Source organism: Durio zibethinus, chromosome 20, assembly GCF_047325235.1.
Source record: "Durio zibethinus cultivar Kanyao isolate XHJ-2024 chromosome 20, ASM4732523v1, whole genome shotgun sequence".
Classification (NCBI taxonomy): domain Eukaryota; kingdom Viridiplantae; phylum Streptophyta; class Magnoliopsida; order Malvales; family Malvaceae; genus Durio; species Durio zibethinus.
In genome coordinates this window covers 6,480,565-6,541,512 of record NC_143181.1, presented here as the reverse complement: position 1 = coordinate 6,541,512, position 60,948 = coordinate 6,480,565, and the positions used below count along the sequence as shown (strand labels likewise).

Genomic DNA, 60,948 nt, shown 5'->3' with positions numbered 1-60,948 from the left:
AAAAAATTTTAAATGTAGATAATCAAATGAGATTGAGAATCTTGGTATCGAAAATTCCTATATAAATCCTTCAATCTATTGGTAAAATTTAAAAATGATTTCTCATTTAAGAATTTACATAGAGATTGCTATTTGCAATGCTCCTAGTAATTTAATTATCAGAGATTCAAAATCTAATTTTGTAAAATAACACTTTATTTTTAAAAATATCTTCTAATATGTTGATAAAATTTTTTGTTAGAGATTATTCTCCAATATGTTGGTAGGATTTTATGAAAAACTACTTTTTTAAAAAAATTTAAATTTTATTTAAAAATCATAAAATTCTTCAATATGTTGGTAAAACTTTATTTTGAAAATCAAATTGCTTTTCAATATGTTGGTAAGATTTTATTAAAATTTATTTTTTAATTTTTTCTTAAAATTTGTTTTTTATGAAAAAATTTATAAGATTCTCTAATATATTGGTAAAACCTTATTTTGAAAATCAAATTGCCTTCTAATATGTTGGTAAGACTTTATTTTATTAAAACAATTTATTAAAAATCTTAATATTTCAATATATTGGTAAGATTCAATTTTTTATTAAAATTTTTTTGAAACTTGAATCCTTCAATATGTTGATAAGATTTTTTTTTGTTTGAAAATTTTATTTTTTTACAAAAATTTGAACTCTCCAATATGTTGGTAACGTTATCTTTTTTTTTTTAATTTTTTTTAAAAAATATTTACAAAATAATAGATAACAAATAAATGTAGAACAAATAAATAAATAATAAAAAAACACATATGTGGACGACAAACAAAGAAAAAAATAACAAAATAAATAACAAAATAAATAAATAAATAACAAAATATACTAGAAAGGCAACTTGGCTCGGAGGCTTAAAATAGACGGCTCAAAGTATAAAAGAATAGCTTGGGTGAAACGGCTTAAGGCTCAGCTAAATGGCTCAGTTGGTTCAACAGAAAACCAATTTTAGAAACGCGGGTCAAGTGAGGCATAGGTTGGGTCACTCACTTAAAAACACGTCGATCTTGTCTTCTTAAAGTTCTTTAAATGGCTTTGTATAACCTAAGTATAAAATTTTTAATTTTTTTTTTCTTTAGATTTCTTCTCCTCTTCTCTCTTTCTTCTTTCTTTTTCTCTGTCTCTCTATTTTTAAAACTGGATGAACACATGTTGAATGCCTACCGGTTTCTAGAAAATATCACCAAAAATTGAAAAAAATTGCTCAGAAGTAGCCAAAAAATTCAACGAAAACTAGAAAATTGCAAAAAATAAATTCCAAAAACAATATAACAAATTCACCAAAACTCCAAATTTCTTTATAATATTCTAGAATTCTTCAAAATACCAACTTAAATTCCTAAAACTCAAAAAGTCCAGAAAATCCGTTTTTTAGAACTCTAAAAACACAAAAAGTCTAGAAAATCCTTTTTTAGAACGTTCTCTCTTTTTTTTTTGCCAAGATTTGCAAACTATTTGTTGTGTTGGTTTCTCTATTTTTTGCTTGTGATCCTTGTGTTTTTTTTTGTGATGATGGAAAACTATTTATATGATAATTCATTGGCCTAATTGGTGTTTTCATGAAAATCAAATTCTTCAAAAATAAAAAAATCCATCTTATCACTAATTGAAAAAATAATGGAATTTATCTAAAACAAAAGAAAAATCCTTAAGTTTTTATTCTGATAACATCAATTATCTCATTTTTTCCAAATATGATCTTTATCAGTTTCTGTTCATTAATCTTTGACCTTTTGATTTTTTCTTTCAATTATTTTTTCTTTTTTTTTAAAACACCTAATCTAATAATATAAAAACTAAAGATAAATTAATAAAAATCAAAGATAAATAAATAAAATTTAGATAAAAAATTTAATAACAAATAAATAACTGAATAATCAACGTTAGATATATACAAATGGATAAAGATAAAACCTAACAAAAAATTTAAAAATAAAATAAATATAAAATATAAAATGAAATGGGTAATTGGGCTTGAATTAATTTAGGCCCGACTAGTTTGGGCTCAATCAGATTAAGCCTAAGTCGTTTAAGTCCAATCAATTCAGGCTTAGACTAAATACAGTGTTTACAAGTTCGAATCTCTATGTATGTTCTTATTGGTTTTTTTGTGTGTTCATTCCAGAGCTTTTTCTTTTATTCTTCTTTTCTAGTAGCAAAGTTGAAAGTAACTGTGAGCTCTAAGATTGGGATATTAAAGAAGTCTTAGTAATAATTTTTCAAAAATCTCTACGTGAGGATATTTTTCTAATATATTACCAAAATATTGAACTATTTAAAAAATTATTCAATATAAAAGGCTTCCATTTATTGTTGTTTTATTTAATTTAATACTAAAAAATATAAAGATTTTTCTAAAAAGAATAAAATTACATGAATTATTATGAAAATGAACATGAACCTCCGAAGATAGGATTTTAAGAAAATTTGAGTAGTAATTTTTAAAAAATCTATAGGTAAGAGAATTTCTTCTAACATGATTAACATATTGAAACATTTGAAGAGTTTTTCTACAAATAAGATTCTTGTTCATTTTTCATATAAAAATAAAAATAATTTTTTTTCAAGAAAATTTTTGAAAAATGAAATAAAGTAAAATTGGTAAAAAAAATAAAAATATTTTTGAAAAAGGAACAAAAGGAATTATTTTTAAATAACAAATTTAAAAATCATTTTATTAAGGTAAAAAGATAACATATAATTAATTTATATCATTTTTGAAATGAGCATTATGAGGGTATTAAACTTTTTTCACATGTAATCGTATTCTTAAACTAAAATATATTTTTTTAGATAAAAATTATTTTTTGATTAATTTTAATTAATTTTAAGATTGTTAAAAAGATAAGTTTTTTTAAGTGACTAATCATATTTAATTATAAAATATTGGTGATGACTTATTTATATTAATAAAATCATTTAAATCAAAGTTTTGGATAATATAATTATGACAAAAGACACCTTAACGATTGAGTTGCCAAATTGATTACCATATATATATATATATTTATTTATTTATTTTTGGTAGAAACTAAAAAGGAAAAAAAGAAAATAGAGGACTTGAGTTTTAATTTAATTAATTTATATAATTATTTTTATTTAGAGATGATATTTAATATATTTGAGTTTAAATTCTAATATTTGTAATTTATTTTTGTATTCTCATATTATGAAATTATTAGTAAAAAAAAAGGTAAAGAAAAGGGAAAGAGAAAAATTAAACCATAAAAGATTTTATTTAATATTTGAAGTAAATTTAAAAATTTGTGATGAAAAAATAGAATTTTTTTATATCGTACATGAAATAAAATTGGAAGAGATGATCACTTTTACTATTAAAATGGAAGTGCTAGAAGGATCATGTAGCATAATTTGGTCTAAAGCATTCACAAGCAAGGAACTCTTTACGCCACCCGCAAAAAGGGCAACAGAGTAAAATAGAACTCAAAATCAATCACTTTGATACATCCCATCATCCACATCCTTCATACATGATTGATGGATGGAGTTGATTATGTATGCACATCAGCACATGCCATTATATCCATCCCATGAAAATAAAAAAACAAAAGTGAAGAGAAAGAATAGCATTTGATTTGATTTAAAAAAAAAAAAAGGTGAAAAAGGGAAAGAGACCCGGACGAAATTTATATAAAGTTTTTGAGAAGAAGTTTTTGAAATTTTTATTAAAGTTATTTAATAAAATATTAATAAAACTTTAAATTTGAATAGAATTTAATGAGAAAAAATAATATATAAAAAATCATAAATTTAAAATTTAGTTCAAATGATTTAGCTATTTTCTTTAAAAACTTGTTTTTAGTATAGATGTTTCTTTCTTAAATTCCCTTAGGTTTGATTTTTATATATAATAAAAAATTATTAAAAATATTAATATTAATATTAATTTATTTATAATTATTAAAAATAAAATTTTATTAAAATTTTTAATAATTATTATTTATTTAAAAACATATCTAATTTTTTTAAAATTTATGCACTAATTTATGTAATTATACATTTTAATATATGGTTTTAAAAAATTTCATCAAATAAAAAGAAAACTTATTCAATAACAAAAATTTTATTTAAATTTTTAATAAAATATTTATTTAAAAAATATATTAAAATTTTTAAAATTTTTTTAAAGTTTTGCACATTGATAATAATACTTTTTATTTTAAGAAATATCATCTAAGCTATTAGAGAAAACGAAAAAAAAAAAAAAATCAAATCAAATTCTAAATGGATTAATAACCCAAATTAATCATATGTTATTTTAAAAAAATAGCATATGATTAATTAGTATTATTTTTAAAATGGATATTGTGAAAGTATTAATTCTTACTCACAAGTAATTATATTTTGAAACTCAAATATATTTTTATAAATCAAAATTATTTTTTTAATAAATTTTAATTAATTTTAAAGTTTTTAAGAAAATAAGATTTTTTAAAGTGACCAATTATACTTAATATTATATTGGTTTTATGAATTTAATAGATTGATTTTTTTAATTCAAATATTTTTTTTTACATAACTTATGTTATAAAAATTAATTTATCTATTGATAAATATATTTATCGATTTAATAATTTAAGTATATTTTATTATAAAATAATTAAATGTTATTAATATTTTATAAATTATTATCTTTAAACAATTTTAAAATTATTAATTTGTATAACTATTATAATATGTATTATTATTTTCAAATTTTTAAACAAAATAATATTTTATTTTTAGTAATACCAAACTTAATAATTTTTAATTCTTAAAAATTATTGATTGTTAATAAAAAATAATTTCAAAATACGGGTATTAAGATTATCTAGATAATAAAATTATTTTGTTTATTACATTATTATATAAATTTTACAAAAAATACCGTACGTTAGTTTAGGCTTTGATTTTAATATATAAAATAATTATTAAAAAATTATTAATAATTTAAATTTATTTAAATTATTAAATTTATTTAAATTATTAAATTTATTCAATAATAAAGATTTTATTAAAATTTTTAATAAAAATATATATTTATAAAATATAATAAAAATTTAAAAAAATTTTAAAATTTTGCACATCGATAACAATAGTTTTTATTTTAAGAAATTTCAACTAAGCTCTTGAAAGAAAAAAAAATCAATCTCATCGAATACAATTTTGACGTCCGCAAGGACTTAACAAATACACTTTCCCTTTCTCTCTCTAAAAAATTTATTTCTTTCGCTCTCTTCTTTCTCTCTAGAAAACGGCGAGGAAGAACAGGGCATATATGGAGACAAGAAAAAAAAAAAAGTGAAATAAAGAAAGGAAGCTAAGAAAAGGAGAAGAGCTGATTGAAAAAAAAAAAAAAAAGCAAAAGAGCAAAAAGCGTTTTTTTTTTTTTTTGATAAGTGAGATAGAAAGATATTTTATCGCTTCAGTTTGTTGAAATAAAAAAATAAAAGAAAGAGAGTTTAAAAAAAAAAAATCAAAGCTTTCAAGATTTGTTAACTCTCTTTTTTTTTTTTTTTCTTTGTTTCTCTTGAATTTTTAACTTTGGTAAGTCTTTTAGTTTGACTCTTGTGCTATTTTCTTGTTTATTTGTTTTACTTATTCAAAGTTTTGGATCGTTTTCTTGTTTTACTTATTGGAAGTTTTGAATTGTTGATTTGTGCTATTAAGAGCTCCATTGAGAAGGGTTTAGTTGGTTTTTTTAGTAAGCATTATTTTTTATTTTATAAAGCTAAATTGCAGTTCTTGAGTTTTTTGGAGGGTAAAAGTTTGAGCTTGGTAAGTTGATTTTGGTGCTTTTTTTTTTTTTTGAACTTTAACTAAAATTTTGTTGGTTTTTGATGGTGTTTATGAATTTTTGAGATTTGGATTTTCTTTAGGATTTGATTGCAGTTTGATTTTATGGTTATCCGGATTTTAGAGTTTGTTTGTTTAATTATTTTGGAAGGACATATATTGCTGTGGATCTGATTTTTTATATATATATATAGGGATTCATGCTAAAGCAATTTTGGAGAGAATGCAATTTTAGAATGCTCAGAATCAGAGCTCGTTCATGGACTTCGGTTTTCTTTGGTCTTGGCATCTTGTATTGTAGAACAGAAAGCAATATGCTCAGGCACAGAACTTGCCTTTTCTTATTTGTGCACACTGCACAATGAGTACGAAGCTGAAAGCAGCCAAGTTGGAGATAAACTGCTGATTTCTTTGAGCTCTAGGGCTGTGTTTCTGTGTTTTCTTTGTAACTGTAGTTTATTTCATTGAATTCATGTTGTTTAAGATAGTTGTTGCAGTTTTGTGAGTGAGTGTTAGATAGTGATTCTTGAAACATGGTACCGTCGGGGCCTTCTACTCCTTTAGGTGGTGCGCAGTCGGTTACATCTTCTCTTTTGCGGTCAAATTCAGGGATGATCGGAGCCCAAGGGGGTGGTCTTCGTTCTCCAACTGGGTTCCCTTCATTAATGTCGCCTCGCACTCAGTTTAATAATATGAATATGCTTGGGAATGTGCCCAATGCATCTTCCCTTCTTAATCAGTCTTTTGGAAATGGGGGTCGAAACCCTCAGCTTTCTAGTCCTGGGAGTAGCCAGCTTGGAGGAATTGACTCTGGGGCTGAATCTGGTTCACTTTCAAATATAGGTAACGGGATGGGGTTTAATGCTCCCTTATCATCATTTGTGCCATCAAACATTGAAAACCCTGGTTCATCTGTTCAAGTTCAAGTTCAGCAATTTTCAAACCTTTCTGGTAACCATATTTTGCCAGATCAACAGCAATCCCAACAACTCGAGTCACAACATTTCCAACATGGTCAACAAGCAATGCAACAGTTCTCTGCCCCTTCCAACAGCCAACAAGGGCAGCATCAGCAGCAACAGTTTCAATCTATGAGAGGAGGGTTGGCTGGTGTTGGGGCTGTCAAAATGGAGCCACAAATGACTAATGATTCTCATGGCCAGCAGCAACAGCAACAACAACAGCAGTTGCAATCACTAAGAAATCTTGCTGCAGTGAAATTGGAACCACAACAAATCCCACCTATGAGAACTTTGGCACAGGTAAAAATGGAACCCCAACATTCAGAGTCATTGTTTTTGCATCAGCAGCAGCAGCAGCAGTTACTCCACATGTCACGGCAGCCCTCACAAGCTGCTGCTACCCAAATTAATCTTTTGCATCAACATAGACTCTTGCAGCTACAACAACACCAACAGCTTTTGAAAGCAATGCCTCAACAAAGGTCTCAATTACCACAGCAGTTTCATCAGCAGAATTTGCCTTTGAGATCACCTGCGAAACCAGTGTATGAGCCTGGGATGTGTGCCCGGCGTCTGACACATTACATGTATCAGCAACAACATAGACCAGAAGTAAGATCTCCATGGTGTGAAGATCTATTTTCCACATTTATTCAGTGGTTTTGTGGCTGTAACATTCCTGTTTTTCATGTAGGACAACAATATTGAATTTTGGAGAAAATTTGTTGCCGAGTACTTTGCTCCAAATGCCAAAAAGAAGTGGTGTGTTTCTATGTACGGAAGTGGCCGCCAAACAACTGGCGTTTTTCCTCAGGTCTGTTTCTGATAAAAACTTGCTGAGATTTCTGACTCTGAAGCTCATTCAATTGGCATCTTATGTAATTGAACGAGGTCAATTATCTTTAGAACTTTATGTCTTTGTTAGTTTGCTCGGTCCCCATTAATACTTATAGATGAAATATCTCCTCAGTCTTTGTGCCCTGCAGATGTCATCAGCATCTTTGTATGTGTGATTTTTTTTGTTTCTGTTTTTAATAGCAAACTAGTAATGCAAAGGATAATTTATCTGTTGTAAAAATGTTACAGGATGTATGGCACTGTGAAATATGCAATTGCAAGCCAGGACGTGGTTTTGGTATGTCCTCTTCCTTTTTTTTTTTGGTCTCTTTTTGTTGTTGTCCCTCTTTCTTTTGTGTTGCAGTCAATCAACTAGTTTGCCATCTTATATTAATGTGACTAATATGTATTAGTTCTATTTTTTTGGCGTGTCAACAAACTTAATTGTCATCTTATTCTGGCTTAATTGGTATATATTAGTTTCTTGTGGCTAATTTGTCCATCACTCCTATATATCTAATATCTTTCTACTGTGCTTGTAGAGGCGACTGTTGAGGTTCTCCCTAGGCTTTTCAAAATTAAATATGAAAGTGGTACTTTGGAAGAACTTCTTTACGTTGATATGCCCCGTGAGTATCAGAACACATCTGGTCAAATTGTTCTGGACTATGCAAAAGCAATACAAGAAAGTGTTTTTGAGCAACTTCGTGTTGTTCGTGATGGTCAACTTCGGATAGTTTTCTCACCAGATCTGAAGGTTACAAATTGAAGTAATGGTTTTTTAGCAACTTTGAACTTCTTGAGGCCTTATTAACTTAGTTTCTTGCTCTTTCATTCTTTTTATCAGATATGTTCTTGGGAATTTTGTGCTCGGCGTCATGAGGAACTCATCCCTAGAAGATTGTTGATACCTCAGGTTGTGATCAAATAAGTTGTATATAGATTGAGAATGTCAGATATATGCTAATGACTTGCATGCAGAGTATGCCTGAACTGTATGAAACCTGCGGAGCCTGGTTGATTGAGTTTATATGCAATCTTTTATACCTTGTTTGTTACATCTGTTGCTTCTTTTATATTGAGTGGTTCAAGTTGAAACTCTTTGTAGCAGTATGTAATCACTTCATCATTTTCATTCCTGCAAAGATAATACAAGTCTATGACTCTATGGTGGTAAAAAACTGTTATAATGTCATCACTTTCAGCGGTATTTTATGCTTACATTTGCTGTAGGAACTATAATTTCCATCTTAGGATATGATGAAGAATAGGAGATCCATGTACTTGTCTTATTCTTTTTATGCTGCTTAAGATTATCATTTCTAGAGGTTGGGATACCTTTCTATTTTATGCTTGAAATTTCCTTTTGCACCATTCTGGCAATGTTGAACTATCATATGAATAACCATTCTGGATTTCATCTTTATCTTCTTATTTTCCCTAAAATTAGGAGTAAATCCTTTTTATCATTTATAGAATCTTTACTGGTTGTTAATTTGTATTCTTTGGATTGTAAGAGTATGTTGCTGTTTGTTTGGTATTAGTCACATTTACGGTAGTAATTTGGGTTGTACAGGTTAGTCAGCTTGGGACCGCAGCTCAAAAGTATCAAGCAGCAACTCAAAATGCATCAACAAATTTATCTGCTCCAGACTTGCAGAATAACTGTAACTTGTATGTCCTCTATTATTGTGCCTTTTTCTGATTGAACGGACCATTCTTTCCTTTTTATTTGGTGGTTGGGTTGATCTCTCTCCCTTCTTCCTTTTTCCTACTCTAGAGTGTGCATGCCATTTGTGTTCCTCTTGCTCATGACATAGTTATATGTGCTGTGTCTGTCACATACAACTTTTGTGTTGATGTTGCCAATTATGTTAGTGTGGAAACTTTTTCTTTTGGGTAAAGCAGTTTTTCTCTTTTTTTCAGTTTCATTAGTTATGTTTAATACACATCATCTCTATTATTTAAAAGTAAACATGTTTGAAGCTTTGAAATTATTTGCAGAAAAGTGAAACATGTTTTGTTCCTGCTTGAGTAACAACTTGTGAGGTTGATTGACAGTCACTCTTCCTTGAGGACATACTTTTGGTGTTCTTAATTATATGATCTGCACTGAAGGTGGCATAGAGGAATATTGGCCTGTGTGTCTGTGTATTTTGTTTTTTTTTTTTTTAATAATTGAGAATATTATAGTAATGACTAGATGTTATTGCTTGTATACATGTCTTTCATGGTATCCAAGGGATGCATGCTACTGGTCCAAACACTTAATAGGCTGAAACAACGTTGCTCTTGAGGGCATAGCTTGATGAGGATTAGAGAATTACTTCACATAAAAAATGTTGGTTATCTGGTGAACAAGAATATATGATTATAGGATTTAATTTGATGAGAGCAGTAATCCTTCTAGATGATTTTTGGATCAAGGTGGAAATGATTTAGCTGGTAATGGATGAAACTTAAGCAAAAGGAAAACACCCGTCTGCTAACTCTCAGCTGTGTAAAATTTTCTTGAATAGTAAATTAGGGTTAGGGTGGGAAATTGTTTTGTTTTGTTGTTGAATTGATTGTGTCTGCCTATAAGCGCTGTCTTGGGTTCCAACAGAAGGCTGGTTGTAAATCTGAAATTCTGCTGGAAAGTAAAGACTGAGAAAAAGAATATAAAAGATCTATGTGTCATGCATACATTTCCTGAGGCTTCACACACTAACTGTTTTAAAGGCTTTATATACAGTGTAACAATGTTTGTTCTGCTTCACCCAAAAGAAAGATAAAAGCTGGTGAAAATCTTGCGCCCTTGTCCTTTTATTAATTGAAAGAAGTTACGAACAAAACTTTAGAGTTCCAGTAGTCTCCTTCCCGGGCATTACCAAACCTGACTAACAATTCTTAACTGAAAATAAAATCAAATAATAAAAGAACCTAAAATAAGGCTCTTAAATTCAAAATCTCCAACCTCTAGCAAACCTGAAAACTACTTGAATAATGATTCTTGCAATCAAGAAAACATGATGTAGAATGAAAGCAACCACCACCTTCTGTGTTAAAGATCATAAAAATTTGAATTACTAATATTAATTTTAGCTTGAATAAGGCCCTAAATCAGTCCAACTCCAATAAAGGCCATAATTCCATATTTTCTTTGAGATTAATCTTGGCTTTGCTTGACATAATTATTCTCTGTTTCATAGTCCTAAGGTTTGTACTTTAGTCTCTTTACAATTATGTTAGGTGCTCCATTTTGATAGATTCTGGCTAGGAATCTTGGTCGCACATAGGCACGCACACTCACCTGGGCAATGTGCATATAAAATCAACTTGCACCTTATGCCTCTATCTTTTTTAATTTAAATAATAATATCTATACGTGTGACCTCTGCTGCTTTCACGGATTTCTAATTCGCTATTAATAAAGTTTAGGTTTGTAGCATCAGCTCGGCAATTGGCAAAAGCCTTAGAAGTGCCATTGGTAAATGATTTGGGTTATACAAAGAGATATGTACGGTGTCTTCAGGTAATTTCTTGCATCTTCTTACAATAAATTTGGATATTGGAGAGATGTTTTCTTATATTTTGGATTTTTTTGCAAGATATTTGCCTCTACTTTGTTAATATTTAGTATTAATCTGCTTTTTGTTTCCTTGTTCACATTTCTAATTTAAACTCTGTATTGGGACGTGTTTTTTTCTGCTATTTTTTGTTGATGAGAAAATTTGTGCAATCATGTAATGGTGTCTTTCTCCCTAATGCTGCTAGATAAAGGCTGAAAAAAATCTGTACAGAGATTTTATTGATAACTGTGCCAGCAAATGTTTCTAGTTCTATGGGGGAAAACAGGATCACGGAGAACACCCAGCGTCAACTAAGCTTTGATAGTTTCTTGTGTTATTTCTGTGGACTCTGAAATTGCCCTTAGTTGTTTTTATTGATTCTAGCAGTTCAAAGACCATGCTCTACCTTTTTCCCAAAACTTCCTTTGGTTTCTAAGGCAAATTGATATCCTTTAAATCCTTTCATGTTACTTGGCAGGTTTTCCCACTACAAATTACTAATTTCCACAACCTTCTGAAGTTTTTGTGGATCCATCTTGAATATACTTGCATCATCAAAGTGTTCTAGCAGTTGCACTTTATGAAGACTAAGTGTAATACTATACTATTATGATGTACCATAGTGAATAAAATGTTTGTTATCATGGTATGACAAAGGAAAAAAACTAAAATGGGAAGATGAGTTTTATGGTTGTATGTCCTTTTTGAAGAAGTATGCTATCAAAATATATACAGCCTCCTAATGCAGTGTTTCTGTTTATATTGGGGTTTGTAACAGATATCTGAAGTGGTTAATAGCATGAAAGACTTGATTGATTACAGTAGAGAAACGAAGACTGGACCCATGGGTAAGTTTCGATAAGATTTCCCTTGCTAAATTTATTTTATTTTATTTTCTCATCGGATTTTTTTAAAAATATATTTTTAAATGCTTGAAAGTACTGATCCAGGCATCCCACAGTAGCTCTTTACAGTTTCTAGTACCCTCTATTTTGTATTGGTTTACCTGTAAACTAATTTCCAATGGAGTTTTATAAGCTGGTTGACAGCCATAGATGTTATAGGCTTTTGATAGGTTGTGATCATTCGATATTGTTCTGATTTTTTAAGTTTGGATAGTTAAGGGTTCTTTCTTTCTAGCTATTAGCAGCCCAATGTGTTTGTTTAGCTATGCGGTTGAAAATAGTGTATTTTAGGATATAACTACTGATTTGTTCATATTTCACCCCGTGCTTTTTGCAAATAGTGTGCATAATTATGTTTCTTTTATAGATTTGTTAGAATATTACCCTTTAATTAACCTGTCTTCTTGTAGCTGTCATTCATTAAAGCCCTTTGTCTCTGTGGGATCTTTTTGTTGCTTTTCTCGTGTTTTTTACTAAAAGTAGGGAATGTGAGATCATATAGGCATTGCTTGGCATCTTTATAATGCTTCCTATTTATGTCAGATGATGCTTAATTGTGCTTGCTAGAGGTCGCAAGCAGTTGAAGGAAATTGAAAACTCACCAGTAGAATCAATCTATGGTTTCACTAATGACTTTGTACTAATATGAGTATAAGGAGGATTTAGAGAGCAAGATGAAAGATGTTCATGTCATGGTGAAGCCTAGGATAGTTGTAATGCAAAATACTAGATAAAGAATAAAGAAAGATGATCAATCTTTGCGGGGACACTGGGTCAAAAATTTGGACAGAATATGAATGTATTAAGTGAGAGGTAGTTAAGTAAGGGTGTAAATGAACAAAACATTTGACGAACAGTTTGTGAACATGCTTGATTTCTGTTTGTTTATGTTCGTTTATTAAACATAATAAATGATCACTAACAATATTTCAGGGTTTGTTAATTAAACGATCAAATCACAAACATAATAAAATTCATTCATATTCAGTTTGTTTACACCTTATTGGGCTTGGGTTTCCTCCTTTGTGGAGATGCCCAAAGCTCTCCTAAAATATGAGGATGTTTTGTTTTATTTTATTTTATTTTTCTCATGGTTGATATTTAAAGGGTTTTAACCCTTATTTATTTGTTTTGAGGCAGTCGGATAGGTGACAAAAAGGAAGAAAGGAAACCAAAAAGGAAAGAAATGGAAGAAAATGGGTTTTGTACGGTTTTGATAAAGAGCTGGATCGAGGTCAATTTGTAGTTCAATTGAGCTGAAATTTTATCAGTTTACGACTCACAGCTCTACATTTTGAACAGTGGAGATCAGATTTGGAGCTCCCTACTTATGGATTTCGTGGGTGTTTGTTAAACTATCAACCATAATGGCTCAAGATTAAATAATCTTGGCAAAAAAATTATAAGAAAAATTGAAAAAATCTCACCAAATTGATGGTTTAACAAATACTCACAAAATCTTTTGGTTGGGAGCTCTAAATCCAATCTCAACCATTCAAAATGTAGAGTTGTGAGTCGTGAACACAATAAAATTTTAGGTATATTGGACCACAAATCGACCTAGATTTAGTCTCTTGATCGAGGCTGTGCAAAACTCTATTTTCTTCCTTTTCTTTTCTGATTTCTTTTTTTTTTTTTAACCTACCTGACTCCCTCAAAGCAAATAAATGAGTTAAAACCCTTTAAATATCAACCGTGTGAGAAAAGACTAAAAAAGTCCTTATATTTTATGTGGCCTTTGGGCCATTTTCACAAAAAAGGAAACCCAAGTCCAATACATCCAGGGTATACACGAACAGAGTGTTCGACGAACAGTTCATGAATAAGCTCGGTTTTTGTTTGTTTATTCAGTTTAACAACGATCACGAATAATATTTCAAGATTTGTTAATTAGACAAACATAGTAAAGTTCGGTCATGTGTGGTTTGTTTAGGTCCCCTACAGTTATGTCTTTATTTTTATCTTTAGTCTAAATAGGTACTTAGGTAAACAATTTGGTGTTTGAATGTCTAGTGTTATTGTGGTAATTTTGGCTAATACAGAAATGACTGTTCCTGAAACACGTGGTTTTGGTCTTTCAAAGGAAAGCTGATTTTGTATCACTGTAGGGACTCAAAGCATTTTGCTTCTGGCATATACCGTATAAAGGAATTGGTTGACTACAATTATCATCACACGCGCTCTCCATACCTCTTATAAAGCTCTAATTCTGCTTTAGAATATCATTCTCATTAGAAGCTTCTCTTGCTCAATATGTACTTAAGTTTGTAAAAAACTTGCTCCATCTGATGCAAACTACTCTGCTTCCATGTAGTGATTGAGGTTTTCTTTATTTCCCCCATGATTGCAAAATAATGATTACTGTGCAGACAGAAATAAGAACTTATACTTGTGTAGTTTCAGATTCATTTGTTCTCATATTGGGCTCAATAATATCTGAGTAGGTTTTTCATCTCTTTTTTTTTTTTTTTCCTCAAAGAGAGTTTGGCTAAGTTCCCTCGAAGATCAAGTACTTCATCTGGTTTTCATGCTCAAGCTCAACAGCCTGAGGAACAGCTACAACAGCAACAGTATCAGCAGCAGCGGACACCACAACAGCAAACCATTGCCCAGAGCTCTAATAGTGATCAAAGTTCTGCCCAGGCTTCAGGGATGCAGCTTGCCGCTAACAATGGTGTGGCTAATGTAAATAACTCTCTTAATGCAGCATCTGCGTCAACATCTACTGCCGCCAATGTTGGGCTTATGCATCAGAATTCCATGAACTCCAGGCAGCAGAATTCTATGAATAATGCAAACGGTCCCTATGGTGGAAATTCTGTTCAGATTCCTTCCCCTGGTTCCTCTAGTACAATACTGCAAGTGCAAGCGCAAGCAAATCCATCTCCATTTCAGTCACCAACACCCTCCTCATCTAATAATCCTCCTCATGGTCCCTTAGCAGCTTCTAGTCACATGAGTTCTGCAAATTCCCCAGTTAATGTGCCCATGCATCAGCCAGCTCTTTCTGGTAAGGCTGACCCAACTGAATCACAAAGCTCTGTTGGGAAAATTATTCATGAAATAATGTCTGTCCAACTTAATGGCATGGGCGGAGTTGCCACTCTAGGCAATGATGTGAAGAGTGTAAATGGAATGTTGCCAACGAGTAACAATTCAGTTCTCAACGGTGGCAACGGTTTGGTTGGGAATGGAACTGTCAATAATTCAGGTATCGGTGTTAGTGGTGGTGGTGGTGGGTTTGGTTCAATGGGTGGTGGGTTTAGCCAGTCTGCTTTAGTCAATGGAATCAGAGCTGCTATGAGTAATAACCCTGTCATGGATGGAAGGGTTGGAATGACATCAATGGCACGGGATCAAGGTACGAGTCACCAACAACAGGATTTGGGGAACCAGCTACTAAATGGGCTAGGAGCAGTTAATGGTTTTAATAATTTTCAATTTGATTGGAAACCTTCCCCATGAAACGATGTCCGAAAGCCGATGGTTCGATTATAGATGCTATTTTCGCGGCATGAGAATAGGCAGAATGAACTGCCTGTGGCCCTGGCAGATTCACGCTACAACAGTATATTACAGAACAAGGGCTTTCCTCCCACTTTGTACTAATTTCAGAAAAATGAAACATAGAGCATTGAGTTTTATGAATGAAATGTTAAAAGCATCTTTAAGTTGCGCCAAATTTCTACTAACTTGTTTACCCTGATTATTAACTGTTAACGCACACCACTTGCCACTGGCGCCTCAATGGAATTGTCGGGAGATAAATGTGTTCGATAATGATCCTCAATCACCGCAACTCTCAAAACATCAGGAGGGAGAGTGGCTGGCTGTTTGCTGATTCCAAATTGCTTTCAAGCGTATAATAATCTCCAATGATTTATTATTGGAAATCATGTGTCGGTTCCCTGTGCATACGCTTAGGATATATTGATTCAGTTCTTACAAAATTGAGTTTGATATATGCCTTTTCTTCCGTGAGATTCTTCAATCCATCTGCTTTGCTGTTTTTATACGCTAATTGGTGTGGTCTTTAACATTTTTTAATAGTTGATTTCTTGACTAGGAGTTGGGACCATCGATGTCGGGTCTTCTCCTACACGTGGAAGCTTGTAATTAAGGAAAGTTTGGTATGTATGGACACGCTTAGGGATGGCAATGGATCGTGTCGGGGTGGGTTTTTGCTCACTTCGAATTCGATTCGATATTAAATATACAATACTCGAATTCGTATTCGATCCGATAATTTTTTCATTTTTAATATCCGAACCCGACCTGATCTGACCCGATATTATATAAAATCAAATTCGACCTGATTCGACCCGAAATTAATAAAATATTATTTAAAATATAAATATAAAATTAAATATATATAAAAATATATATAATTAAATATATAATTAAAAAAATAATTTTTTTATATATATCGGGTTGGGTAGGGTCGGGTTTGCTTAAAACCTGACCCCGACCCCGACCCGAACCCGAATTTTTTTTACTATACCCGACCCTACCCGATCCGATACCCGATTTTCAAAAAAAAAAAACCGACCTTAAGGGGTCGGGTCGGGTCGAAACCCGACGGGTTCGGGTGATTTTGCCCACCTTAGACACGCTTGAATACAACTCTTATAACGAGTTTTTTTAAAGACAAAATTTAAAATTAATTTAAAATTATAATATTTAATTTAATTCAAATCGATTTTTTTATTTGATTTGAATTAAATTTAGATATTCAAAATATATATATATATTAAGTTTGGACTAAATTTTAGATCAAAATATAAAAAAAAAAAATTAAACCGAATTGAAATATATATTTTTATTAATTTATATATATATTTTTAAATTTTTATAAAATAAAAATAATTATTTTATATATAAATCTATTTAAATTTATTAAAATTTTTTAAAAATAATATATAAAAAATAAAAAAAATTTAAAATTTAAAAATCGATAACGAATCAAATTGAATCAATAGAATTCGATATGAATTCAATTCGAATTTGATATGTTTAAAAAAATATATATTTAGATTCAAATCGAATTTTAAAAATTTAAAATATTATACATTATTTAAAAAATCAAATATAATCCAATTTGATATAAACCATTATGACCTCTAATTCTTGACAATTTGACCATTAAAACACACTAAGTCTTGCAATTAGATGGATTCTATGCCTTGATTGGTAGAGATTTTATCACTTTGATTAAAATAGAGATTATGTTTTTGTTTTTATTTTTTTACTAATTTTTTTTAATAATTGAAATTATCTAGAATTAAACATTAATAATTATTAAAATTAAAAATTAAATATTTTACTAACAAATCACACCATTTGTAAACAAAATTGAAATTATATCATAATGTTAGGCTAAAAGCCTCCAATCCAATCACACCAGCGGAAGCGAAATCAAACAATAAATTAAACATACAAGAGACAATAATTTAACGTAGTTCGATCCAACTGACCTACATCCACGGATGAGAAACAAGATCCACTAGTTTTAGAGAATTATAAACATACATCATATCATCAATTTCACTCAACAATCAATACTCATAAGACACTCTCAATCTCCTCTAGTCCTATGAAGTATTCTCTACCCAAACAAACACAAACTCAAACTCTTGTGCACCTTTTCAACACAACCAAACACATACCCATATGTTCCTATACATCATACTTATGTAGACCCTCTCAATCTCCTCTAGTCCACTCACAAATAAACATACACACCCATAAGACGTAGAGCCCCAATACTTCTATGGGGTGTCTATCTCACAAAACCCTACAACTCTCTTACATCTTTTTCTCATACCTAACCCTGTAGATACTTTACCTATTTATAACCATACAAACTTGTCCATTAAGAATCCCTCTCCTCTTAAAATTCTTCTCTTGTAAGTCAATCTTACCTATTAAGAATCTCTTTCTTTTTAGAATTCTTCTCTTGCAAGTCAAACTTACCTATTAAGAATCCTCTTTCTTTTAGAATTCTTCTTTTGCAAGTCTTCTTGTCCATCAAGCAATATCTGAAAAATCTCAAACAAATCTCTAACAAATCTCAAACAAATCTCTTATGGGATTTGAGTCAATATTCCCAATAATCTCTACATTGACTCAAATTTCATCAATCATCTATCTTCATGCTAGACATGCTTGACTCCACCTGCAATGAAAGTCTCACAATCATCTTCTCTTCTCTTGTGTCTTCATGCTTTATACAAACTAATCCTCAATCTTCAAAACTTGAACTCAAACTCTTGAATTGAGCTCCTCTAAGCTTATTTCTTCCCATGTCTCGAACCATCAACTCTTTTCACATCTTGAATCTTCAACTCTTTTCACGTTTTGAACCTTCAACTTTGATACCACTTGTTGGGGAACACCACGGCTCTGATACCACTTGTTGAGGAATACCACAGCTCTGATACCATTTGTTGGGCTAAAAGCCTCCAATCCAATCACACTAGCGGAAGCGAAATCAAATAATAAATCAAACACACAAGAGACAATAATTTAACGTGATTCGGTCCAACTGACCTACATCCACGGATGAGAAACAAGATCCACTAGTTATAGAGAATTACAAACATACATCATATCATCAACCCCACTCAACAATCAATACTCATAAGACACTCTCAATCTCCTCTAGTCCTATGAAGTATTCTCTACCCAAACAAACACAAATCCAAACTCTTGTGCACCTTTTCAACACAACCAAATATATACCTATATGTTCCCATACATCATACCTATATGGACCCTCTCAATCTCCTCTAGTCCACTCATAAATAAACATACACACCCATAAGACGTAGAGCCCCAATACTCCTATGGGGTGTCTATCTCATAAAATCCTATAACTCTCTTACATCTTTTTCTCATACCTAATCCTGTAGAGACTTCACCTATTTATAACTATACAAACTTGCCCATTAAGAATCCCTCTCCTCTTAGAATTATTCTCTTGCAAGTCAAACTTACCTATTAAGAATCTTCTTTCTCTTAAAATTCTTCTTTTGTAAGTCTTTTTGTCCATCAAATAATATCTAAAAAATCTCAAACAAATCTCTTATGAGATTTAAATCAATATTCCCAACACATAAGAGTCTTAAAGAATAACATTATCCCTCGTAATAAATGTATGTGATGTTTCTTCTTTGTTGCTTCTTTAATCTCCAACAAAGAAACATCAACTTTTTTATACTCTACTCATTGTAACTTCAATCGAGCTTAAACTTCTTTTTTTTTATAATAAAGATAGATACATTTTACTATTACAATATGTTGAGAAGGAACTCTCTAACACAGTTGATACTAATAGTTTTCATTAGATTGTGACTTACAAGTAAAGTCCTTTTTTTTTTTTTTACTATGGAGGTGTTCTTCTTTTTGAAAGATAAACCGTGAGGATAAACTATCAGACCTCTAATACAAACAATATTTTATAGCACACTCAGTTAAACAATTATTGCATCAACTCAATCCAAAAACTCAAGTGCAAAAATGGACACTTTCAAAGAAAAATGCTAAATCTAAAAGTTAATTAAATTATTCGATAATTGTTAAAGAATATGTTTTAATATCTAGCAAAAGAAAGCTATTATTGTTTAAAATAAAGGTTAATTAAAGAGCATCGAGGATGACAAAGTAAAAGGATTTTTGTTACAGAATAGTACTAATTATATTTACAACATATTAGACGAAGAAAATGTTCATAGATATGCCATTTTGAATGAATGATATATAAAAACTGGCATGGCATGAACGGACCATGTGGCTCTTGCATTTTACAACAAACTTCTGATGTGTTTGGAATTCAGGTTCAGCTGTCAACATATTTGTCAATGGTAGCAGCCAAGGTAGACTTGGGCACTGCACCGATGACGCTCTCTTTCTTCTCTCCATCTTTGAAAAACAGCATTGTTGGGATGCTCCTAATCCCGAACTCCGTGGCAATGTTTGGGCTGTCATCAGTGTTGAGTTTGTAACAAGCAATCTTTCCAGCATATTCTTTCGCTAACTCGGCGATAACTGGCTCGATCATGCGACAGGGTCCACACCATGGTGCCCAAAACTCCACTAAAACTGGAGTTTCACTGCTAACCACAAGCTTAGCCCAGTTTGCTTCTGTCACCTCGTCAACTGCAGAGTGCAGAATATGAATCTAATTCTAGCAATATTTAATTCATTACTTCAAAGTATCTTCATGCCAAAATTACGCTCCTTTTGGGAGCGTATACATGAACTAATTAATCTTTAATCATCTGAATTTAACCATGAGATGCCTGCTAATCCCATTGCTAAATGATGTAGGATGGTTGACAATTAAAGAAACGGGACCAGATTTTTGTTTTTTGGATTGGGGGGTTTCCAGGGGTAGGCTAAGTAACGAGAGTATTGCCCCTATTTCCCGTAATCCCTCCTCTTGAATATCATATTTATTTTATATAAAACATATCAAAATATAAAAATTATTATATTATAATTTATATTAATACGTCAAATATAAAATATATTTTTTAATTTTTTTAAAATTCATAAATATAAAATTTATATTTTAATTTTTACCATACTCATATAATTTTTATCAATTTTAAATTGAGTGGCTTATATATATATATATATATATATTTTTTTTTTTTGGATATCATTTTAGTGTTAGGTCTAAAATTATCGGTTCTTATATTCACAATTTCAAGTAATGATGAGACTCATTTCATTAATACAATAACCAAATTACTTAACTACTCTTCATAGTAGGCAATCATTTCGACTTTTTCAATCTAAATCTCTGATGCCTACTCTTTAATTTCAAGCAGGGTTTTTTTTTTTCCTGGGACATTACCAACAACCTACCATAGAAACTCTGTCTGCTGACCTTCTTTAAATAGACTAAAACAGGACCGTGCATACCAATAAAGACACTAATAAAAACAAGAGTAATTAAAAGAAATAGCTGCGTACCTGTATCAACAGCTTCACGAGCTTTGCAGATGAGCCTGGATTTTTGGCATCTGCCGGCGAATGAATGAGGAAAAGATGAGGAAGATGAAGTGAATGATAAATTGGGTTTTTTCAACGCGCTCAATATCGGCAAATGAACCTTCTCAACAGAGGAAAAATGATGGTAGCTTTGCAGCACACTAGTTCTAGTGGTGCAAACTGAGCTCAATTGAAAACAGTTTTCCAGAGCCATCTCTAGCTCTTCCCCTGAGAGTCTTGGAAGGAATATGATGGTGTTAAAAGATATGGCCTTGCAGGAGTGATTTTTGCTTCTTGGGGCCTGTTTTGAAATTTCTGTCCTCTTGCTTTCTGATGATTATAATTTGGAACTGGATATTCTTTTGAAAATTTTTTTTTTTTTTGTTTTTTTGAGGTGCTGGAAAGAGCACAAATTCATGTGGATAACATTTGATATTTTAGTGAGTTTTACCTTGAGAAAAGGAAAATCAGGAGGCAGTGGCGAGACTATGGAGGACCTGCACTGGTTCACCACAAACGTCTCATCCACCAAGGAAAACGTAGGTCCTACGTTCATTGGTTGGCCTCAGGCCCTTTAGCTCAACTGTGGGCTTGTCAACGGGCTCTTACCTCTGAGAATGTCCAACTAATTTCATATACAAAATTAAGTGAATTTATAACTTATTTTTCTTAGGAAATTGAATAAACTAATAATTTGTTAAATGAATGGCTTTTAATAAATTTTTTATCAAGGAAGCTGCAAGAGAAAATTGTAAGTGTTGATATGTAAATCTAAAATTTATTAGATGTCATTCTTTTAAAAATAATTATATAAATTAATTAAATTAAATTATTCGCTCATGGCTTTTAATAATTGTTATAAAAAAAATCCCTTTTTCATAATAAAAATAAATAAAAAAACAATGAACAATTTTCTGGATGCTCAACAAGAGCCTTGAAGGAAAGAAAGGATGTTTCAACGGCAAATTTGAGATTTTGGAAATTTTAAAGGTTTTTGGGACTCTTTCATGCTTGGTTTTTTTATGTTCTTGTTGAGCAATCTGAAGACCAAACAAAGCATAAGGATCAATGTTCCTACGAGATAAACAGAGCTCATTTTTTGAACAAATTCATGACCGGTAAACTTGCTTAATAGGAAGGACATTGTATTACAACTGATTTCCTGTCCAACTGATTGAAACAGCTAAAGAATGTAAAAATGAAATCGTAAATGCGCCAACATAAGTTTTAGCCACAAGTCAAAATGAATAATCCTGCAAATCTGACTTGGAGTCGGTAATTTCCATATCAGCTAAACATTCTTCTGCAGTAAGAGGAGGAAGTTGTCTGGTTTTGCGTTTTAAATTATGTTTGTGCCACTCGCTCTTAAAGTGATCCCTATACTGTTTGGAATCCCCCACAAATGCATTGCATGTGCTGCACTTTTGTTGCTTTACCTCCCCCACAGCGTTCCCATTTCCTGAAGAGATTGGTCTGTTTTCGCATTTTCTCACCTAGTTGAATCACTGAATCAGTAGATTCCTGGGGTAAACGTGGTGGTGCCAAATCAGCAGATTCCTTGGGTGGATGTGATGATATGTCCTCATCATCATAATCATGGACCTGGGAATCTCCCTCAGCATGCACAGACACTGCAAGCATTTCCAATTTACCCAGTAAATTTCTCACAAGGGAATCACACTCACGAAAATTTCCTGGTTCCATCTCACAAATCTGAAAAACAATCAAACAGGATGCTTAAGCACTAAAAGAAGAAAAAGATAAGATAAAAGGTAAAGAGCGCACTTAAAGAGATATCAATCACCAATTGTATAGCTTGGTAACTTAGCAAAGCTAATTTAATTCCAAAAGTAAAATGCAATGACAAACACAGAAGTGGTTGACAGGTAAAGGTACAGGATGCTAATCATAAAATCACTGAGATATGTAGCTCATAATGATTCCACAACTTTCTCAATTAAACTTGCGCAAAAAGAAACCGATGCAATTAAGCACACATCTACATTTATGTGTCAGTAAATAGGAGTTGTGGATGAGCTTTATGTTTATGCCCAGTGGAATAAGGGAAGTTAATAGTGGAAGAAAACATGAGACAATTAAAACAGTATATTCATGAGAACTAAAATTCTCTTCTCGATACAGGTTTCTACCTACTTGACAAGGTTTATGCTTATGTATGAATATACATCTTCCCATTGTTTTGCTCCACATAAGTAGTTATTACATTCAACAAAAACAAAATAGACAAAAATAGCAACACCATTCAAGTATCCTCAAAGAATTGTTCCTAAATTCCAATTTCAATTCCAACTTCCTAGTGAATCATGCTGGCAGTCTGAAAAAATTGATGATTATATTCATCACATTCACATAACTTGCACATAGTAATGATTGAAGAACTAACCATATGAAGCAAGCAGACAAATGCTTTAATATTTCAGCAATTAATGCTAAAGTTACAGTAGACTGTTAAAATCACAGTTATCAGAAAAAAATTACTAAATAAAGAGTCAAACACTTGTCCTCAGGGCAATAGAGGATACAGCAGGTACTCAGGACTTACAACTGATAGTTGATTTCCAGATTCATCTTTTGAAACAATAATAGCAGTCCATTCATTCAGCTTCTCACACAGTGTATGAAAATTTTGTTCAGCGACGGTTAGTCGTAATCTCATGGGAGACCGTTTTATCGGGAAGCTCTTTTGAAGCTCACGAATAACCTCTAGTGCCTGCAAAATATAAACCATTAGGCCACGAAGACGATGCAAAGCCAGCATACACAAATTTCAACAAAAGAATACTAATGCAAACGACCAATTACAAATCAGCCATAACTTAACTCATCTAAATATGGACGAAATTTTAGAACATTTGCCATCAACGAAAAAGAAGTTACAATAAACTAAACAAGCATTTCTCAGTTTGACATGAAATTGCATTAAATTTCAAAAGATTCATCATTTTTTTCGCAAAATGCAGAGATAAATACTTTTTTAAAAAAGGACCTGCTTCTTGGAGCTACTATGGGGATCAACAGCGAAATGAATTTCGTGCATTAGTCTCTCAATCATACTAATAGTATAAGGGCGTTGAGTTTCAGGATTGATAGTCTTTTGCACAACAATCGTGGCGATATCCCGAAACTGACTTGAAAATTGAGATTCCCTTTCCTTCCCTGCAATTTGCAGCTCCCCTTTCTCCAAAATCTACCAACCAATAAAAAAATAAAAAAAAACCCTCCAATCAACAACCAGAAAATAAACCAATATTAATTTTTAAAAGAATTGAAATTAGAATTACCTCTAAACAAATTTTAGTTTGATCATCAGTCCCAAAAGCAGCAACCATATCTTTGGTCTTCGCAAGTACTCCTTTCGAAACATTTGAGTAAACTGTGTGGGATTGTAACACTTCGTCCAAATCTTTTTCTCTGTTGCAAGAAAGAAAAGTTTAATTTTTGATAAATTTGAATCAATTTCAGGAAAAATAATAAGAAAATTAGAAACTTTTATGTAGAAGTTGTTAAACTTACACACGGGAACGCCAGGAGAGGACTTTGTTTTTGTAGCAAGCGATTTCGAATCGTAACCCGTGTTTCTTCAAACGCACGATAGCGACGTTCGTCAGCCGCTTTTGCCCTATAGGCTGCACCAGCGTTTTCGACATTTTTCTCTTGCCGCTTCTTTCTCTCGTACCTTCTCTGCGCTTCCATTTATTCCAGACTTTGAAAGGTACGTTTGAAGAGCTAAAACGCACCGTTTTTGTTCCTTAAACGGCTCTTCATTAAGAAACCCGTTTCAGCCCAAGGCTCACTCTATTTCAATGGGGTTTTTATATCCATTACAAAATCTTCTTTATACATCCTTTAAATTTTCTTTTAAAAATATCCATACAGCAAATATTACTTTTAATCTTTACTAAATGATCAAAATACTCTTAATAATTTATACACTCAACCTTAATTTTTCTTCTAAATTTAACGATAGAAAAAATTATATTAATTCTCGAAAAATAAATTTTTAAGAATATAATTATATTTTTAAAAATAGATTTTTGAAAATTTTTTTTTGAGAGTTACATTATATTCTCAAGTATTTAATTATAGTTTTTTATTGTTTAGTACTAAATTGAGAAAAATAATGTCGTACAAAGAAAAAATGTCTTCAATCTAAAATTTTAATTTAGACATTTTCAAATATCAAAATATAAAGAATTAACCTCTTATTTGAATTTGAATTCAAAATATTAATAAATATTTTCATCCATTATAAAAAAAATTCTCCATATAAGCGTTTACCATAGCACACTTTATCCAATAATATTATATATTATTCTTTTGGCTGATTAACTTTTTGCTGATATTGAATAGAAATATTTCAAATATGTAAAGCAACGGACACACATTATTCAAGAAAATGTTAGATAATTAGCAAATCCCTACTCATCCCTTAGATTTTACATCAACACAATAATAAAAGGTTTCTTCCCATAATACATTAGTGTGCATCAGGATCCCACACAAAATTATAGTTACAATGACCATACAGAACTGAACTCGAGCCAGAAACAGGAAAAAGTAACATTGGCTTGATAATTCTACTTCCATGCTGAAGCAACAATCAAGCTTTTGTCTTCCCATCCAAAATGAAGGGCGCCTAAATCCTCCTTCAGCTTGTACCTGTCACAGTACTCCCTGATAAGCTGCCGGATCATATCAATCACATTTGGACTCATTGGACAAGAATTGAAGCCAGCCATCATCATCCTTGCCCTCCACTTTCCTGCAACCTCGTATCGCTCTATTCTTTCCTCTCCTTCACACGCAACAATGTTGACTATGTCCCGTGCCAGGCACTGCCTTTCAACATTCATCCTGTCCTGACTCTCCCTTGGAAGTGTCGCGTCCAGAGACTCGAAGACAGCAGAGTAGTAACTATAGGCTTCAATAAACCTTGGGAAAAAAGGTGATGTGTTTGTGTTCACGTCTTGCTCAACAACAGTAACCAGTTTCGGATTCAAGCTCTTTACCATTCGAAGAAGCTGGTCTCGCTGATTTATTGTTGAAACACTCTCATCAGGCATGTGGTGGAGTTGAAATGCAAAGTTTACTATAAGTGCTTCACCTGGCTGGCAATCCAGCATCGATGGAGTAACAAGTGAAGTCCTTGAGGCAACGGCTTGAAACTCAAACGGTACACCAAGTACTTCCGCTAGCTTCTCAAGTCTTAGTCCAACAATTTCAAGACCTCCATTAAGACGTTGAACTGACTCAGGGTCGTCAACCCCAGTTAGCCTCAAATGAGGTGGCTTACCAGGCCACTTAGCAATTGTTTGAATCAGTGTAATATATTGACTACCTTGATTTATGTCAAAATCTATTATATGTACTCTCTTTTCATCTCTAAATGCCTCTATAATTGCACCATTTGCTGCCATAAATCCAAACTTAAAACAAGGGCACACTTCAAAGAGGATTTGCATGGCTGCAAGCCTATCAGAAGAAGGGGGCTCTTTGCATCTTAAAGCTTTATAAAGATGTTTTCCAGATGCTGCAATGCGAGCTGCTAGACCTTCAACCATGTAGGCCGCAATTCTCTGAGGAGGATCGCCATGAATTGAGACCATCTGGCGAAGCTCATTTATTATGGCTGAAGCTTCTTCAATGTTTCCTTCTGAGAGTATAGCAGCACACTCAATGAGCATTTGCTTAGGAGTCCGAGATGAAACATGTGATACCTCTTTGTTGCTACTAAAGCTACTGAGATTAGAATCTGAGGATGATGACTCCTTGGGTGAGTCATGAAGCGAATCTGTCCAGATAGGATCAGACCATTCACCATCTATTTCCATGCTTAGACCAGCGCCAAACATGTTATCATCTTCATCAACATCATTATCAGCAAGCAGAGCTCTCTCCAGTTCTTGAAGCTTCAGTTTCATCTTATCTGTATCAGAGTCTAATGTATCTGGGCTTTGGATTTCCAAGTAATCTGTTAAAAAAAAATGATTTGAAAGATATTAGGCTATCGAATTTAATAAAACAGAAGTGTTTAATGGTTTTAGACCAGTTATGGAGAAAACTAAACTACCTCTTAGCTGGTAAGCATAGACATCTTGTGGGCGAAATGAACTTCCTGAAATCCCAGAACTAGACGGATGTATAAACTCTTCCGTAGGAGAGTCAGAGAAGTACTTCTCATAGCTTTCACTGCTGTAAGAATCAGTAATATATAGAGGCTTACGCTTATCAGAGCCAAACATTTGAGTGGACAAGCCAGAACGATCACTGCAACCTTGTACTGAATAGAGTTTTATATTTCTAATATGATGCAGTAGCTGGTTCTGCAGACCTTAACAAAGACATGGTTTCGACTATCTAGATGGTCGTATTATAAAATGAATCCTGCATAACAAATAAGTTAAACAGTTGTTTATCTCAGATTTTTAAAGTGGTAGTAGGAACCAAATGGCACACTGATGTAAGACATGAAATAAAAGAGTGACCCTTAAAGTAAAACTGACTATGAACTTGAATAGCTTATGAGTAACAAGAGATCAGCTGCAAGGTAAGACAGGGTAGCATGAAAAAAGTTGCCCTATCTAAGACATGGACCACATCACCTTTTTTTTTTTGAAAGACATAAAAGGTGCCTTGCAGCTAAATTTAGATTTCAAATAACTATGAATTCGGAATTCCTTCACTGTTTAGCTCTGATCATTCGATAATCAAGTTCCATCCTCAAGATCACATGTGGGGTGTTAAAGATAAAGCAATATGGTCCAAACTAATTATGTCGGAAACATTCTACCTTTCCCCGTTATAAAGTGTAGACAAGAGGAAAATAAAAGTCGGGGATGTGAAAGAGCCCAGAATTGTAACTTATTTTGGGGATTTTTTTAATGGAATTATATTTGATACATTATTAGTATATAGATTCTATACACTGCAATGAATAGGATGATGTCATTTCATTAATAAAGTAAATCAGATGATATCATCTCATTAATAAATAAATTTTTTAAAAAATATTAATTTTTGTATATTTATTTTAAAGGTTGATATTTGCTTATTAATAAAGTGACATTATCCGATTTACTGACAGTGTATAGAATCTATACACTGACAGTATATCAAATATAAACTCTTTTTTAATTATATCCAACAATGTGATTTCTGCATTCCGGGACCAGAAACATCTTAACAAGGTGGCCATGGACTGAGATAACTAATTAATAGAACATCTACCCATGATTTTCTATCACCATTGATATAGAAGTACCAAAGAAGGTAGATAATGTATGATGGTGAAACCACAGACTACGATTGGCAGTGATTCATGTAAAGATCCCTCAGCAAAGAACACTGAGTTCGTACAATCATAAATCCCAAGAGGAACATAACCACAAATGAAATTAGAAAACAAGTATAACAAATAGTTTCTGACAAGGACCGAATTCAAGGTCTCGAGAACTGATTTTGAGGGAAAAGAACAACAGGCAACATACAGGAGACATCTAAAGATTCAAATTCTGGGATTATGACGTACAAACACATCAACAGGGATCATAACATATTTAAAACAATATCATTTTAAGGCTTAACAATCATCTGAAAGTGACAAGGAAGAAAAAAGAAATCAATGAAGATCAAAACTACAGGCTTTCCCCAGTACCTGATACACGAGCAAGACCTCAAGAGGAAGCAGCAAAGATCATTATTTCTACGGTCAAAACCTGCAATTCAGCGGATAACCCCAGATAAACAAGAGCCTCAGAATTGTGCTAGACGAGAGAAGAAAACAAAGGCTTTGACCTTGTATTCGAGTAATCAAATACCAATCCAAAAGCAAATATTACTCCTTTATTGCTATTATTTTAATTATATATTAAAAAGAAAAAGATTACTTTAGATTATCAGATTGGCTATGGTTGAAAAGAAACAAACCACAAAACAAATCCCGACAACGAATTAGAAACAAAACCAAACTTGTAAAGAAAAAAAAAAGAAAGAAATAAAATAAACAAACAACATCCAGATAAGGAAATGTCAATTAATTATATAGAAATGGTAGGTTGCAAATGGTTTTTAGCTAGCATACACAAGAATCTGAACAGAGAAATGTTCATGACCCAAGTTGCAATAACAAAAAGACCAGACATGAAAAGAAAAATCCAATCTTCTGGAATCTAAAGTAAAAGCATGAAAAAAAAAAGCAAAGAAAAGTGCGTGAGAAATTAACTCACCTCAAACTCAAACGTTTATTCTTTCTTTCTATAGACACAAATTTCTGGGTTTCATCACAAGACTTTTTCTATCTCTTAAAACAGTTTTCTTTTGCGTTCGTCTGCATGTTCATACCACCTTATCTGACTCAGAAAAGCTGTTTGACAGAATCATATCATGCTCCGTCTCTCTCTCTTTCTTCTAAGGTGTGGTCCAGTAGCACTATCTTAGTCTGCAAAAGTAGTTAATTTAAACAATTTTCACATTGTAAACTTTTTTTGAAAACTTTATAATTTTTTAAAATAAAATTTACATCATTATGACATTTGCAATGGTGTTAGGTTTCCTTTCTTTCTTTTTTTTTTTTTTCTAACAGAATGAGATACAAAGTAAAACTGTACGGTGTTGATTATGAGAAACTATGTGGAAATTTAACTTAAAAAAAACAAAGGAAAATTCAGCCACTATGAGGAAAATTGTACGGTATTGATTATGGGGGAAAATGGTGTAAACTTTCCTATATTTGGTGGCATATACTGGCTTTGAGCCTTTGCCAAAGAGGAAAAGTAGTTTTTTCTTAGATAGATTTATTATTATATTATACTCATAAACTGAATTTCATATGATTCATGATTTTTTAAAATTTGACAAAAGTTATGATTTAAATCTCATCACTTATAATTTTTTTTTTATTTTCAGATTACATCATCTTTTATAAAAAAAAAATTATGTTCTTTTAAAAAAAAATTTATGCATTTTATTAGCTTTTTTCCAATCAAACCAACCACTAAAAGAAAGTCAAATGATCCAAATACATTCTGCGAAAGATCATGTGAATATCTATCACTTCTATTTTTTGCACTTGGGTTTATTTCTTTTTCTTACATTTATAGTCAAATGAAAATGTCAAATTAAACTTTGAAGAACGCAATGGGAAATGAATCAAGGAAAAAAAGTTGTGAGCAATCATAAGATAAGAATGAGTGGGAGTTAGGCATGGAAAATGTTGCAAAGACCCAACTCATTTTTAATTTTTTAATGTTGAGTCCTAATCACCTCTTTCACTATCTTATCCAAACCAAAGCCATTGGACTGTAGTCTAACAAATACACTAACAAAGTTTTATGGAAAATTTTGAATTCTCCAGTGGCTACCTTACAAGTCATAAGTGGATAACAAGAAAATATCAAATCAATTTAATTAATTAGATTAGTATGTTAGCAACTTGGCTTTTTGTAGTTTGAGAATTGCAAATTGAAATTATAAAACTCTTTTGTCATATTTGTCAAATTAAATGATAGCTATCCTGATTAATTATAGTTACAAAACTAATGGTTTCAATAGGGAAGCTTTATTAAAGTAATCTAGGGGGAACTGATTATTAACTTATTTGACCAAAAAAATTGGAGTAATTAAAGGGCATTTCAGTATTAGTTGTAGTTGTGTGATTAATGGGCTAGTTTCATCGTATCTCTTTTTCTAAATCAATTGATTTATGTAATAAAATGTGACATTCAATAAGCTTAGGATTTAAATATGAATACCTATAACTTTTTCTAGACAACGACTTCCATTTAGTTGATTCATGTATATTTTCATACTACAACTTGTTTTGTAAAAAAGTTTTCTCATTAATCTCATTTAATTAGTTTGATGACAATCCATCACTGGTTGTAAGCATCATGCCTATGCATTTCAATTTAAGTGAACTTTTCTTCAAAAATTCCCTTGATTCAATAAATAAACATTTAGATGGTATTAGTAGATGTTTTCAGTTAAGCCATGCAAGATAGAAAGGAAATTAAAGGTTAATAATTGACAGAGGTTATTTTAATAAAGGTTTTATTTTTTTTATTAAATCACTAAAAATGCTCATATTTCTTAATTATTGATGTATAAGAAATTTGATTTTAGGTTTACAAACTTTTAGGAACAAAGTTGTCAATCATATAAATATATAAAACTTAAATATTTGGCAATAAATATTAAGTCTTTTACACATAAATTCGAAGCTTATATCTCCTAATTTTATTACATAAAACACAATAGATTTTTGGTTGTCTAATATTTATATGTATTTTTAACTTTTCATTTTCTTCTAATCATGTTCTTTAAAACCATTATTTATTAAAATTTATCGAAACATTTGATTTTTTAATGTTTATAGTTTTTACTTTTAATTTTCTTATAACTTATTGTAGACACCCCAATCTATCTGGGGTCTACATTTGATTTTTTTAAATAAAAAAATAATAAAAGGAAAAAAATAGGAAAAATAAAAAAAATAAGAGTTGAATTTGGGTAGGACTGGGTTGAGATATTAAAACCCAAAAAGGATTGAGATCCCATTCTGTTTAGGGTTCTCGGATTTGAGACCCTCTAAATATAAGCTTAAGTACACAGAAAAGGAACACACACGAAATAGAGAAAAACAGAAGCAAGAGATGAGAGAGAAAATAAAAACACCAGAGAGTAAAAATTAGAAAACAAAGAAAAGTAGGAAGCAAAAAAAAATTTTGGGAGTTTTTTTTTTATGAAAGTTTTTTTGGAAAATTTTCAGATTTCGGTGAAATTTTTTTATCCAGGTTGAATTTTTCGATGAGTTTTTTGGCATAGGTTGAATTTTTCGGTAAAATTTTTTTGAATCCGATAAAGATTCTAATAAGCGTTGAATTTTTTGACAACCGTCTAGCGACCCAACCCAGATTTCATTGATTGTTTCCAGAATTCGGTTGAAGTTCAACCAGTTAGAGAGAAAGGGAGAGAAGGAAAAAGGGGAAAGAGAGAAAAAGGGAAGGGAGATCTAAAGCAAAAAGGTTGAATTTGGGCTATTTATAGCCTCACCGAAACGACATCGTTTTGGAGCTTAGTAAACCCTAGGATCCACGCGTTTTGCCATTTGGACGACTCGACCCTAGCGTCAACTTGCTTCTGACCCATTTAGCAGCCAATCCTTGGAGCCGAGCCGAGCCAATTTCCCCAAACTGAGCCTTCGAGCCTTTTTTTGTGTCTGGAGCCAAGTGGCGCCAACTCTGCAGTTGAGCCGTTTTTTATTTTTTGGTATTTTTTTTGTATTTTTTTACATTTTTTTATTTATGTGTTTGTTTATTTTTAAGAGTATTTTTGCATGAATAAATTTAAAAAAATAAAAAATAAATTTTTCAAAAAAAGATTTTTAAAGAAAAGTTGAAAGTATCAATTTTTCTTGAAAATAAAATTTTAAAAAAAATATTGTTAAGAAAAAGTTAAAAGTATCAATTTTTCTTGTATAAAAGCATGAGTTTTTTTAAAAAAACAAACAAAAAAAAAAGATTTTTATCAGTCATCATTTCTTACTCATTTTGCTTTTGTCTTTTTTTGGAAATTTTTTTTAATGTTAAATAATTCGACGATGGAGTATCTGCAAGAGAAACAGTAGCTTTCTTGTATACTCTTGAGGTGATGGAATTTTTTTTTTAATTTTTTGCCAAAAGTATTGGAGTCAATTAAGAATAATTTTCAATAATTAATTACTTGATAAAATTTTTAAGGCTTAATGGATAACATGAAATTGAGCTGGTACCATCTTTTGATAGGCATTGTGAGGGTGCTATAACCTTTCTCACACGTAACCGTACTCCCGAACCTAGTTCTGGTTTTACAAACATTGAATTTACCTTTTAGAGATACCTAAGTTGAATTAGAATTTTTCTTTAAAATGGACAGATTTAGTTACGTGGCCAATCGCACCTAAACAAAATTATATTGGTGACAACTCCTTAAGTCAATGTTTAACGATAGATCCCCAGATCTAGATGTTATGACAGCTTGGCGACTCCACTGAGGACATGCTAAGAGTCAAGTCAAAAAATAAATTTGTGTTATCCAAAAAGTCTAATAAAATTGAATTCTTTGTAAGGATTTATTTTTTATTTTATGTTTTTAATCATGTTACTCATATGCATGTACATAATATGAGCTCTATGCTCAAGTTTCATCCCTCTAAGAGAGAGTACTGTACCTATGCTTTCATGAGATTTTAATACCTCCGTAGTGGCTAGTGAAATGCTCTCACTCAAATTGAACCTTTTCTGTTTATACCCTGTAATGGGTAAGAATTGGACTACCTTACTAGTTTGTGATGGACGATGATGTAAGGAACAATTTGGGAACCTTTGGTGGTTAAAACCACCTAACCCTGCATATAATTCATCCTTAAGAAGCCAATCTTAAGATGGGGCTATTCCTACCCATCAATGGATCTAACGCAAAGTTAGGACACAAGAAGGAACAATTTGTGATCAACTATTTTGTTTGCTTGATTTTTTCCACCTGTATCATTTTCATTTCATTCAATACACCATTTTCATATTATCATATCATTTCATTACGTGCATCATTATCATTTAATTCTATGCATCATTTTCATTTCATTCAATACACCATTTTCATATTATCATATCATTTCATTACGTGCATCATTATCATTTAATTCTATGCATCATTTTCATACTCATGTTCTAACATTATCATTTGCATCATTTTCATATAAGGAATATTTGCCCCATTTCATACCTATATCCATGATAATACACATTCCATTTATGCATCAGCATATCATGCATAAGGCATAACATTTTTTATCATAATTGTGGTGCTCAAAGTTTAAAGATAGCTCCACCAAGCAAGAACCCCACTCACTAATATAATACAAGGGCTCGAGTCAGATAGATAAAATAAAAAAAATTTAATCACCTCGAGAGGATAGAGAAAGCTCAAGAGAAGCTTGAAGAGGAATTAAAAAGGATTCTAGAGGCCTTGAACAAGTTAAACAAGGGGAAAAGTATAGAAGAAAGTACTAGCCAACAAGACTATCCATCACAAGAAGTGGATGACCCACTGTACTTTCTTGGTTTTGAGCCACATCAAGCCCAACCTGCATAAGGTCCACCACTACAGTAATTCACATATCTAGTAGGGTACACATACCTTAAAATATCATCAACTTTAAATCTAGGATAGTACCAGAGCTACATAAATTCTGTCTTTACTAAAAAGATAGTATAACCAATACTAGTCCTTAATTTAGATGATCCAGAGGATAAAGAAAAATTGAAGCCCAAAGAGAAGACTTTAGAAGCTTTAAAAGCTAAATAGAAGATGAACCTGTTAGAGGAAATGTTACGGGCCATAGAGGGTATTGGTTTTTATGGTTCAGTAGATGCTACTAGGCTCTGTTTAGTCTTGGATGTGGTTATTCCTCTGAAGTTCAAGGTACCAAAGTTTAAGAAGTATAATGGTACAAAGTGCCCAAAGACCCATATTATCATGTACTGTCGAAAGATGACAGCCCATGCTAATAATGAGAAACTATTGATGCATATTTTTCAAGATATGGTCCATGACTTTATTAGTCAATATCGATATATCATAGATTTAGTTCCTGATCCTCTGTCTTTGTAGAATATAGAAAAAAATATGACTGAATCATTCAAAGAGTATGCCCAGAGGTAGAGGGATATTGTTTCTCAAATGCAACCTCCTTTGACTGAGAAAAAAATCACAGTATTATTTGTCAGCACTTTGAAATCTCTCTATCATGAAAAAATAATAGGAAATGCAATAAAAAATTTTGTTGATATGGTGATCTCAGGTGAAATCATTGAGAATGCCATTAAAAATGGTAAGTTGAAAGGAGGAGAACCAAGAAGGTACCAAAAAAGAAAGAGACTAAAACTCAAGCTGTGAACTTTGATAGATAATTCAGGGGATATCAACCCTATCCACCATAAGGTTACTCTCTATATCATTCTGCTGTGAACAATACCTTATACCAACCCATACCACAACTACCTTACTCATTTACAAACCAGCTTATTTTTAGCCTTCAAGCTCTTATATACAGCCTTAACATTCAACCTCCCATAAGACTTTAAATTTATCCTGTTAGCCTAACAAGTGGTTCACAAGAGCAATGAATTACTTGAAAAAAACTCGTATTGATCCAATTCTAATGACTTATATAGAGTTATATCAAAAGCTTTATAATAGCCACTTGATTGCCCCAGCCATGTGGAGTCGCTCAAGCCATCCTATCCCAAGTGGTATAATCTTATAGCTTACTGTGACTACCATTATAGAATTACTGGTCATTCCACTAAAAATTACACTGCTCTAAAGCATAAGGTGCAACGGTTGATGAATGATGAAATGATAAGTTTTGATCAAGAAAGAGCAACAACACCTAATGTTAGTGAAAATTCATTGTCTAATCACAATGTCAATGCTCTAAGTGAGAATCAAGAATACATTGATCCAAAAAGACCTAGAGAGTTGTAGTAAATTAGAGGGTAAAATGTCAATAAAGATTATTCACCTGCATAGGGGCACAATTTTGGGAAAGTGATGATAAGGCTGGTTAAAAGTTTCTTATTATTTTACGATTTTTTTTATGCAATAGGATTTCAGTTTTTATCATTTTAATAAAAGACAAGTTGATGCATTTCATTACATTTTCTCTTTTATCCATCCTTATTCCATGTTTTTTTTTCATGTCTTTTTGTTTCCATTCTCAAATTTCAAGTGATGACTGTTTAGACAATGATAACAATAATTCTAGGATTGAATAGCTCATTCACATTAATTTGAGAAGATTATTTAAGCAAAAGAAGCCAACTACTAGCAAATATGAAATTAATATGTCTTAAAGATGTGCAAAGATCCATGAGCTTATTTAATATATGATGTTCAAGGAAAACATTCACATTTGAGATAAAAAATGACCATTTTTCTTTTACCATTTGAAAAATCATTTATTGCTACCCCTTTGAACCTACTATGATTTTTTTTTTTTAAAAGAACTCAGACTAAAGATCAACCTGGGGGGTAATTTTTTAGAAAGAAAAAAGCCTAAATATTACAAAAGGTCTAAAAAAAGTAAAAAGAAAAAGAAGAGAGCAAAGAAAAATGGCACACCTAATTTGGGGCAAAGTAATGTGAATCATTTTGTGAGGAGTAAGGTGAATGTGAAAAAGAAAAAATAGTGAAATAATTGAGCAAAATGTCAAGTTACATCAAGTGATGATCTTTTAGTTTTGAACCCTTTAATACATGTTTTGAGCCTACTATATCCATTTCTTTCATGACCCTTCACCATGGCCTACATTACAACCTTTAAAAGTCTATTTGGATCAAATATGAATGCTCGAATTGAATGGTCATATGTTGAGCTAAAGCATGTTCATGATAGAATGACAGAATCATGCTTGGTTGCTCTAACGATTGATGTGAAAGATGGGTGAACGAATGAAGGAAGAAAAAAGAGAAAAAAAAAGAATAGAAAAAAAAAAGAAAGAAAAGAAAAAAGCAAAAAATGGAAAAGCAAAAAAAAAAAAGAAAAAAAAATGGAAGAAAAAAGGAAAAATAGAGAAAAGAGAAAAGGAAAACTCAAATTGAAAATTCGAAAAGACGATTTGGGTAAAAAAATTTTGAGCTGAAAGTTTGATAAACAGTTTACATGGATGAGAGATCAAAGCCATATAAAGATCATCTAAGGTTGGAGCAAGGTTTGATGAGCTTAAAATAATTTCAACAGTCAATGGAATGAGTTTTTGAAAAAAAATCTTGGATTAATGTTCAGAATTGTTTGAATATTCATTGCTCAGATATACCATTCATCCTAATGACATGCACTCAAAGTTGTTTCTTTCCCCGTTTGTTTTTGTACTAGACTTATTTCTCATTGATTGCCTTTTCCTCAATTCACCTTGTGTTCTCGCATCCCTAGAATAAATGTGTGAATGCATTATATTTTTCATGATTTAAAATGATGATGAATGAATAACAATGTGTGTAAAAGAGTATTGTATTCATTTGAAAAAAAATTCAAGATGATAAAAGAAAAATGAAAAGATCGTAGAAACCTAAAAAAGCTTATTTGAGATAACATATGGTGTGATCAAATGATGAATATGGTGATGAGTTGGTCAACAAATGAAGAGAGTGCAAAAACTTGAAAAGGTGATATGACCAAGTGATGAATATAAGGATGAATCGATCGACATAACCTGCGAGTTATGATCGAATGATGAAAATAATATGGATCAGTAAACAAAGTTTGTTTTAAAATGGTTAATGTTGAGAAGCCTATGAATGGTGGTCAAGTGATGATCAGGTGATGAAACTTGTTCCAAAGTGTTGAGAAGCTAAACAAGGAAGAAATGTGAGATGGTGGAGTCTTGAGAACCATATTACCATGTTTTGATTAGAATTGACATCCACATTATATGCATAATGTTTGCATTATTGTTTGGAGGCTGTTTGAAACTTTGGTTTGGATATGCATTTACATTATGCAGTAGATATTTGAATAATGGTTAAGAATATGACATTATGAGAATCTAGATTGTTGCATTTGCATCATTAAGGAAGCATTTGCATCATTGATTATGACATTCATTACATGCAAAATTTTGACTCCCTTGAAAAAAAAATTATCAAAGAATTTTTGAATTCTCAAATGCGAATCTTTGAATTTCAGACAAGAATCTTTGAGATGTGAAACCCTCAGATTTGTCAAATGTGAATCTTTGAACTCGAATAAGAAGCTTTAAACTTAGATGTGAATCTCTAAAGTTCAAATGAAAATGTTTAAATGTTGGATGCGAGTCTTGCAAGTTGCAAATGCAAATTTTGAAATCTTGTAGATCTGAATTCTTGCACATCTGAAATTTTACGAATCAAATTCTAGTGAAACTGAAATTTTAAGAATCAATTTTTAGTGAAGCTAAAAGGTTCTTATGAATCAAACCTTTGAATTTTGAACTCAAATTGTGAATATTTGAGTTTTCCTCACAAATTCCATCAGACATGATCTATGACTCTTTTGGTCATGATTGTTCAGAGTAATTTATTTTTCCAAAGTTTTGTTGCCTCTATTTAGAGAAGCATTTTATTTTTCAAAGTTATGGTTCCTTTGTTTAGAGGAGCATTTTATTTTTCAAAGTTATGGTTGCCTCTGTTTAGAGGAGCATTTTATTTTTCAAAGTTGTGGTTCATTTGTTTATAGGAGCATTTTATTTTTTCCAAAGTTATGGTGTCTCTGTTTAGAGGAGTATTTTTTTTTCAAAGTCATTGAGCCTCTATTAGAGGAGCTTTGTTTGATTTAAAAAAAATAAAAAAATAAAAAAATAAAAAAAAGAAAAAGAGATGTGTCGAGTTGATTGGGGTTGTCTATGTCTTTGCACAATTCTTGTTTCACAAAAAATGTACAAAGAGTGGCAACTGTAGACACCTCAATTTGTTCAGGGTCTACATTTTATTTTTTTTTTAAAAAAATAAAAAATAATAAAAAGAGAAAAAATGGAAAAATAAAAAATTAGGGGTTGAATTTAGGTAGGACTGGGTTGAAGAATTGAAACCCAAAAGGGATTGAGATCCCATTATGTTTAGGGTTCTCGGATTTGAGACCCTATAAATATAGGCTTGAGTACACAAAAAAGGAACACACACGAAATAGGAAAAAATAGAAGCAAGAGACGAGAGAGAAAATAGAACCACCATATAGTAGAAATTAGAAAACAAAGAAAAACAGGAAGCGAAAAAAAATTTTGAGAGTTTTTTTTTTATAAAAATTTTTTTGGAAATTTTTTGGAAAATTTTCAGATTTCGGTGAAATTTTTTGACTTTGATTGAATTTTTTGGTGAGTTTTCTGGCATCGGTTGAATTTTTCAGTAAGGTTTTCAAAAATCCAGTGAAGATTTCGATAAGCATTGAATTTTCTGGTGACCCAACCCAGATTTTGACGATTTTTTTTAGAATTTGATTGAAGTTCAATCGGAGTTCATCCGGTTAGAAAGACAGAGAGAGAAGGAAAAGGGGGGAAGAGAGAGAAGGGGAAGGGAGATCTGAAGTAGAAAGGCTGAATTTGGGTTATTTATACCCTCACCGAAATGGCATCGTTTTGGAGCTTAGTAAACCCTAGGATTTGCGCATTTTGCCATTCGGGCTGCTTGACCAAAGCACCAACCCGCTTCTGACCCGCTTGTCAGCTGATCCTTGGAGCTGAGCCAAGCCTAGTTGATTTCCCCAAGCTGAACCTTCGAGCCATTTGTCTGGAGCCAAGCCGAGCCATGCCAACTCTCCAGCCGAGTCATTTTTTATTTTTTGGTATTTTCCTTTGTAATTTTTTTATTTATGTGTTTGTTTATTTTTAAGAGTATTTTTGCATGAATAAATTTTAAAAAATAGAAAAAATATAAAATAAAATTTTCAAAAAAATATTTTTAAGGAAAAGTTGAAAGTATCAATTTTCCTTGAAAATAAAATTTAAAAAAATATTTTTTTAAGAAAAAGTTGAAAGTATCAATTTTTCTTGAAAATAAAATTAAAAAAAAACCATTTTTAAGGAAAAGTTGAAAGTATCAATTTTCTTTGAAAATAGAAAACCCTCAAAACGCTTTAAAGAAAAGTTGAAAGTATCAATTTTTTCTTGTATAAAAGCATAAGTTTTTCTGAAAAAAAAATAAAAAAAATTTTATATCAATCATCATCTTTTACTCATTTTGCTTTTTTCTTGTTTTGAAAATCTTTTTTTTTTAATGTTAAATAATCCAATAATGGAGCCTCTGCAAGAGAAATAGTAGTTTTCTTGTATACTCTTGAGGTGATGAATTTTTTCTTAATTTTTTATCAAAAGTATTGGAGTCAATTAAAAATAATTTTCAATAATTAATTACTTGATAAAATTTTTAAGGCTTAATGGATAACACGAAACTGAGCTAATACCATCTTTCAATGGGCATTGTGAATGTGCTATAACCTTCCTTCCGAACCTGGTTCTAGTTTCACAGTCATTGAATTTACCTTTTAGAGATACCTAAGTTAAATTAGGATTCCTTTTTAAAAGGGACATATTCAATTAGGAGGCCAATCGCACCTAAACAAAAAAAGATTGGTGGTGACTCCTCAAGTCAATGTCTAGCGATAGATCCTCAGATCTAGACATTATGACACTTATGATTTTTCATCTCTTTTTTTAATGATAAGATAAAGATAGTTATATATTATATTTCATATTTGTATTACATTTTCTTTTTCCAATCATGAGGTTTTTTTATAATTTTTATTTTTTAATCATGATTTGTGATTTTTTATTTGGCATTTTAAGTTTTTTAGCTGATTGGTGTATTTTTTTTAGTATTTGCATTCTTTTTTTTTTTTGTCATAATCATGATTTTTTCACTTCAAGTTTGCTTTTTAGCCAATTGGAATATGTTAAGATTGCTAAATTGACTTTTGAAAGATAATTATATGATCAAATTTTGTGTTTTGTAGAATGTGAGATATTTATAATTATAAGACTAAACAAAGTGTCAACACAGAAATGATATTGGTTGGTAAAAGGTATGCAAATAAATTTGTTTTTGTAATATTTTTGTTGTTTTTTCATTTTTGATTTATTTTATTGTTTTTGTACTTCATAAAGATTTTATATTCATTATGTTATTTGGAGTCATAATGTATATCAATTAAAGAATAAGATTCATAAAGGAGTTTATATTATATCAAAAAATTTTCTATTGTAAAAAATAAATATAATTATTAGGTTATTACGGCCAATGATATGATTCTTTTTCTTAATAATACTATTATCACAGAGATGCTTGATGAAGCTGTAAATATTCTATGATATGTTTTTTTTTTTTTTTTTGTTCATAGCTTATGATTATTTTGATAAGCATTTAGCTAAGTGCTTAATAGTTTCATTTTTTTGATAATTTATTATAAATTTTGAGTTTTTGTGTTTTTCTTTAAAATAGTTTTTATTTTAATTTTTTTCATTTGATATTATTGGAGTTATTGTTCATATAGATTTGTCTCATTGTCAAGCTATTGGTGATGAGTCCATAAATTTTATGGTGTTATGCCTTTAAGTTTTAAGGTTTTTTTTTAATATTTTCTATATTAGTAATATTATAAGAGCGATGATTTGTTTTAAAGAATAACTTTTTATTATTACTAAAAGTGAATGTCATTTTAATTATTTCCTTTTTTGTTCTTTAGTTGAAAGTTTATAAACCTTTGTGGGGTAAGTTTGTTTTTTAATTTGAGTTTTAGAAACGACTTTCAAGTTGTTATACTTATTTCTTTGATCACTAAAAGTTTTAAGGTTAGTCAATGTATAAAAATTGCAACATAAATTTTAAGTTATTATAGTTACTTCTTTGATATCTAATATTTATCATTTTTATCATATCCTCATTATTTTGTTGGTTCCTAAGTTTTTTTCGTTGTGATTATGATTTGATTTATTTTAAAATATTATAATTTTTTAATTAACAATTTTTTTGTTGATTTTATTTTAATTTTTCTTAAGCTCATGATAATGTTTGAGTTAAATTGTGTTTTTTTATGATAAATCAATTCACAAACTAAATATTTATTTTAATAATTTTAATCTAAAAATTGTAGACAGCTCATTTTATTTAGAAATTTTTTCAGAACTGAAAATGGGTTTTCGACCGTATCGTGGGTCCAATTGCAAAATTCTAGGCCCAATAAGATAAAAACCCAAAATTTTAAATTTGATTTTAATTTTAATTTCAATTTTAATTTTGATTTTAATTTAGATTTAGATTTTTTTAATTTAGTTTTGATTTTAATTTTTTAATTTATTTGGGTAGTAAATTCTCTTTATTGTATTCATGCATTCCTGTATTCATTCTCATATATGATTGGATGGTTTAATGAACATCATTATAAATTTGCATCCTAATTATAGAAAATCAAATTTCAAGGATAACTCGATCTACTCACCACCAGTATAATAGTTAAGGTTAAGCCAGAAGAATGAAGCAGGATAATGCAAGCCATGTTGAAAAGTTAGAGAAGGCCCAAGAAGAGCTCAATAAGGAGTTGACCAAAATTTTTGAAGCACTGAGCATGCTGAACAAAGGGAAAACTATAAAAAAAGAGGCTAGACCTAAAGACTATTCGTTGTAGGATGTTATTAACCTTTTTGTATCCTGCTAGCTACAGCCCATATCGAATCTAATCCACTCAAGGCACATCACCACAATAGTTCGCATTTCCTACAAGTTATACTTAAGAATGCCACTTGTACCCAGCCAAATGAATGTCCAAAGCTACATCAACCCTACCTTCACTGAAAAAGTAGTTAAACTGATCCAAGTTCCTAATTTGGATAACCTAATAAAGAAAGTATAATTAAAGGTGGCTAGATCTTTAGAGGACTTTAAAGATGATTACAAGATGAACATACTCGATGAGAGATTGTGACCTATGAAAGGTATCGATTTTTACAATTCCATGATTGCCATTGGGCTTTGTCTAGTTTCAGATGTGGTTAAACCTCCAAATTTTAAGGTATCAGAGTTCAAAAAATATGACAGTATGAAATGTCCCATCATGTATGTTACAATGTATTATCATAAAATGATAGCTTACACCAGTAATGAAAAACTGTCATGCATGTATTTCAAGATAGTTTGACCAATTTTGCTACAAGGTGGTATGTTCAGTTGGATAAAACTTACACCCAATCATGAAAGGATTTGACTCACTCTTTTATCAACTAATACCGTCACATCATTGACTTGGCCCCTAATATCTTTTTTTTTAAGAAGTATGAGAAAAAGGTAACAGAATCCTTTAAGAATATACCTAATAGTGTAAGGATATGGCTATTCAAGTTCAACCTCTTCTAGCTGAGAAGAAAATAATAGTACTATTTGTTAACACCTTGAAAGCTCCTTATTATAAGAAGATAATAGGGAACACAACAAAAAACTTTGTTGATATGGTGATCTTATGGGAGATTATTGAAATGCCATAAATAGTGACAAGCTTAAGGAAGGAGAGGCTAGCAGTATCAAGAAAGGTAGGATGCCTAAGAAAAAAAAAGTTGAAGCCCAAGCTATAAGTTTTTAAAGAGCAATAATTTAAAAGTTATGCTTCATATCCACCATATGTTTATCATGCTTACTACCTGACAGTTGATAATATTCCACAAGTCTCTTACCAGTTTTTTTACCTAACCATGAATAGATTTTCCCAAATCCTTATCAACCAACCTCTTAAGCACTTGCAAATGGGTCTAGTCATGTCACTGCACCAGTTTCAAAGTATAACAGTCAAGCGAGTGGTTTGAGATAATCCAAAAGCAACCAAGAAAGAGCTCACATTAATCCTATATCCATAACCTATACTGAGTTATTTTTAGAATTGGTCAAGAGTAACCCGGTATCCTCAGTTTTTTTAGAATCATTAAAGCCACCCTATCCCAAATGATACAATGTTAATGCCATATGTGATTACCATAATGAAAATGTGGGTTACTTGATAGAAACATACCCTTCTTTCAAGCACAAGGCACAAAGTTTGATCCGAGCAAGTTTGGTGAGCTTCAACGAATCAAATGAGCTAAATGTCAACAAAAGTCTTTTGCCTGATCACCCAAAGGCATAATTTTGAAAATGGATATGAAGAGGCTGATTGGAACTATTTGTCATTTTAGGATTTCCTTAGAATAATGATTTCTTTTATGTACTAAGATTTCATTTTAATAAAAGTGACAAATATGATGCATTTTTTGCACGTTTCATCTTTCATGTGAATCACCATTTTATGCATATCTTTTCTTATACCTATTATCAGACTCCAACTAATGAATATTTAGACAATCATGATAATAAATCATTATTCAATTTTGAAAGCATCATATGATTGGTAAGTTGAGATTGTTAATCTATTAAGATTGTTAAAAAAAAAAAAGACAAATATAGTAAGAACTTTTGCTCATTGGAAGGAAAGTATGCAGTACGTGATCTTTGTTTTTGGTCAATAAATGTTCTTTATTGAAAGTACTCATATTTAAGATGAAAATGGTAATCTTTTTACTACTCTTCACATAAAGAGTAAAATTACCCTTTGTTACACCATTTAAGCTTGTTAAACTTTTCTTTCAAGAAACTTTAATCGAGGATCACCCCCACACTGGGGGCAAAGTTTGAGAGACTTGTTTATAAAAAAAAAAGTGAAGATCCTTAGTGATTCAGGGGGCAAAGTCCTTTTATGTTCAAATTTTTATTGAAAAATAATGAAAAATGTAAAGAAAAAAATAAAAAAAAAGAGAAAGAAAAAAAAGAAGGAAAAACAAGAAGAAATTGATGGGGCAAAGTGTTAAGGTACTCTATATAAAAAGAAATTACCCTTTAAATACAATTTGGGCATGTTTTATCTGTTTCTTACACAACCCCTTACCTTAGCCTACATTACATCCTTTAAAAGTCTATTTTAATCGAATGTGAATACTTAAATTGGAGAATTATGAATTAAACTAAGGTAGAGTTATCATTGGATTGTTTGAGATTTTGATCAAAGTGTCATTGATGAATCAAGGGAAAAGAGAAATGAGAAAAGGATTAGAAAAATATTTGAAAAAGAATAAAAAAATGACAAAAAAAAAGAAGAAAAAGGAAGACTTAAATTAAAAATCTAAGAAGGCGGTTTAAGTAAAAATAGAGACATGGGAAAACAGCTTCATTCGAAGATCCTACGAATATGGATGATGTTTGGATCAAAGATCAAGAATATCAATGAAATGTGTTTTTGAGAAAAAATTCTAAGTTGGAGTTCAAAATTGTTTGAACAGTTATTATTTCGGATGTTAATATCCTATTTAAGCAGACACAGTGTTTTTGCTTTTTAATTTATTCTTGATCGACTTCTTTTTTATAATAAATATCCAATTTTCTTATTCTTTACCAAATGTGCATCCCCTGAATGAATTAAGGAAATGTATCATATTTGTCATGAATTAGAATAATCATAAATAAGTGAATGATAATGTTTGTAAAAAATTTTTTCATTCCCTTGAAGGAAATCCAAGATGAAATAAATGAAAAAAGCTTGAGAAAATGATTTGAAATGGCAAATAAGGTAATTTGGTGATGAACACAATGATGGATTGGTCGATATAACCCGTGACTTGGGACCAGATGAGGAAAATAACATAGATCAGTTGACAGAATTTGTTTTGAGATTGTCCATATTGAGAAGCTAAGAAAAAATGATGGACTCTTGAGAACCTTGTTGCTATAATTAGAATTTCATAGCATTGATTTAGTAACATCTACATTACATACATTGTGTTTACATTATACATATATAATTTGATGAATATTTGAATTCTAGATAATTGCATTTGCATCATGATTGGGACATGAATTTGTGTCATGTAGAGAACATTTGAATCATAGTATGACATTTGCATTTGCATTATTTAATGAGAATTTGGATTGGTAAATGTGCATCATTTAAAAGGTATTTGCATTATTATTGTGAGATTTGTTGTATATAAGAATTTAACTTTCATTGGAGAAAATTTTTTACTTTTGAATTTTTGAATAAGGAAAAACTTTCATGATGAGACTTTTTTTATAAGGAAAACTTTCCAAAATTTTAAAGTTATAAAGGTTTTGTTTAAAGGTACTTTCTTTTCAAAAATACTCATGATTTATAAGACCTATAGCATAATCAGTAAAGTTTTTCGAATGAAAATCTTTGAAATTCTGATCTTTAAAATTTTAGGTGCAAAACCTTAAAACTTTTTGAATAAAAATCTTTGAAATTTTGATCTTAAAAATTTTGGAAGTGAAACCTTAAATTTATTTCAAATTAGAATTTTTAAAAGTTTGGATGTGAAACCTTGAAATTTTTGAATGAGAACCTTTGAAATTTTGGATATGAAACACTAAAATTTTTCAAATTTGAATCTTTGAAAATGTGAATGTAAATCCTTAAAATTTTCAAATAAAATCTTTAGCATTTTGGTGTGAATCTCTAAATTATTTTTTCAATGAAAATTTTTGAATTTTTGGGTGTGAATCTCTAAAAATTTTCAAATGAGAATTTTTTAATTCTAGATGTGAGCCTTGAAATCTTTTATATGAATCCATGAATTTTTCAAATATGAAACTTTGAATTTTGGATGTGAACCACTAATAAAAATCTTTTGAATGGGAATCTTTGAATCTAGGAATTTTGGCAATGAAGAAATCAAATTCTTGTGAATATGAATTTAAAAATTCTTGTGAATTTGAATTCTTGCAAATCTAAATTCTTGTAAATTTTTGAATTCTGGTGAACTTAAAATTCTTATGAATCTTTAAATTCTTGTGAACCTAAAATTCTTGCAAATCTGAAAGTCTTGCGAATCTTTGAATTCTTGCAAATATGAAATTATTGCGAATCTGAATTCTTATGAATCTTTCATTCTTGTGAATTTGAAAATTCTTGCAAACCTAAAATTCTTACAAATTTGAAAATCTTGCAAATTTTTTAAATCTTTTGAATCTAGAAATCCTTGTGAATTTAAAATCTTTGTGAATCTAGAATCCTGCAAAATTTGGAATCTTTGTGAATCTCAAACCTCTGTAAAATTTGAAATCTTATGAATCTTTGAAGTTTTGTGAACCTTTGAATTTCCAAATTGTGAATATTTGGATTTCAAGCTAAAAATTTTAAATTTTTTTGGACTCGAGTAAAATGGATTTTTTTAACATTTCCTAATTAAAGTTTTTAAACTTGTTTAGCTTATGTATAAAGGTGCACATTTCTTAATTTAAAGTTTTTTAGCCTCTGTTTAGAAAAGTTCTTTAAAAGTTTTTGAAAGTCACATGCCTGTATTTAGAAGATTCTTTAAAAAAAAAAAGATTAATTTGGGCTCGGACGTAATGGGTATCTATGTCTTTACGCAATTCTTGTCTTACAGAAATTATGTAAAGAGAGTCAGTTGTAAACATCCTATTGTCTAGGAATTTTTTCGGAATCGAAAATGAGCCTTCGACCGTATAGTGGGCCCAATTGCAAAATTCTAGGCCCAATAAGATAAAGCCCAAAACTTTTAATTTGATTTTAATTTAGATTTAGATTTTTTTAATTTAGTTTTTATTTTTATTTTTTAATTTATTTTGGTTAAAAAAAGAGAAGAAAAAAATTTAAAAGTCAAAAGTTAAAAGAAAAAGAAAAAATCAAGAAAAAAAGGAAAAAGGTAAAGGAAAGAAAAAAAAAGTAAAATCTAAAAAATCATGGAAATCAAATCAGCAAATTAATTATAGGACTTCACAAAAGGAAAATCAAATATAGGTCATTGGGGATCCTAATTTGCATGACAGGGAAAGTATTATGAATCAAATCACAAGGGATTAATCACAAAATATGTTTGATTTAGTTTCCAAATTAAAGGGATTCAATCCCTATAAATAGAACACAAACACACATGATTGGGAGAGAACCACATAAACGAAAGAGTAGAGACTAAAAATAGAGGCTAGAAATAGCATTGGAATTATTTTTCGCAACAAAGAAGAAAAAAAAAAGTAGCTATAGAACACAAACAAAACAACGGTAATAGCATCGTCAATTGGCCATTTACTAGGTCTTAGTCGTCGGCTTTCATTGAGTTCTTGAAATTGGGAGAATTTGGTGAGAAGCAGGGGAGTTGTCTTACCAAGTGTTTATGACAAAAAATTGAAAGAAAGTAAGAAGGAAAGGGCTTGGCCTAATTGATTAAGAAGCTGGGCCATGACTAGCAAATAGTCAGAATACTAAATCCATTGGAGAATTAATCAAGCTCGATTTTTGCTTTGGATTTTTTATCGAGTTTCATCCAATTCTAGGTAAGTTTAATTTATGTATTCTAGTTATTTGCTTTATTCATTTATTCTTTTTATATGAATTTAATTTTTTTTCTAAGAACATGTTTTAATTTGGTAATACTAGAATGAAAGCATGAAATATGATTTAATAAATTTATAAATTTAAGTTTTCTTGTATAGTTCTATTATCATTTATATTATATAAATTTGATTAATTTAGAAATGTTTTTCAAAATAAATCCATGAATTCTACTAAACTATTGGAGGAATTTTGTGAGTTTAAAATTTTTTTATTTTTATTATTATGAATTTTACCAACCTATTTCAAAATTTCATAATAGAATTTTTTTTGATAAAATAAAAGTTTACAATCCTACCAAACTGTTGGAGGATTTAAATCTTGAATTAAGTCTTACTGAACTATTGGAGGACTTAATGAATTTTTTGTAAAAAATAGTAATAAAATTTTCAATCCTACCAAACTATTTGAAGATTTAAATCTTGAATTAAGTCTTACCAAACTATTGGAAGACTTAATGAATTTTCTTGAAAAAATATTTTTTGAAATCCTACCAACATATTAAAGAATAATTCTTAACAAAAAATCTTACCAACATATTGAAAGATATTTCTAAAAATAAATTGTTTCTTTATAAAAATTAGATTTTGATTTGTTATCACAAATAAAAGTTTTTTTTTTCAGAAAAATTAAATGAATCCAACGACGGAGCCTTTTCAAAGTAGGACACTAGTCTTTATGAATACTCTTGAGGTGAAAAATTTATCTTAAATTACTACCAAACTATTGGAGTAATTTTAGGATCAATTTCTAATAATTAAATTATTTGGTAAAATTATAAAAATGTTTTATGGTTTGAATAACTTGAAATCAAACTGGTACCATCCTTTGGATGAACATTGTAAGGGTGCTTAACTTTCTTCACACTTAACCGCACTTCTGAACCTAAATCTGATTTCGTAAACTAGAATCTATCTTTTAAAGATACTTGAATCAAGTTTGAGATCTCTTTTTAAATTAGGACAGATTCAATTAGGTGATCAGTCGCACATAAACAAAAAAGATTGGTGGTAACTCCCAAAGTCTATGTCTAACGATAGGTCTACGGATCTATACATTATTTACCGTTAGGCATACTTGTTGAAAGATTTTGTTGACTTCTTCTCCATGCTTTGTAAAGAAAGGCAATCATGGACCAAGTCAATGATGTGGTGGTATTAATTCATAAATACCCGAACGAGCTCCTTCCATAAGCAGATGCAAGTTCGATCTAGCTGAACATACTACCTTACAGCGAAGATAGTAAGACTATCTTAAAACATATACATTAATAGCTTTTCATCATTGGTGTAAGCAGTCATTTTTTGATAATACATTATGACGTGAGTCATAAAAAGTTTAGTACCATTGTACTTCTCAAACTCATGGACCTTGAACTTTGGTGGGATTAAAACATTTGGGATCAAGTAGAGGCTAGTTGTATCCATGGAGCCATAAAAGTCTATACCCTCAATGACCCATAGTCTTTTTTCTAACAAGTTTATCTTTTATTCAGCTTTCGAGTCTTCTAAACTGTCAGCTACCCTTAGCTTCTCATTTTCCTTTTGTTTATCCAAGTTGGAAACTTGAACTAGTTTGGTTGCCTTTTCTATGAAAACAAGATTAACGAAACATCGAAACTACCCTTGAGTTGATGCAATAAACATCCTTGGATAATTATATCAGGCAGAAAGTGTAAATTGCTACAGAGGAATGTCTTAGGTGGACTAGGCCTGATATAGGCCATAGCCAAGAGGACATAGAGGGTCGATAACATCTTGCAATGGATGGCCTTTAGGGCTAACATCTTTTTTTATAGCCTTTCTCTTATTCAATTTATTCAATATTTCAAAACTTTGCTCAATTTTCTTTTAAACTCTTCTAGGCCCTATCTAACTTTTCAACAAAGCTTGCATTATCTTGCTCCATTATTCTGGCTTAGGCTCGAGTATTATATTGATGGTGAGTGAATCAAGCTATCCTTAAACCTTGATTTTCCACAAGTAAGGTGCAAATTTAGAGTGATATTTATGGAACCATCAGATTATGCTTAAGAATGAATGTAAAAAATACATGAATGCAATAATGAGGATTTACTACATAGCAATTGTTAACAAAAAAAAATTCTTAATGAATTTAAAGTTATTTATACCCAAATCCAATATTACATTCATGAAAAGTCTAGAATTTATTGAAGAAAGAAATCCCTAATTTATCGATATTGGCTTTATACTTAAACAAATCTAGCAATTCTTGGCCATGTGCTCTCACTGATGGCACCCTCGTCTTTAATTTTTTAACTTTTTCTACCATGTCTTTAGCTTTGTAAGTAGCCATAGTGACTTGGTCAAGCAGAGACTCCAACTGGTTATGTTTTCTCACATATGCCTCCTTTAATTGCTCACACTCTTCATTCATAGTTTTCATTTGTGTTCCAATTTCAACCACCACTCCATTCAATATTTAGATGTGCCTTTATCCTTCAAAAAATGCCCTTTCTTTTCTTATAGCTTTGCTTGCAACTATCTATTTTATTTCAAACGTTGGGCTAACTCTCGAGTAATGGATGATTATGTTGTGTTACGGTAAGCAAACAGACTCTTCCATTCATCTTTTTCTTGTTTGAGTGTTTGAACTTCCTTTTATAGTTTTTTATTTGCCAGCTTTAATTCTACAAACTCCCTTTTTAGGCCAATAGAGGACTTTGCTAGGTTTTCTATGGATGTAACTAAAATTCTTCTTGTTAAAATTATTTTATGGTAATTACTTCTTATTATAAATCTAATTATGTGAATGTGTGCATAGTAAAAGAAAAGGGTTAGTACGCACATAATACAAAACAATATATAAATACCAATAACAACATAAATAGTTAGTATGCAAATAATATATACAAAAACAATATATAAATTTACAAGTAGAATAAATATCCTATCATATGTCTTATTTAAGATTTTCTAACACAAAGGAAGGTATAGCTCTAACTTAGGTTTAGACACTTAGGATTTATTTATATCCTAGGTTTAAAGGTTTGACAGTTTAAGGGTTCCTAATTATTCCTTACACCATTGTCTACTACAGACTAGTAAGACACCATAATCTTCACTCATTATAGGCTACAAGTAAAAATAGTTCAATTTGAGTGAAATTATTTTGCTAGCCCATATAAAGCCATGAAATCTCACGAAGGCGTGGGTACTTTACTTCCTTTTAAAGGATGAAACTTGAGTGCAGAGTTTATGTTATCATGTGCAAATGAATGACAAATATGGAAAGAATAATTAATTAAATAAAATACAAACAAGAGGAAAAAATTCTTAAATTAAGTTGACTTGGATAACAAGAAATCGTTTATTAGCCTAATTCTCGATGCCCTAATGGAGTTGTCAAACTATCATAACGTATAGATACATAAACCTATCACTAGACATAGATTTTAAGAGTCACTACCAATTTTTTTTTTGTTTAGGTGCTATTGGTCACCTAATAGAATCTGTTCCAATTTAAAGAGAGATCCCAAACTTGATTCAGGCATTTTTAAAAGGTAGATTCTAATCTATGAAACCAGATTTAGGTTTGAAAGTACGGTTACACTTGAAAAAAGTTATAGCACCCTCACAATATCCATCTAAATGATAATACCGATTTGATTTCAAGTTATCTAAGCCTTAAAATATTTTTATAATTTTACCAAATAATTTAATTATTGAAAATTGATCCTAAAATTATTCCAATAGTTTGGTAGTAATTTAAGATAATTTTCTCACCTCAGGAATATTCATGGAGACTAGTGTCCCACTTTGAAAAGGTTTCATTATCGAATTTATTTAATTTTTGTGAAAAAATTTTTTTATTTGTGATAACCAATCGAAATCTTATTTTTATAAAGAAAATTTATTTTTAGAAATATCATCCAATATGTTGGTAAGATTTTTTGTTAAGAATTATCCTCCAATATGTTGGTTGGATTTCAAAAAATATTTCTTCAAGAAAATTCATTAAATCCTCTAATAATTTGGTAAGACTTAATTCAAGATTTAAATCCTCCAATAGTTTAGTAGGATTGCAAAATTTTCTTTTATAAAAAAAATTTTATTATGAAATTTTCAAATAGTTTGGTAAAATTCATAATAATAAAAATAAAGTTAAATTTTAAACCCACAAAATTCTTACAATAGTTTGGTATAATTTATGAATTTATTTTGCAAAACATTTTTAAATTAATCAAATTTATAGAATATAAATGATAACAGAACTACACAAGAAAAATTAAATTTATAAATTTATTAAATCATATTTTGTGTTTTCATTTTGGTATAAAAAGAATAAATGAATAAAGCAAATAACTAGAATACATAAATTATACTTACCTAGAATTGAATGAAAACTGAGAAGAAATCCAAAGCAAATATTGGGCTTGGTCAATTCTCCAACGGATTTAATATTTTGACTTGTTGCTAGTCATGGCCAAGCTTCTTGATCAATTAGGCTAAGCCCCTCCTTTTTACTTTCTTTCAAATTTTTATAAAAAACACTTGGTAAGACAACTTCCCTACTTCTTACCAAATTCTCCCAATTTCAAGAACTCAATGACAGCCAATGACTTAGACCCAGTAAATGGCCAATCGACAATGCTACCACTGTTGTTTTGTTTGTGTTATATAGCTACCTCCTTTATTGCTTTGTTGCAAGAAATAATTCTAGTGCCATTTTTAACCTCTATTTTTACTCTCTACTCTTTTGTCTATGTGGTTCTCTCCCAATCGTGTGTGTTTTGTGTTTTGTTTATAGCGATTAAACCCCTTTAATTTGGAAACTAAATCAAACATATTCTGTGAGTAATCACGTGTGATTTGATTCCTATAACTTTCTTTTTTCATGTAAATTAGGATCCCCAATGATTTGTCTTTGATTTTTTTTTTTTTTGAAGTCTTGTAGTTAATTTGCAAATTTGATTCCCATGATTTTCCAGATTTCACGTTTTTTTTTTTATTTCCTTTACCTTTTTCTTTTTTTTTTATTTTCCTTTTTTTTTTTTTTACTTTTGACTTTTAACTTTTTTCTTCTCTTTTTTTTAGCCAAAATAAATTACAAAATTAAAATCAAGACTAAATTTAAAAAAAAATCTAAATTAAAATCAAATTAAAAATTTTGAGCTTTCATCTCATTAGGCCTGGAATTTTACAAATGGGCCCACTATATGGTTGAAAGCTTGTTTTCGATTCCAAAAAAATTTTTGGATGAAATGGGGTGTATGCAAAAATTAAAAGTATGAGTTTTGTTTTTTGTTCTTTTAAAATTCATATCTTAATCTCTTAAAATTTTAACCTTATTTATTTTAATCTTTTTATTTTTTTCAAACTTCAATTTAAATATTTTATTGTTTTAATCCTTTTCTGATTGTTTTTATTTTTCTACAGAATTTAGTTATCAACAATCCAGTCTTTTTTGTAGGCATATTTGTGAAAAGGCTTAAAAAGTTTTTATATTATTTCTTAGTTTCATATAAAATCCATGTTGTATTATTTTATATTAATTTTTATGTTTTTAGATTTGATGATTTTCCGTATGAATTACATTATGCAAGTAAATTTATACATTGAAATAAAAAAGTATAGTTTTGCTCACATGTTATTTTACAACTTACATGTTAAAGTTATTGTTTGATATTATGTTAGTTTGTTTTTTTATTTTTCACAATATAGTTGTTATTTTATTTTTGGTTACTTTTCCGTGTTAATTGTTCGATTTCAAGTAATTTTAAGTAATACATGTAAGCAAACAAAATTCTATCAAAATTAAAACTTTTAATTTTCATACGTAATAAATTTTATTTTTTGTAGTAATGATAAAATATAAAATTTATTTTTATTTTCAAAATGTTATCATTGTTGTTATCAAGTTATAATTAAATGTTAGTGATGTTTGAGGTGCCTTCAATTTATCATTGATTATACCATTTATAAATTTTAATTATTGTTTTTTGGCTTATTGAATTTATTTATTTGTTAGATATATTAACTGGTTATTTACATTTGTTATTGATGGTTTTAGTAGTATTATATGTAAAAAATATTAGTTCAATATATTTTCCTAATTATTGTTTAATAATTTTATTATAAAAACATCATGCATGTACTTTACCTAGCCATTTCTAAAAGAAACATAAGATCTTATATTAGAATGTATATCGTATAAAATAATGATTTTTTAATTATATTATGTCAAATTTCATGTAGATATAAAAATGGAAAAAAGATCCACTTATTCTAATCTTTAATAAAGTTTTTCATTTAATCCTTTATTCGACACAAAAAGTGATTTATTTTTAACAAGACACAAATATCTTTTAATTTTATGCTGTAAAACTTTTATAATACTAAAACGAAAGTTTCATTCTCATAATAATCTATGATTAACACTTTATATTTAAAAAAATTTAAGTAAATAATTAATAACAATTCATATAAAATATTAAAAAATAAAAGTTTGAACAATAGATATTAATCATGCTAATAACTTATTTTTTATGATTGATTTTATCATCTTTTTAATTGCAAAATAAAAAAAAAAGAAAAAAAATTGAGCATGAGTAATTTCATATTAATAATAAATGACGTAACACTCAAAAATATTATTTTTGTATTTGCTTTAAAAACTGTGTAAAATATTTTATATTTAAACAATGAGTTAAAATTAAAATAATTTCTCCTTTTATATGTTTAATGTAGTCAGTTATTAGAAAATAAATATTTTATGAAAATAGAAGAAATAATAATAATAATAATTTATGATTATTTAATATTTACTCATCATTTTATTAAGTTTTACTAAACTTCTATTTTTTGTCATATAACAACATTAAAGTATTAATAGAAATAAATAAATATTAGAGTTGAAAGGCATTTTAATAAATACTTCTAAAAGTTTTTGTTGGAAATTCTTTCATTATACATTTATATTATATCTACATAATTGTTTGATGATAAATAAGTGAATTTGAATAATGAGTTTTTTTTTTTTAATTCAAGTATGAATATTGATTACTAAAATCTTTTTTTAAATTATTTCTACCTTTTGAAATAAAAGAATAAAACTCATTTTTTCAATGAATGTCATATTAAATTGTGTAGTGTTTCGTTACACAAAATTTCAAATGAAACCTATATCTCTTAACTTTATTACATAAGATTCAAATGTTAAAGTTATTATTTTTTAGACTTTTGGTTGCCTTACATTTGTATAAATTCTCAACTTTTGGTTTTTTTTTTTTTTTTTTTGCTTGCAATTATACTCTTTTAAATTGTTTTTGTTAAAATTTTTGAAAACTTTTGATTTTTTTTCCTAACTTATTACTTAATCATATTATCAAAACATGTTAAGTATAACTTATCGAGCCATTTATATTAAAATGTGTATCGTATAAAATAATAATTTTTAATTATATTTGTCAAATTCCATGTAGGTTTGAAAATAAGTAAAAGGATCCACTTGTTAATCTTTAATAAAAAATTTCATTTATTTGACACAAAAGAAATTGATTTATTTTAAAGAAGATGCAAAAGCTTTTCAATTTCATATTGAAAATATTTTATAATGTTAAAAGAAAAACTTCATTATCTTAATTATTTATGGTTAATATTATTTAAATTTTTTTAAAAAATTTGAAGTAAGCAATTGATATAGATTCAAATAAATATATTAAAAAATAAAAACTTAAAATATAAGTGTTACTCATGCAAATAAATCATGATTTTTTTTCGTTTATTTTTTTGCATTATTTTAATTAAAAAAGTTGAGTATTGAATAGTTTTGAATTGGTAACAAATAATCTAACACTAAAAAATAATATTTTTTTATTTGCTTTAAAAACTCTACAAAATAAGTTAAATTTAAACAACAAGTTATAATAATGAAAATAAATTCTCCTTGTAGTATGTTTATGTAATGTATTATTAAAAAATAAAATATTTTATAGAAGTTAAGAAAATAATAATTATAATAGTTTATGATTCTTTAATATTTGACTCATTAATATTACAATGTGTTTTATTAAACTTCTAATTTTTTTCATATAATAACATTAAAATATTAATGAAAATGAATAAATATGGGAGTTGAAAGAACATTTTAATAAACTTAAAAGTTTTCATTTAAACATTTTAATAAACTTAAAAGTTTTCATTTAAAAACTTTCGTTACACATTTATATTATATATACATAATTGTGTGGTGATAATGAGATGAATTTGAATAATGAGTTTCTTTTTGTTTTTACCATTTTTTAATTCAAGTATGATTAATTTGTAAAATCTTTTTTTTTTTTTTAATTTCTATCTTGTCAAATAAAATAATACATATATTTCGATATTTATAATGTATTAGTAACCACTCCAGTTTTTTATTGTAACTAAAATTAGTTTATTTAAATTTGAAAAATGATGAAACTGAGTAGAAACTCTCATTACACGTTTTAGATTTAATGCATCAAATGAAAAAAAAATACAATGAACTACATAAACAATAAAATTTATATCTTATTACATATGATATGCTCAATTTATCCAAAATCAGAAGTTTGACTTATTTGTCAAATTAAATTTTTAATTGTTATTTTTTAAAAAGATAATGGAAAATAAAAATGTTTAAAAGATAATATTTAAAAAATTTAAAACTAATTATTCTCAAATCATATTTTTAAAAAATTTCATGAAATCACTACGTAATTTAATTTAATTGTTTTGTCTTTATCGATTTTAGGATCTCAAAAAGAAAAATATGATGCATTTTTATGTTTTTGATAAGTATGAATATCTAATTATTCATATCATCAACAACTTTATATTCTTTATAAATTTACAGTTACAAATTAAATTATTAGTAATTTAAAATAAGAAAAAAAGTTTTCATTATGGGTACCACATTATTATATTCCTTATAATGATTATAATAATCAACAATTATCTTTTTGTGTAAATAATCAATAATTGTTATATAACAAAAAATAACTAACTCAAGTCCCAAGAGAATGTTTACCTTAACATTTAGAAATTTTGAAAGGCTTAGGTGTACCAAAAGAGCTAGTTTGATGCAATGGGAGATGGTTGACGCTTTTTTTTGTAGTTTAACACGTAATAAGCTTTCATGAATGTTGAAGAAATCCAATACTTGAAATTGAATAATTTTAGTCATAACTTTTTGTTGACTTTCAATTTTACGATATCTACTTTGTAAAAAAAAATATTAAAAATATATCAAAGTTGAAGATTAAATAACATAATGAATATATGAATAAATTTAATATTTACTTTATTTAATATGATGATTCATGATAATATAATTGTCATTTTTGTTTCATATCAATTGATTAAAATATTAGTTTTAACCGATGATTTATATATGATAATGAAATCATTTTCATTTAAAATTTTTACTTTTGAAAAGAACACATACACAAAAAAGAAAGCGAAAATCCATTTAAATTAAAAATATGTAAACTTATTCTTCTCTTGATCTTGATGGGTACATGCACATATCATCTTTATTAAGATCTTTAATTCAATGACTATCAAAAGTATGAGAAGAAATGTATGTACTTGATAAATCATTAAGGATTTTCATGAAAATTGATAAATAGTATTCCACTATTAAAACCATGGTAATTACTATGCAAAAGATTTGAAAGATAATTCATTATCATAGAATTTTCATATAAATTTTCACTTCTAAGTGCGTACATACACAAAAAGAATCAGTATTAGGTGTTTAATATCAAATTAATAAAGCTTGTTGTTATTTAAATGTATTTATTTATTTATGTATTTATTTAGATTTCTTTCTCAAAAGAATTTTGTCAAAACAACACCTTCATTTAGTTAATGGAAATGATTCTTTTAATTTATTTTTCTTATCACCGATCCCTTAAAGTATGAGTTTTTCATGATATCATACGTTTTAAAGAGTACAAACATAAACAAAGGATAAAGTAAAAAATATTTATTAATTATTTGATTTAATATATTAATAAACAATTTATTCTCCATTTATTTCTATGTAATGTTAGGTTTTCCACACAATAAATACAAATATGAAATATTTTTATCCTTTTTAGTGCAAATTAGTTTAAATTAAAAATCATAACATGAAAAGTCATTATATTAATTTCAATATTTATAAGTACTAATTATTTTTTTAATGAATTAATATAAAAAATAGAATATGAAAAGTTAACATATTTATCTTTATATAATTAGATTCCAAATAATAAATATGCTCATTAATGATGTATATATATTATAAATTAAGTTGTTAATTCAATATTTATTTGGAATAAAAAGTAAAATATGAAAAGTTAAAATATTAATTTTTTTGTGTTTCATAGTTTAGTAATTAATGATTTAAAAATAAATATTAAGAAAGAGAACAAATATATAAATAAAAACTTTTCTAACTTTAATATTTTTCTACCACCAAAGTAAATTAAGATGATAGGAAAAAAAAATTTATAAAATATATTATATTTATTTCAATCTTTCATAATCAATTTATTTTAAACAACTTTTCATATTCTACTAACAATTAAATTTAAGAAAAATGACAAATATATGAAACGTCATAAAAAAATTATATTAATTTTAATAAAGGGATAAAATTACACAAGTATAAAATTAATTTGTTGTACACCATTTTATAACTTTATATACAATAAATATTTTTATAAAATAATTGTTAGATTTAATAACCTACTTGTACATATCATTTATGTAAAATTTCAAGTATTCAGAATTTCTATCATTTCAATTGAGAATAATATTATTTCCAATATATATATTAATGATTAAAATTTTATTATTATCACACAAAGAGTTTTACTTGAATAGAGGATTAAATTCAGTGGTTGGATCAACAATTATAAATCATATAAAAAAATATGACGGTATAAAATTAATTTAGTTTTACACATATCTAAGTAAATCTCTTTTCATTTCGGGTTTTTATATTTTATTATTTAAGGCCCATTTGGTTCACGGAATGGAATAGAGGGTAATGATATTGGTATTTTGTGAGAATAAATAATAGGAGTAATAGAATATAATATGTATTGTGAAGTTTGGTTCAGTGGAGTGGCATACATGAGAAATTATTATTATTATATTTGGTTAGTTTAAAGAATATGGATGGAATTAGTTTAAATACCATTTTGCTCTTGTAATTTGTTATAAAAAATATTAATTAATAAAAATAAATAAAAATATTATTATATTAATTTGATAATATTAACTATTATTTAATAATATTCAAAATTAATTTAATAATATTAAATGTTAATTTCATATTATTAATTATTAATTTAATAATATTAACTATTAATTTAATAATGTTAAATATTATTGAATAATATTAAATATTAATATAATAATAAATATTAATTTAACATATTAAATTTTAATTTAAAAATATTGAATATTGATTTATTATATTAAATATTGATTTAAAAATATTAAATACTAATATGATAATATTAAATCTAAATTTAATAATATTAGGTTAATGATATTTATATATTGTTTTAATATTATTTTAATAATATTTTAATATGTTTTTTATATTATTTTAATAATATTTTAAAATGAAATGTTAAGTTAACTTTATTTTAATGTTATTGTAATACTTTTTTTATTATTTTAATATTAAATATTTAAGAATATTATAATTATATTTTCATAGTTTCACTAATATTTTAACATTACTATAATATTAAATAATAATTTAATAATATTTCAATATTTAGTATTATTTGGATAATATTTTAATTTTATTTAATAACATTTTAATATTATTTTAATGATATTTTAATGTTTCATATTGTTTTAATATTACTTGAATATTAAATATTATTTTAATGTTATTTAATAATATTTCAATATTATTTTAATTTTTAAAAATTAATTGAGTAATATTTTAATATTATTGGTCATGAAATATTATTTTATTAGTATTTTATTATTTAATAATATTTTTGTAAGATTTTAATAATATTTTCTTATTAAAATATTAATATTAAAATATTTTATTCTTTAATAATATTGTAATGTTATTGTTATTATTAAATATTAATTGAAGAATATTTTAATATTTAATATAATAATAATATTATTATTTAAATATTAAATATTAATTTAATAATACTAATCATGCCTAGCACGAGCTAAAAAAAATAGTATAATAAATTTATCAATTCGTATATTTATGTAGTATAAAATATTGATAATATAAAATAAACAAAATCGTCACTATAATTTTATTGCTAAAATTGATTTTATTACTGAAATTTTAATTTGATTCTTAAATTGATGTCACTCGAGTATGACACCAACTCAATAAAAAGCTTTGAGAATAGTATTGATATATAATTTGGAGACTAGACCGAAGAAAATTAGTAATTAAACTGAATTTGAATTTTGGACTAATGAAGTAAGACCAGTTTACCATCATGCATGAGCCCAAAGCTTGTTTATGGACTACTTGAAGAAATAATAATAAAGGCAGAGGAACCGTTGGGCCCATATCTATGAAGCTAACCCATTTCTGAAACACTAATCTGCCCACAATTTTCTTTTTAATCTGGTAACTATAAATCCATATTGGCAAACAAATCATAACAAAATGAACAAAAAGAAAAATCAAGTGAATTTTTCATATTTATTTACATTTTATGTGCTCTTTTAACATTAACATGGTAATAAATTAAAAAAAAAAAAACCATATGAGAAAACTAGCAAAAATCAAAAGAAAAAGAGTAAGCTTGGAAGCACTGGCACACACCAAGGTGTTGCTATCATATTGTTCAATCATTGAAAATTTTTTTCCTTTTCTTTTATTTTTTATATATTTAATTAAGATCGGATACTTTTATATATATAAT

The 60,948-nt window shown here is 29.0% G+C and overlaps 4 protein-coding genes across 6 annotated transcripts; 1 reads left to right on the top strand and 3 right to left on the bottom strand.

The window, feature by feature from the left end:
• The first annotated feature begins 5,191 nt into the window (after nucleotides 1–5,191).
• On the top strand, nucleotides 5,192–15,774 carry LOC111315680 (transcriptional corepressor SEUSS-like). Its single transcript, XM_022917590.2, has 10 exons — nucleotides 5,192–5,578; nucleotides 6,022–7,401; nucleotides 7,484–7,603; nucleotides 7,876–7,924; nucleotides 8,169–8,383; nucleotides 8,474–8,542; nucleotides 9,203–9,300; nucleotides 11,047–11,140; nucleotides 11,956–12,025; nucleotides 14,562–15,774. The coding sequence occupies exons 2-10, from the start codon at nucleotides 6,361–6,363 to the stop codon at nucleotides 15,545–15,547; spliced, it is 2,742 nt and encodes a 913-aa protein (XP_022773325.2). The 5' UTR covers nucleotides 5,192–5,578; nucleotides 6,022–6,360; the 3' UTR covers nucleotides 15,548–15,774.
• Nucleotides 15,775–19,697: 3,923 nt separating this feature from the next.
• On the bottom strand, nucleotides 19,698–21,500 carry LOC111314997 (thioredoxin-like). Its single transcript, XM_022916613.2, has 2 exons — nucleotides 21,062–21,500; nucleotides 19,698–20,239 (listed from the first exon to the last, which is right to left on the bottom strand). The coding sequence occupies exons 1-2, from the start codon at nucleotides 21,291–21,293 to the stop codon at nucleotides 19,920–19,922; spliced, it is 552 nt and encodes a 183-aa protein (XP_022772348.2). The 5' UTR covers nucleotides 21,294–21,500; the 3' UTR covers nucleotides 19,698–19,919.
• Nucleotides 21,501–22,253: 753 nt separating this feature from the next.
• Nucleotides 22,254–24,789, bottom strand: LOC111315679 (uncharacterized). The gene is given in 6 exon segments (XM_022917587.2): nucleotides 22,254–22,548; nucleotides 22,550–22,792; nucleotides 23,643–23,810; nucleotides 24,087–24,287; nucleotides 24,382–24,511; nucleotides 24,614–24,789. Coding segments are annotated over 6 exon segments (1,107 nt in total). The 5' UTR covers nucleotides 24,748–24,789; the 3' UTR covers nucleotides 22,254–22,317.
• Nucleotides 24,790–25,464: 675 nt separating this feature from the next.
• Nucleotides 25,465–29,534, bottom strand: LOC111315678 (scarecrow-like protein 1). Of its 3 annotated transcripts, XM_089749584.1 has the most exons (4): nucleotides 29,326–29,534; nucleotides 28,755–28,815; nucleotides 27,171–27,484; nucleotides 25,465–27,071 (listed from the first exon to the last, which is right to left on the bottom strand). In XM_089749584.1, the coding sequence occupies exons 3-4, from the start codon at nucleotides 27,340–27,342 to the stop codon at nucleotides 25,678–25,680; spliced, it is 1,566 nt and encodes a 521-aa protein (XP_089605710.1). In that variant the 5' UTR covers nucleotides 27,343–27,484; nucleotides 28,755–28,815; nucleotides 29,326–29,534; the 3' UTR covers nucleotides 25,465–25,677. The 3 variants fall into 3 exon arrangements, with proteins under 3 accessions (XP_089605710.1, XP_089605711.1, XP_089605709.1); XM_089749585.1 differs by lacking the exons at nucleotides 28,755–28,815; nucleotides 29,326–29,534 and adding an exon at nucleotides 27,703–27,819; XM_089749583.1 differs by lacking the exons at nucleotides 27,171–27,484; nucleotides 28,755–28,815; nucleotides 29,326–29,534 and having other exon boundaries at nucleotides 25,465–27,087.
• Between the last annotated feature and the right edge of the window lie 31,414 nt (nucleotides 29,535–60,948).

Coding starts and splice junctions, on each gene's coding strand:
- LOC111315680 (XM_022917590.2), top strand. CDS start 6,361: ATGGTACCGTCGGGGCCTTCTACTCCTTTAGGTGGTGCGCAGTCGGTT. Junction 7,604..7,875: donor CAACTGGCGTTTTTCCTCAG/GTCTGTTTCTGA, acceptor AAAATGTTACAG/GATGTATGGCACTGTGAAAT. Junction 11,141..11,955: donor GATATGTACGGTGTCTTCAG/GTAATTTCTTGC, acceptor GGTTTGTAACAG/ATATCTGAAGTGGTTAATAG.
- LOC111314997 (XM_022916613.2), bottom strand. CDS start 21,293: ATGGCTCTGGAAAACTGTTTTCAATTGAGCTCAGTTTGCACCACTAGA. Junction 20,240..21,061: donor TCGTGAAGCTGTTGATACAG/GTACGCAGCTAT, acceptor TGCACTCTGCAG/TTGACGAGGTGACAGAAGCA.
- LOC111315678 (XM_089749584.1), bottom strand. CDS start 27,342: ATGTTTGGCTCTGATAAGCGTAAGCCTCTATATATTACTGATTCTTAC. Junction 27,072..27,170: donor CTATGCTTACCAGCTAAGAG/GTAGTTTAGTTT, acceptor TTTTTTTAACAG/ATTACTTGGAAATCCAAAGC.